This window comes from Lactuca saligna, chromosome 8 (assembly GCF_052625555.1).
Source record: "Lactuca saligna cultivar CGN05327 chromosome 8, ASM5262555v1, whole genome shotgun sequence".
NCBI classification, from domain to species: Eukaryota; Viridiplantae; Streptophyta; class Magnoliopsida; order Asterales; family Asteraceae; genus Lactuca; species Lactuca saligna.
The window spans coordinates 216,485,910-216,557,998 of NC_136424.1; the positions used below are offsets into that span (position 1 = coordinate 216,485,910).

At 38.8% G+C, this 72,089-nt stretch overlaps 1 protein-coding gene, 1 long non-coding RNA gene and 1 other non-coding gene across 3 annotated transcripts; 2 read left to right on the forward strand and 1 right to left on the reverse strand.

The window, feature by feature from the left end:
- The first annotated feature begins 27,750 nt into the window (after positions 1-27,750).
- LOC145008549 (uncharacterized) lies at positions 27,751-30,448 on the forward strand. Its single transcript, XR_013663536.1, has 3 exons — positions 27,751-28,139; positions 28,998-29,178; positions 30,090-30,448. It is a non-coding gene; the product is annotated as an uncharacterized LOC145008549 (long non-coding RNA).
- Positions 30,449-38,869: 8,421 nt separating this feature from the next.
- NARA5 (pfkB-like carbohydrate kinase family protein) lies at positions 38,870-41,852 on the forward strand. Its single transcript, XM_078969531.1, has 5 exons — positions 38,870-39,420; positions 39,829-40,091; positions 40,212-40,329; positions 40,531-40,739; positions 41,340-41,852. Exons 1-5 carry the CDS (start codon positions 38,983-38,985, stop codon positions 41,788-41,790), a joined length of 1,479 nt encoding a protein of 492 aa, XP_078825657.1. The 5' UTR covers positions 38,870-38,982; the 3' UTR covers positions 41,791-41,852.
- Positions 41,853-49,440: 7,588 nt separating this feature from the next.
- On the reverse strand, positions 49,441-49,547 carry LOC145013587 (small nucleolar RNA R71). The gene has a single exon (XR_013665137.1). It is a non-coding gene; the product is annotated as a small nucleolar RNA R71 (small nucleolar RNA).
- Between the last annotated feature and the right edge of the window lie 22,542 nt (positions 49,548-72,089).

A 72,089-nucleotide genomic window follows, 5' to 3' on the forward strand; every position in this document is an offset into this window, starting at 1 on the left:
CCACAGGATGTTGTATTATACCAAAACCCAACACACCCTACGCCCAACGTACGCTTGGGTATGCCCAACATACGCATGGGAGTCCCCCGATCTGCGCCTCACAGGTGTACGCCGTGCGTACACCCTCTACGACCAACGTATGCTCCATCCCAAAATCCCATTATTTTAACAATTATAACTTGAATAAAAGCAATACCGTACCTGATAAATTCCGGACATTACAAATCTCCCCAACTTGTATTAGACTTCGTCCTCGAAGTTTGTTGCTACTGTCGGGAATAACTCGGGGTAATGTTCCCTCATCTCATCCTCTAGCTCCCACGTCCATTCTGAGCCCTTACGATATTTCCACCGCACCTTCACCAACTATACTTCCTTTTTTCTCAAAGCCTTTAACTTCCTGTCTAGAATGGCTAAAGGCCTCTCAATGTAGTTCAGACATTCATGCAACTAAAAGTCCTCCAAAGGAACCATTGAGGAATCGTTGGCCATGCACTTTCACAGCTGCGAAACATGAAAAATGTTGTGGATCTGTCTAAGCTCCTCCGGAAGATCCAACCGATATGCTACCTTGCCCACCCGGGCTACCACTCTGAAGGGTCCAATATACCTAGGGCCCAACTTGACCCGCTTTCTAAAGAGGATGACACCCTTCCAAGGTGATACCTTTAGAAGGACCATATCCTCGACTTGGAATTCCAGGTCCAATCAGCGTCTGTCAGCGTAGCTCTTCTGCCGACTATGAGTCATATGGAGTCTACTCTAGACCTTCTGGATCTTCTCTGTTATCTTGAGTACCCCCTCAGTACTCCCCTCGACTCATCTCACCCCAACATATTGGGGTCCTGCGCTTCCTCCCGCAAAGCAGATCGAAGGGATGTCGATCGATCGATGTTGGCGTGGTAACTATTATTGTAGGAAAACTCTGCTAATGGAAGATAGGTATCCCTACTACCAACAAAGTCTAGAATGCATGCTCGCAACATATCCTCCAAAGTCTGGATGGTCCGCTGGCTCTAACCATCCGTCTGCGGGTAAAAAGTCATGCTGAAGTGCAGACGAGTACCCAAATCGTCATGAAATTTCATCCAGAATCTCGAAGTGAATCACAAGTCCCTGTCAGAATTCATAGAAACCGGAACCCCATACCAAGCTACTATATCTCGGATGTAGATGACTGGTAACTTCTCGGCTGAAATAATCTCCTGAATCGGTATGAAGTGGGCGCTCTTGATCAATCAATCTACGATGACCCATATCGCATTAACTCCGTGCACCGTCCAAGGTAACTTCGTAATTAAGTCCATGGTAATATCTTCCCATTTCCACACAGGGATATCCAATGACTGCGTCTTTCCGTGAGGCCTCTAGTGTTCAGCCTTGACCTTCCTGCAGGTCAAACACCTCTCGACATACCAGACTACACCCCGCTTCATGCAGGGCCACCAGTAATCAGGACGAAGATCTCTATACATCTTCATCGCCTCGGGATGGATGGACAATCTAGATTTGTGTGCCTCCACCATCAGGACTTGGCGCATGCCGCTCGAGTATGGAACCCACACTCTACGGTGAAGTGTCAATAAACCGCGGCTACCATTGTTGAAGGAGAAAATCTGACCTACGATATGCTCACTCTTCCGGTGCTCCTTCTTCATAGCCTCCTGCTGAGCCTCCCGAATCCACTCCAAAAGCGGAGTCACTACCATCATCCTTAGGAAGATATCTCTGATCGGGGCCGCGAATGCATTACTGCTAAGTGCATCGGCCACACCATTGGCCTTCCCCGGGTAGTAAAGGATCTCGCAATCGTAATTCTTTACCATATCCAACCACCCTCGTTGTCTCATGTACAGATTTGGTTGGTCCATCAAGTACCTCAAACTATTGTGATCAATGTAAATGGTACAACGGAACCCATAGAGGTAGTGTCGCCAAATCTTGAGGGCAAAAACTGCCCCTAACTCCAGGTCGTGCGTCAGGTAGTTCACCTCGTGAGGATTTAACTACCTCGCTATCTAAGCGATGATGTGCCCTCTCTGCATCAATATTGCGCCCAAAACCGATATAGACGCATCACAATACACCACAAAATCCTCAACACCCTCAGGTAGGGCTAAGATCGACGCCTCACACAACCTCTGCGTTAACGTCTCGAAGGCCGCCTACTGCTCAAGTCCCCAACGGAAAGTCACTGAATTCTTAGTCAATTAGGTCAGGGGTACCATTATCTTCGAGAAGTCCTGAATGAATCTTCGGTAATAGCCTGCTAAAACGAGGAAGCTTCGAATCTTGGATGGAGACTTCGGAACCTCCCATCTCATCACAGCCTCCACCTTGGCTGGATCGACCAGTATACCGTTCTGGTTGACGAGGTGCCCCAGAAATTTGACCTCTCACAACCAAAACTCGCACTTGGAGAACTTTCGGAAAATTCTCTCCCTCCTCAGTGTCTCCAGCACCTCCCTCAGGTGCTCCTCGTGCTGCTCCCACGTCTTGGAGTAAACCAAGATATCATCAAGAAAGACAATCACATACCGATCCAGCATTGGTCTACGTACGCGGTTCATGAGATCCATGAACGCGACAGGAGCATTGGTGAGACCAAATGGCATCACCACGAACTCATAGTGACCATAGTGAGTCTGGAAAGCAGTCTTCTGTACATCCTCATCTCTTACTCTCATCTGGTGATAGCCTGAACGCAAATCGATATTGGAAAACCAACATGCCCCCTGAAGTTGGTCGAAGAGATCGTTGATCCTCGGGAGTAACGGTTCTTCACCATTACCTTGTTCAACTCCCGGTAATCTATACACATCCGATGAGACTCGTCATTCTTCTTCACAAACAGAATCGGGGCTCCCCAAGGTGAACTGCTGGGCCTGATAAATCCCTTGTCTAACAACTCCTGCAGCTGTGTAGACAACTCCTACATCTCGGGAGGTGCCAACCGATATGGTGCATTGGCTATTGGAGCCGCACCCATAACTAAGTCAATCCTGAACTCTACCTGTTTCCCCAGAGGTATCCCAGGAAAATCCTCCGGAAACACATCTGGGTACTCCCACACAACTGGCACATCACTCACTGTTGCCTTACCCTCCTCCCGGATATCCATAATGTAGGTGACAAAACCTGTGCACCCCTGATGTAGGTAGCGTCTGGCTGTCACTGTTGAACACATGATCAGTCCATGTTATGGTCTCTCACCCTGAATCACTTGCTCTCCCCCACTTGGGGTCTTGACCCGAACCAAATGTTGCTCACAGTCGATCACCGCCACATTAGGGCTCAACCAATCCATGCCTATGATGACCTTGTTCCCACGTAAGGAATGGAAACAAATCCACGAGGTAACGCTCGTCATTTATCCTTAGGACACAATCTCTATAAACCTCTGATGCTCGGATGGATCGTTCGTCCGCAATCTCGACCTCTAAAGGACAATCTAACGTGCCTGAAGGCTCATCAAACCTCTTGCTGAGTGCAAGAGAAACGGAAGATCGGGTAGCTCCCGAGTCAAACAACACCAACACTGGGATACCGTTCACATGGAACGATACTAAAACAGAATACATGAAACATAAATATCAAAAATGAAATATAATCAAAGATAGGGAGAAGAAACATACCAGTCACCATATTTGGTGGAATACGTGCCTCCTCGACTGTCAGCTGGAAGGCTCGACTCCTTACCACCGGAGTATCTGGCTTGCCCTGTCGACCATCTATGATCCGTAGGGTCGTTGGAGCTGGCACCACCATTGGTGCTCTTGATACAATATCGGGAAATTGTCCCTTTTATGGCTCTTCTGATTGCAATGGAAGCAAATCCAGTCTGATGTCTGAATGGTGGGAGTAGGGGCAGTACAATCCCTTCCAAAGTGCCCAATCTTGCCACACTTATAGCAGCCCGATGCCCCTAACCTGCAAACTCCGTCATGCATCTTGCCACACTTCCCACAACGGCTCCGACTCTCCTATCCCTTCGACCTCGAGTCGAATCCCTTGGGTTTCTTCACTAAAACACCAGTCGACTTCCCGATCTTTTCTTTCCTCTTCCTAATGTGCTATATGTCAATCTCCCTCTCTTTTACACTAGCTATCATGTCATCTAAAGTCGGGCACATCGAGCAACTGACTTGTTTCCGAATGTCAGCACCCAACATGTCATGGTACCAGGTTTTCTTCATCTCCTCATCACCAGCGTACTGAGACACCAACAAGGCCCTCTCCCTAAACTTGGTGGTAATCTCCGCCATTGTCTCCGTAGTCTGCCTCATATCCAAAAACTCCCTAGCTAGCTGCTAAATCTCCACAGCTGGCGCAAAATCGACCCAAAATCTGGTCACAAAGTCCGACCAGGTCATAGCATCAATGGCTTGGGCTCGTACCAGTCTCTTGCTCTCTCCCTCAAACAACCAGCAGCATAACTGACCTTTAACCCCTCATGGAAGAAACTCGTTAACTGTGTAGACTCGATGTTTGCAATCCATCGCCTAGCCACAGTTGGGTCTTTCACCCCATAGAAGTCTAGTGCTCCGCATCCCCTGAAAATCCTTGAAGGAGAGCGTGTGAGTCCGTAACTAGCCAGGTGTCATGTCACTCCTGAATGCCCTAAGGAGATCTTCCATCATCTCATTGACACCTTCCTTGATCGACCCGAAAATCACGGGGTCGCCTCAAGGATGCCTCTCGTAATCTCAGATTCTATGAACTCTCGCAATCCATCACCAATCAGCTTGGATCTCATACCCGAACCAGACCCATACCCTGAATCTCCTGCTCTATGACGTGTCACCACCATTCTGAAATAAAAAACACAATCATCAGGGTCATATATAACCTTGAGAGGTCTCACACTTTGCTACTCTTGGTATCTCGCAGCTCCTTAAGAGTCGAGTACAGATCCTATTCTTTCAGTAGTACGGGCCCATACTACCTTCCACATCTAACCGTACTTTCCCCTTAGTTTGCCTTGGTTCACCAAAGCCACCTCCTATCCATGTATACAATTCTCAATCAAATAACTTTTAATACTAATCCTATCCTAGGCTTGCCCTAGGGTAATCTTCGACCCACTCTCCGCCATCAGCTACATAAGAAGTCTCTGCTATCTCTCCCTAACTAGAATACCATTAAATATTACAAAGCCCAGATAATTCTTCGAATGAGAGGTACTACCCTACAACGGTTGGACTCAGCCAATAGTTGCGAAGTAGGTCTAGACTTAACCTTATGAAATTAATTAGTCCTCGTAATATGTAACTTAATGTATTTGTTTACTAGTTACTTAAAGATAACTAGGACTCCTAAAAGCACAAAGCAAGTAGCATTCAAGCATTGAGTAACCAAGACCAAGCATATCCTAATCAGGACATCATATCACTAACTAATCTATACTAGCATGTAGTTCAATAAACAAATTCAATAGACATACAAGGCATCCTTCCTAGATCCTTATCCCTAATCTAGCATGCAGTTCAATAAGCACGTATAGTAGGCATATAAGGCATCCTCCCTAGATCCTTAGCCCTAATCTAGCATGCAGTTCACATTTTCATACCTCATATCATAAGATAACATATATGGTATCTTGGAGAAAACTTACTTGAGTTCGGCCGATTGCACGCATCACACTCCTTGTTCTTTATGAAAACCCTTAATTTTAAATATTGGAAAATTTATTTTTCTTGTAAAAATTTCTCAAAACCTTGATTTGAGTCCAGACACCCCCGAAGGTGTGTACGAATCCCTTAAACCAAGGCTCTGATACCAACTTGTAACATCCTAAAATCTAAGACCAAATATTTCATTTTTAAATAAGTAATTATAAAACCATTAGTACAAAAACATCCATCGTGTCATCCCATAACAAAACCAAAATGTCAATAATCAAAACGTGTCACAATAAAACATCATAAGAGTAAATCTCCCAAGAATCTCATGTGCGGAAATCATGGTGTGATGTGATGCAATCCCATCAACTCCTTTTCGTTCGAAGAAGAGGTACCTGAAACCTAAACTGAAAACCATTGGCACGAAGCTTAGTGAGTTCCCCCATCATACCACATATCATACTATACATATACCGCCTAGCATATCCGGGTACTGGCCTACCCTTTCGGTCTTTTTCAACCGCTAATTGCCTAGCAGATCAGGGTGCTGGCCTACCCCTTTGGTCTCTTCCAACCGGTAACCGCCTAGCATATCTGGGTGCTAACCTAACCCTTCGGTCCTTTTCAGCCGGTTAAGGGGACTATGTCACCCCTACCACTACCACATAACATCTTAGCATATACACATAAATCACATACTACCTAGCATATCTGGGTACTGACCTATTCCTTCGATCCTTTCGGCCGGTTATGGGGACTATTTCACCCCTACCCCTACCACTATCAAATAATATCATAGTATAATGTAGTTTTTACAGCAAGTCTAAATAAGTCATTTTGAAGAAGTAACATATGTAGACACTAAACCCTTCGGTAAGGTACACTCCATTTTTACTTTTCATTATTTAATTTTTCATCCAATCCAAACACATTATCCAATCCAATTAACACAAAACTAAATAAACTGAATTTTACTTCATCCAATCTAAACACAAACAGAGAGAGAGAGAGAGAGAGAGAGAGAGAGAGAGAGAGAGAGAAAGAGAGAGAGAGAGAGAGAGAGAGAGAGAGAGAGAGTAGAAAATTTGTTTATCAAAAACCCACTAATAAGCCACTGATACATATACTAAACATATAAACTATAATCGTGTCACACCCCAAAACCGGAACGGCGGAAACGTTCTGGGGTGGATGACGTCATGTCAAGTATCACAACACATGCATTATAGTAATCAAAGTACAACAAAACATTGCATTAATAGTAATAGTTTTACAAGGTTACATTACAACAATTTAATGTGATACAAGTAATAGAATAAATACAGCGTGGTACTAAGCTATCTTCATCAACAGCTCCGGGGATGTACCTGTCTAATGCTAACCTGAGAATACAAGTTATTTGAAAAGCGAGTATCAGCATTTTTACAAATGCTGGTGAGTTCATAAGCATTTACTGACATTTCATTCAAATAACTTAATAAAGTGATAGTTTAAGAGATTTCAGTGTATTAGAGTTCTTCCCAGAAAATCCTATAGTTTCTTTAACAAAAGCAACCTTCTACCAAGACTGGTCAGTGTAATATGGTAAAGCGAACATTCCCTTAATTGCTATTATTATCAAAATACTGAATTTGATTATTAAAGAAAGCAAGAGACATCAGGGAATAACATATGCCTCAGCAGTGAGGACTGCTGGCTAAGACAAAAGAATCATAGACTCCAGGAGAGTATCGAACTAATGTCACACCTGGTTCATCCTAACAAATGGAGACACAGACCCCAGAAAGCACCAGATGAAAGGTACAGCTGGTAAGGTCTAAAACAGTGAACGCATACTGAAGACGATACCAAATGAAAGGTACATCTTGCAAGGTCAAAACAGTGAAGACAGACCGCAGACGATACCAAATGAAAGGTACATCTCGAAAGGTCAAAACAGTGAAGACAGACCGCAGACGATACCTAACTGAAAGGTACATCTCGCAAGGTCAAAACAGTGAAGACAGACCTCAGACGATACCAAATGAAAGGTACATCTCGCAAGGTCAAAACAGTGAAGACAAACCTCAGACGATACCAAATGAAAGGTACATCTTGCAAGGTCAAAACAGAGACTACATACCGCAGACAGTATCACATGAAAGACACATCTAGCAAGGTCAAACAGTATGACACTGAAAAAGGTGACATCAGCATACAGTGTAAATTGCTGACGAAATATCGTTACCTTAAAGACATGAATTATAAGGCAACCCAGGATACTCGTAACCATACTGAATAGAGTTCTAGACGCCCTACAAGCATATATATAATATGACATTTGTCACCCCTTGGCTTGGTAGGTCGTGGACTGTAGCTAGCAGTCAGGGTGCGGGGTTGTCAATCCCGTATAGGCCTATACACACAATGTCCGCTCTCCCTACAGGAGACTATGATTACCAACTAGACGACGGAGAAGGCCGCATCCCGAAGATGCATCCCAAATAGAGGATAGTGTGTTACTAGGGGGGTGGGTTTCTAATGTAAGTGTATACTAGAGGTAGAGACTCTTAACAGAACTGACTGGAGAATTTCCTGTATGTCCATACTCATATACATAGTATATAAGTAATGAACCAAACGACTTTCAGACGGCCACCCGATCCCACCAGACAACATCTCAACGAAGAAAAGGAAATAGGGTGGATGAGCCTTCCTAAGTCTTACAATCGTTACTTATATGTATCTATATAAGCACAGACGTACATCTAACTACGACTGAGTGTGTAATAATTGAAGACATATCATCGTGGTGTGAATTCATACAGTGTGGAATAACAAAATCGTAAAGTATAAGTGTATCAAGTATAAGTGATTCTTGTGAAGTAGGAGTGTCTAACGAGTGAAGTAGGAGCGGTCACAAGTGAAGTAGAAGTGTCGAACACGTATAAGCGTATCACGAAGTAGAGGCGACAATAAGTGAAGCGAGAGCGTATCAAGTATAAGTGAAGTAGAGTAGATATCCAGTATAAGTGAAGTAGAGTCGATATCAAGTATAAGTGAAGTAGAGTCGATATTACTAAGTAAGAGCGTGAATAAGTATAAGCGTCATCAAGTATAAGCGACTATAGGTATAAGTGAAAGTGTTACCGAGTTAGAGTATAAAATAAGTATAAGCGAAGTAGCAGTATTTAACAAGTACAAGTATACGTCAAAAAGGGAAATCTTAAATGAAAAGCCTTTATGCACAGAGAAAATCACAAATTGTATTCTTTTGTAAAATATGTTTAAAAACCTTAGAGGATCTTTCATAAACCAATTCAGAATTGATTTGGATAAATCAGTATAAGTAAAAGCTATGAAATAAGTAAAAATCATTATAGTGTCCCACTTGGTAAAACTGTGTAAAGTGGTAAAATCTTGTGCATGCGGGTTATCAATCACATGTGATTGACATGATAACTGTCATGTTTAACTTGTATTCCCCCCCCTATAAAACATTTAAAAACATTAAAAGGTTCATTCAGGGGTATGAACTCACTTGGTATAAGTAGGTCCGACGAGAGTGCTGTTTGGGCGTTCGGTGCCACGTAAGGACTCGAACACACTAAATGACCTATTTAACATATGATAACATATGTTCACATACAATTAGTATATTTAATGCTAATTAAACAAATATACGCGCTCAAAGGAGCGGAAAACACTTTTGGTTAAGTGTTTGGGGTCCCGGGTAGCGTTTAAGGGTGCTACGGGTCTCCTATCAGTTGTGGAACTTTGCTAAACTCAAATATCTAGTGTGTGAATGGTTTTAAAGCATTAACATGGACCATTTTGGATTTTACGGCCTAACCCAAGGGAGTTTACGGCCGTAAACTCCCAAGGTCATATTCTTGGGTGTTTGATGCTTCTAGCTTGTTCATTGATTTATTCTAAGCACTTTTCCCGAAAGGCATGAGTGGGTTTGAGGCCTCTAAGGGCTTGATCTATGAGTTTATGGCCAAGGAACCACTCCTAAAGGAGTTTACAGCCGTAAACTCTAATCCTTAGATTTTTGGGAAGTTTAAAGCCCCTAATGCCTTTCTAGTGATTTCTAATGAAGTATGATGCTATTTTGGAGGATTAAAACCATCATTTGAGTGGGTTTTGGGGAGTTTACAGCCTAGACAATTTCTTGGGCTGTAAACTCCTTTTTACCCCTCCATTTGTTGTGTTTTAGTCCTTAAATCCTTTCTAGCATTTTATAGAAATAGTCTAAGGCCATTTGGGGGACAAAAACCAACATTTTGGGCATGTTTGGGGAGTTTACGGCCTAAGCTTGTGCTTGGGCCATAAACTCTTTTTTAACCCCCAATTTCATGAGTTTTAATGTTTAAACACTCCTAGGCTAATACCTCAATTTATTTCCAAGCCATTAGGGACAAGTTTGGGTCATTTTGGCCTTGTTTTGGGTGTTTACGACCTAAGGAGATGCTTAGGCCGTAAACTCCCTTTCCATTGCTTCTAAGTTCGATTTTTGGGCTATAAACACACATCAATATGTTTAGAATAAGCTAGGGTAAGCGGACTTACAATTTGGAAGCGTTTGGTTGCGGATTCAAGGCTAAAACGAGTCTAGAGAAAGAGAATAGAGAGAGTGTAAAAAGTCTCCAATGGACTCCACTCACCCTTACATAGGGTTTTAAGTCAGGACACAGTGGAATTCTACCCGATACTGCCATTAAACGGGGCTTTAGGTCGCACCCGATTTAGTGGTCGTAATAATAAACTAATATTTTCCAAGTAAATGGAAATATGTGTTATGTATTTTTATTTCCTTTTATCACGAATTAACGGCGTATAAACATACACAATTGAAATGTGTATTAAATTTGACGACTTCTCATTAACGGAACTTTTGAACAGTGGAATATTCCGTTAACGGTAACGGGGAAATGTAACGGGGCAACTTGGGTTGTCACATCATCCCCACGTTAAAGGGAATTTCGTCCCGAAATCCAGGTCTAGGCAGGGAAGTAGGTATGAATGGCCATGTAGAGGTAAGAGAGTACTTCCTATGTGGTTGTCCTTGCGTTCCCAAGTGATCTCTGGTCTGTGTTTGTCATTTCAACAGACCCTCGCGTACGGGATGCGGATTCCGTCTTGTGTAGCTAGTGGGTTCCAACTGGTGTATCTACAAGGTTAGGGTTCTCGATGGATTCTATCAAGATGAGTGAGGTACGAAGAGTGTTGTCGGGAAATCACCTATCAAGTCAAGTCTAAGAAATGGGTCGTTCGAATGTGAACCTTGTGGTATATCCGAAAGTAGTAGCGGCCTGAAAAGGGTTGGACGATGTCTCCATGAGGATTTTCGGATGGTCCAACACTCTCGGAAAGGTAGAGTTTTTCAGTACTTAGAACATAGTGTACTTCTATGGCAAGACCAACACTGGCTTGATCACCATTCCGAAGTTCCTAACGTTCTCACTTGTACTGGATGTGTAGTCCTTCAGGTTAGTCCTTAGGAAGTTCGGGTGGTCTTCGGTTTCGTGTTTTCTTTCAACTGGCTGATAGATACTTTCTATATTGCCGTGTGGATTGCGCGACTATGGTTATCGGTTTGCTATAGAGCGTCTATCCCAAACTCGTGCAAAATGGTCCTGCAAAACGACGCTTGAGATACGGAAACCCTGAGGGTCGGGGAGATAGGGTTTCACTAGATGAACGTTGGACTATCTCGGGAGGTGGTTCTATTATCTCTGCATGAGATAGTATTAGTGGAACACCTAATAGTCCAATGAATCTCTAAGACTGTGGTTTATCCTAGCGTGGAAGGTGTATGTTCCTCCATAACCCTTCGACTAACACCAGAGCTGGTGTCAAGCCTATGATCCCTTCGGGATCCGGGTCATGAGGTTTAACGCAGCTACTATCACACTTGCCCAAATATTCTTGGCTGCGAAGGTTATCCTGTGGTTCTCGGTATCCTAGTGTTCACTTCGGAGAATGTATTTCATCGTCTACCGGGTGATGACGATTTCCTCCTTGCGAGAGGGTGGAGGATGATAAGCACCACTTGACTATGACTGATGGACGAGGTGTCTGAGTAGTTAAAGCATTTACTGCAACTACTCATCCGAAGGTTCTGAGTTTTCATGGTCTAGGTTGAATCTAGTGAGTATAGAATCTTCTCACTCGGAACTCTTAAGAGTTCAACCCGTAATGATTTTCTTGACTCGGGTTCCTATTTTAGGGAATAGGGTGAAAGTGTTTTGCGAAGAGGTCCATGGTGGGGCTCATGCCTAGTCTAACCACAATTACCGGATGTATACGAGTAGTGTACAATTGAGGTCGGTGGGATGTTCAGCTGTGCGACTCCACCCCAAACCCACAACCCAACAAGGAACAGGGAATAGGGAGGAAACACACACCTTAAATCTTTTTTATCTCAATTATATGCCACCCTTATGCATATACCTGGTTATAGCAGTCAGTCTCATGAGTTCTATCTTCTGGGTTCACGAACCTGATGTGCGAGGTGCGAAGGGTTTTCCGGGGGAATCTACGGAGTATGCTTCGGTTGGTTGTTGTCTTCTGGAGTATCTTGTAGTGTGTTTCGCTTCGGTGTTCATCTGACTACGAGGGGTCGGTCAACAGTGTATGGTACCCTCCCTTGGGTACTTCGAAAACGTTTAAGATAAGAGGGACGATTGACGGATCGCCTTAGGTTTGTTTATTTGTGTTATGTTCAGGTTCGGGATAACCTTTATTTGCCGATATGGCTATGGAGAAAGCTCTTTTTACACAGCACTAAGAATGTACACATGGTTGCACGTAGTCAAACCATGATCAATAGAGTCGTCGAAGTTGGCACAATCCGCCATGATGTAAAGTGAAGATCGATAGAGTCATGTGCCGAACAGGCACACTAGTTCTAGGCATCTCGGGTTCCGTCCTACGTATCACTATCGCGGATACTTGGACCGGTAGAGTCGACGCGGAACTATAGAGAGTTCTAAGTGTTTCCGAATAGAGTATCTTTTCATGAACGTATTCTCACAAGGCATTTCTATAATCACCTCACATATACTAGTCATGTATATTTAAGGTGGGGAGGACTGTTGACTGAGCGACCCCGCCTTAAATCCACAACCAAACAAGGAACAGGAAATGAGGCGGCATTCGCTCACTCTAGGTCTATCCATCTTAAATAGACACGGCCGTAACGTATATGTTTAGCCACTATAGTTTTACCTAATAAATTGTAAGTTTTATAACAGTGCTGCGACTTTCGCCTTACTGGAAAGAATTTGCATTTGGATTAGTCTTTTATTGTTCTTAGCTTAGTTATCCGAGATCGAGAGTCGTACAAAAAATCTACCGAGTTCCTTGACGTTTCTCCCTAAGCAGTAGGGTCAGGCTCCTTCTGTGTCTTTGTCTTTCCCTTCAGATGGTCAGTGCTTCTTGAAGTGTCCAAACTTGCCACATAGGCGGCAAACCTGAGTGGCCGCCGCATCAGCGATTGATGCAATACGTTCCACCGGAGTTCTGCATACACGAGCATTATGCCCCTTCATGTCGCACCTAGCACAATAGAGTTCCCGGCAGGCACCATGATGATGGTAGCTGCACTTGCTACAGTGGGGAAGGTCTCCTAGATACGGTCTTCTTGGAGTCGGGAGGGAAGGTTTGATAGGGGTACAGACTGGCTCAGCTTGTTGCCCTTCGGAAGGTCCTTGAGTCGAGGTACTTCCCTCCTCTATCTTGAGTTTTCTCTTTAGTGGGTTCGGTTGAGGTTCTTGGGTGACTGAGTATGGAAGTGTGGGTTGATGTTGTCCATTGTCAGGATTGGAATTTCCGACGGGCACCTTGCTAATATTGGCGTTGTTAGCATTGAGGTGAGCCATGACAGCTGCTACGGGTGCGGAGACTGCAGCTTGGAATGTAGCTTCATCGAATAAGAGAGTAGGTTTCTTGCTTGTGGATTGGTTACGCTTCTTCAGTGGCATGGTTTTACTACACGAAAGGAATACAAGGCAATGAGAGACGATGGTTAACCCTGGACATTTCTGTCCCGATCGCATTAGGCATAAATTTTTCCCGTGCCTCAAGTATTGGTTGTTTGAACGTCGACCTACATCCCTATGATGTAGTTTTGGTAATCGAAGTGGGTGTATGAGTATCAGAAAAAGGCCATAAGATGCGAGTCGTTCCTACTAAGTTACGTTTATACTGAGAAAGGTTTCACTCTCCAGTCTGGAGAGATTTGAGAACAGTTCGGAACGAAGCTGTGGAAAGAGAGGCTCATGAGGGCTTATGGCTAAACAACCACACAGATGTGTGGGGATCCGCTCTAAGCGTATTACTGGCAACGGGAACAAGGCGATTTACCTAACACATAGCGTGAGCAGTGTAGCCACTAACTCACTAAATTGTATTATTTTATGGGTGTATTAGCGTGACGAACACGAGGAAAAGACACTTCTCGGGTTCCACGTACTGGCTCCCTCGGTCTGCCTCGTATCTTTGACTGAAATCGACGTTGGTTTCCTTCGGGCAGTTTCCTAGGATTCTCTTCTCGTATGGACATATTGAATTTCTACTCCGCCTTCCCTCTGATTCCAACTATGGGTGTCATTACTTCATGATGGATGACTGGGAATCTCCGAAGTTTAGGCGAGTTTCTCACCAATGTCCCTTAAAGAACATGGGCACTTGGTGTATTCAATAGTCTCGACCCACTTCATTTATTTTCGAACAGGAAATCTTCTCAATGAACCTCTTCGGGGTTGAATTCAACTCTTCTGTTATGCACTGAAGTGGGTAGGGTTTTCTACAGGGTTCGTGCGAGAACGGAAATGTCTAAAGAATCCTAACAGATTATTAACATTTCGCTGGATGATCCATATCGAGTCCTACTACGATTACACAGGGTATACAAATCATATATAGCTTAGATCTGATAGGCCTTCGAATACGTGATACTACTCTAGGACCACATCCCAACGAGGAAAAGGAAATAGAGCGAAACCACACATTCTTAGCCTATGGGATCCTTATTATATAAAACCTTAGATGTGCACCCTCTGTAGTTGTAGGTATATCAATAAGGATCTTTTAGTTCTCACACCAGGTTATCTATGTATCTTAAATACCCCTATGGTATTTCAAATTCTTGTTTGTTTTCTTATCTTCTGATATGTCATTCTGGGATTAGTGTGAATCTTTTAGCGCTCTAAAATACTCCTATAGTATTTTAACTTTATGTTTGGCTCTAGCAAATCCTAGTTGGTAAGTTTCAGACCTGTTGCACACCACAATCACTCCCGAGCACACGTTCATCGCATCTCGAATAAAGGTAGTTGATCAGGTTACATTTATTCCAGCGTACGATTACATAACTGCCCAGATTTGTCTGTAGTGCTCAACATCCGAAGACTTTTATTCTTGTGATACTTGGGTTCGAGTGTTTAGAGTCTGGATGTTATTATACTTTGGTAAAATATGGTTATATTTTAAAGTATAATTCTTGGTCAGAGTGTTTTATCCCTTTTGTATTTATAGGTTGTATATATTTTATGAATTGATATACTTAGCTCACTATAAACAATGCTCTGATACCAATCTGTCACACCCCAAAAACAGAACGGCGGAAACGTTCTGGGGTGGATGACATCATGTCAAGTATCGCAACACATGCATTATAGTAATCAAAGTACAACAAAACATTGCATTAATAGTAATAGTTTTACAAGGTTACATTACAACAATTTAAAGTGATACAAGTAATAGAATAAATACAGCGTGGTACTAAGCTATCTTCATCAACAGCTTCGGGGATGTACCTGTCTAATGCTAACCTGAGAATACAAGTTATTTGAAAAGTGAGTATCAGCATTTTTACAAATGCTGGTGAGTTCATAAGCATTTAGTGACATTTCATTCAAATAACTTAATAAAGTGATAGTTTAAGAGATTTCAGTGTATTAGAGTTCTTCCCAGAAAATCCTATAGTTTCTTTAACAAAAGCAGCCTTTTACCAAGACTGGTCAGTGTAATATGGTAAAACGAAGTTTTCCTTAATTGATATTATTATCAAAATACTGAATTTGATTATTAAAGAAAGCAAGAGACATCAGGGAATAACATATGCCTCAACAGTGAGGACTGCTAGCTAAGACAAAAGAATCATAGACTCTAGGAGAGTATTGAACTAACGTCGCACCTGGTTCAGCCTAACAAATGGAGACACAGACCCCATAAAGCACCAGATGAAAGGTACAGCTGGTAAGGTCTAAAACAGTGAACGCAGACCGAAGACGATACCAAATGAAAGGTACATCTTGCAAGGTCAAAACAGTGAAGACAGACCGCAGACGATACCAAATGAAAGGTACATCTCGCAAGGTCAAAGTAGTGAAGACAGACCGCAGACGATACCTAACTGAAAGGTACATCTCGCAAGGTCAAAACAGTGAAGACAGACCTCAGACGATACCAAATGAAAGGTACATCTCGCAAGGTCAAAACAGTGAAGACGGACCTCAGACGATACCAAATGAAAGGTACATCTCGCAAGGTCAAAACAGAGACTACAGACCGCAGACAGTATCACATGAAAGACACATCTAGCAAGGTCAAACAGTATGACTCTAAAAAAGGTGACATCAGCATACAGTGTAAATTGCTGACGAAATACCGTTACCTTAAAGCCATGAATTATAAGGCAACCCAGGATACTCGTAACCATACTGACTAGAGTTCTAGACGCCCTACAAGCATCTATATAATATGACATTTGTCACCCCTTGGCTTGGTAGGCCGTGGACTGTAGCTAGCATTCAGGGTGCGGGGTTGTCAATCCCGTATAGGCCTATACACACAATGTCCGCTCTCCCTACAGGAGACTCTGGTTACCAATTAGACGACGGAGAAGGCCGCGTCCCGAAGATGCATCCCAAATAGAGGATAGTGTGTTACTAGGGGGGAGTGGGTTTCTAATGTAAGTGTAGACTAGAGGTAGAGACTCTTAACAGAACTGACTGGAGAATTTCCTGTATGTCCATACTCATATACATAGTATATAAGTAATGAACCAAACGACTTTCGGACGGCCACCCGATCCCACCAGACCACATCTCAACGAAGAAAAGGAAATAGGGCGGATGAGCCTTCCTAAGTCTTTCAATCATTACTTATATGTATCTATATAAGCACAGACGTACATCTAACTACGAATGAGTGTGTAATAATTGAAGACATATCCTCGTGGTGTGAATTCATACAGTGTGGAATAACATAATCGTAAAGTATAAGTGTATCAAGTATAAGTGATTCTTGTGAAGTAGGAGTGTCTAACGAGTGAAGTAGGAGCGGTCGCAAGTGAAGTAGAAGTGTCGAACAAGTATAAGCGTATCACGAAGTAGAGGCGACAATAAGTGAAGCGAGAGCGTATCAAGTATAAGTGAAGTGGAGTAGATATCCAGTATAAGTGAAGTAGAGTCGATATCAAGTATAAGTGAAGTAGAGTCGATATTACTAAGTAAGAGCGTGAATAAGTAGAAGCGTCATCAAGTATATAAGCGACTATAGGTATAAGTGAAAGTGTTACCGAGTCAGAGTATAAAATAAGTATAAGCGAAGTAGCAGTATTTAACAAGTACAAGTATACGTCAAAAAGGGAAATCTTAAATGAAAAGCCTTTATGTACAGAGAAAATCACAAATTGTATTCTTTTGTAAAATATGTTTAAAAACCTTAGAGGATTTTCATAAACCAATTCAGAATGGATTTGGATAAATCAGTATAAGTAAAAGCTATGAAATAAGTAAAAATCATTATAGTGTCCCACTTGGTAAAACAGTGTAAAGTGGTAAAATCTTGTGCATGCGGGTTATCAATCACATGTGATTGACATGATAACTAGCATGTTTAACTTGTATTCCCCCCCCCCCCTATAAAACATTTAAAAACATTAAAAGGTTCATTCAGGGGTATGAACTCACTTGGTGTAAGTAGGTCCGACGAGACTGCTGTTTGGGTGTTCGGTGCCACGTAATGGCTCGAACACACTCAATGACCTATTTAACATATGATAACATATGTACACATACAATTAGTATATTTAATGCTAATTACACAAATATACGCGCTCAAAGGAGCGGAAAACACTTTTGGTTAAGTGTTTGGGGTCTCGGGTAGCGTTTAAGGGTGCTACGGGTCTCCTATCAGTTGTGGAACTTTGCTAAACTCAAATATCTAGTGTGTGAATGGGTTTAAAGCATTAACATGGACTATTTTGGAGTTTACGTCCTAACCCAAGGGAGTTTACGGCTCTAAACTCCCAAGGTCATATTCTTGGGTGTTTGATGCTTCTAGCTTGTTCATTGATTTATTCTAAGCACTTTTCCCAAAAGGCATGAGTGGGTTTGAGGCCTCTAAGGGCTTGATCTATGAGTTTACGGCCAAGGAACCACTCCTAAAGGAGTTTATGGCCGTAAACTCTAATCCTTAGAGTTTTGGGAAGTTTAAAGCCCCTAATACCTTTCTAGTGATTTCTAATTAAGTATGTGTTGGGTTATGAGCATTCTAACACTCCTAAGTGTACATGCAACCCTAAATACCTTGGATCTATGTTTTCTCTATTATACATGCAAATATGAACATCCAAGGTATTATCCTAATCTAGCATACAAAACTATCAATATAACAAGATAGAATACATACCTCTTTGATGTAGAATGTCTTCATGAAGCTTGAGTGCCTAGTGCCCCAAGTGTGACACCTCAAATGGTTCACACAACACCATAAACACTTGGAATAACTTAGAGAGAATTCTACACTTCATGAAAATCGGCTAGCCCTTTCTTACTCTTTCTTGTGTCTGATTTTTCCCAAGAATGTGATCTTTATATAGTGTTACAATTAGGGTAAACCCTTAATTGTCATGGCTTTCCATTGCCTTGGATCCATGGGTTCAAATACACCATGGAGCATCCATGGACCATCCTATGGGTTTTAGCCCAACTTGATTATCCATGGAGCATTAGCCCACTATACAAGTATGGATGATTTACACAATCAACCCATATATTTAATTAGTCTTCTTTTGATCACTTAATTAATCATAGATTAATTCTTGATCAATACTAATTAAATAATCTTATTATTCTTATAATATATTAATATACTAGAACTTATAATATATTAATAACCATAAGTGTCTTATTTCTCTCATTATAGTCTATCCAAGTGCATGATGCCATGCAACCCAAATGGACCATGCCGGGTCGGGTCAAGTCTTACCAATTATAGTTATGGACTTAGACATTAATCCAACAGTCTCCCACTTGGATAAGTCTAAAACTATTATTGCGTATGACTTCAGGAACCAATTGGTAATCGTAGCTCTCAAAAGCTTCTGTCGAACTTTGACCTTGTAGATGAACTCTGACCTTTGTCAATGACTTGTCCATTAGATAAGGGATCATATATTCCTCCATTCTAGATATCATATGGACAGAGACATGGATTATAATCATTCTCTCTGTCCATTTATTGTTTTCCGATTTCCGATTTATGACGACTGACTAATTGAACAAATCAAATCAGTCCTGGCCCGGCCGAGCACTTCCATTTGTCATCATCAAATCATCGAGGGGCCCACAGATATCGCTTTTATCCCGAAGGTAAAAGGAATGGATAAAATTCGACTCATATGGCTTGTTCTACTACTTGTTGAATCATACACAAAGGCATGTTTTATAGCACCGAGTTACCAAATGCGGTTTCGTGCAATCAATGTACAACCAACTCATAGTAACAACTCATATCTCTAGGTTTGAAGAATATAAGATATTATCGTCTCATGATCACTCGTGATAAAATCCATGAAGTGATTCCAATGAGCGCGGGTTGAATCCAATACTCAGAACTTATGAGCACTCATGAGTGTTGTAGCCCTTTGTCCAACACCTTAGACCTCTACAAGCCAAGCCATGATAGTCTTAATTCATATCTACTTCCAACATATGACCGACTGTGGATGGTTTGAATAACTTAGTCATTCCGGAAGAATAACCTAGTTTATTCAGGAAGTCAAAACATGCAAAGTGAAACACAATAATAATTGAATCCAATATGGTATCAAAACCTATGAACATAAATAAAACACCTTTTATTTATCACCATATGATTACACATTATTCATTGTATATTGTTTCAGCTATCAATTTTATTCTTGAATTTAAAACAATAGTTGTCCCATGCTCCAAGCATGTACACTATGTTTTCTAAACACTAGTCATGCCATACACCAAGTATGCATACTATGTTTGTCTACGATCTTTACTTTTTGAACTAGATCAATTGAACATAACTTCAATGATTCTCTTTTCACACTCCCAAATCCTTACTGCAAATGCAAGAATTCCAAATGCATGTCATTTACTGAAATCTGTTAGATTCTAAACTTATATGCATTGATCCTCTTGTAATGATTATGCACGAAGTCAGAAAGACTTGACAACAACCATTACAGAGCATTCCAAAGGAGATCAGCTCCTTGGGAACATCCTTCTTGCATTAAGTTTCCTAATCTTACACAGATTGAATAATTTCTAACTTTGAAACATTTCCAGATTCCATTTTGACTATCACTTCTGAACAAGAGTTGCCTCCTTATAGATTATGTTAATATGGTCCTTCCAGAATTATCGCTAAACTTCCAACTATCCTTAAGCAACCAATCTTTGGTAAACCTTAGATTGTCCTCGACAATTGTTTAATCCTTTTAGTCATATCCAGTTCTAAACCTTTTCCTTTCTTAACGCCCCAGGCATTTGGAAAAATTTAGAAAGGATGAATATAGCACATGTAATCGATCCTATATTCAAAGCATATGGGACACGATTCATGATGTCTCACATAAAGACTAAACCAGTCTTTTGCTATAACATTTCCATTTCTATTTGCCAAGTTCTCATAATTAGATTATGAAAAGGCATGCCGTAATCATAATCGAATTTAAGAACGCAAATAATGGACCCATATACATAATTTCCTTATGTTGAGCCATTCCAAAATGAAAATCATATATATTTCCTTGACTAAATGATTAAAACCTCACGATCTAAGCTTATAGATTTGAGATGAAGTATAATTTCCTCTCCCTTAATTATAGCAAAACAACTTTTTCCCAATTGAAACCTTTTGTTTACTATAATTAACATTTCTAACTTGCAATACTTATCATAATTATCATGCTCCCACTAACATGATGATCATTAGCATAACACTTATTCTCCCACTAGCTTTGACATGTACTCAGAAATCAGTTGGACTTCTAGAAATCAATACTTTATTGACTTTCTTACCAAAGTTCAGATTTCTGATACTGGATTGTTTTGATAGAACTTTATCAAAATCATACACCTTCCCTTAGATAACACACTTGTGTGTCTAAACAATTATGAAGAGGGATGTCGTAATCATAATGGTTAGACCTTTTTGCCACTTCTCACAAGTCCAGGTTAGTGTGCCGGTAAACCACACACGCTCCACTAACGACTTTGAGAATGCAAATATCACAATTGCTATCTAACTAAAATCTACTTAGTGAAAGTGTTTCCTCACCATCATTTTCATGAATCGGAGAGAAACCTTATGACACTTAGATTTAATGGTGTATGTGTTCTTATCCATGTGAATTGTCAAAACCATAGTCACAAGACAAGGATAATGACAAATCTAAACTCATATGGACTGAACTCAATCTTAACTTCTTGCCACCTGGCAGCTCAAGGGCCTGCCATTGCTTCCAAGTTGTTGTGCAACCAATTGAGAACTCTAAGAACTCATATGCAAAGCCAACTTTAACTGGAATGGGCACATAATATGTCAACACGATAGGCTATAAACCTTAAGTCGTGTGCTAGTGAAGAACTTCAGGTTTTATTCTTGATTAGTTCTTGAGACTTTCAAGACCTTTAAGCCTCCCACTGTCCTCTTGACCTATAAGACTCCATTGTCAAACATCCAAGAGATAGTGAGGATTCTAACCAAGACAAACACTTCACACAATTGGCCTTAGTTGGTCTTTGTTTTATCCAAAACATCACAACTTACCAATATCAAGTGTACAAGAGTAGGAAACTTTTACTCTTGCATTTGATAAGTGTTTTTAAACCTTCTTTAAGACATTTCACTCAAATTACAATCTTGGAGTATGACTCAAAGACTTGTATTGGAACGAAGTATGACTCATCTTCTTGATTTAACCACTTCAACAATTCAAGATCCCTTCTTCTTAGTCATAAGAATGCACTAAGACTTCCTTAGAGAACTAATTTTGATATGGTTTCTTAATCATTGAGATGATCACAAAGCTGATACTAAAGTACTCTCCTATCTTTTCAGATTTGAGAAAGTTTTATCCTTCTGCCTAATTTGATTCTTCTTATTTTCTCTGCCATTCATTGGAACCTTTTCCAATGTCTCAGAGTTTCACTTACGCTTGTAAGTATAATCATATTTACTGAGCTTTAGTAAACTATGACGAATAGCCTTATATCTTTTGTGGTGGACTTAATCGGTGCACATGACTATGTACTCGATCCCTTAGTCCATTACTTGACTCACACATCCATGTGAACAAGTAATTAGTCTTAATTTTTCCAATACTTGAAAGTTCTCATTCATCATGCTATAGAACTTGCAGGATTCCAAGTCCCGGTCCAATTGAGACTTTGGATGATGAGAAACTTTCCTTATTTGGTAAATTTAGACATTACCTCAAATGAAGGAATCAATTTCATATTTCCACTCTTGCTATTAATGGAATCATATAAGCAACAATTTTTCCTCAAATGCCATTGTAAGGATATTTTAAAATAAATAAAATCAAAAATTTTCTTTTATTTTAAAACTATGCGGAAAAACTTATCCTTACAATCCATATGAAAACTTGTTGTTATCTATTCCTAAGCAATACCTCATAACTCCTAAGAAGTAGCTCAAGAATCTGATCTTCAAACTATGCGATAGAAATCCATCTATGCGATCAGATTCAGCATATTCTTTCTTTAAGTTCCTTCACTTTTCCTTTGATTCTTAAAACATCAACATGTGACCCAGTCACATCATGTAATAAGAATCTCAGAATAGAAACTTAGAAGAGTTAGATAGTGGACTTTACCTGAAGTAGAGTCAAACTTATTGACTTTAACATCCTTAGGTAAATTTGGCAGCTTCGCAACTAATGACCCTTTCTTTGGCAATATAAACATATGGACCCTTTGATAATGGTACACGGGACTATCACAGACTTAGCTTTTCTCTTTACCATTTGTTCAACCGAGTTGACTATGGCCGATCCCTTTCCATTGGGAAGAGAATGTTTTTCTGGATTTCCTATGTCACTATTGTCAATGTCCATCAAGTTTTGAGGAAGTTGATCTTAACAAATAGATAAAATCATTAAGGGTCTTGTCATAGTCTGTTTCATAGGTGTTCCAAAAGAACTCACTATGTGACTTAGAAAGTAGTTGAACCACCAACTTTCTCAAGACTTTGACACCCTTCTCTCCTAGCTTGTCAATATGTGACTACATCTCCAAGATCTGATCACACCTAGACCTTACCTTGCCAATAGGGCTTGAGTGACTTTGAACTTGTGGGTTAGGGAGAATAATTTGAGGAGGTGAAAAGAAGTATGATTTCCATGGGACATCATCTTCATTTAGGAAAGCTTGTTTCAAGAGATTTGGGAAGATCATAAATGTCTAAACCAGACATCTTTTGGGAGATATTCAAGATAGTTGATTTTAAAGTCCTTAATATGACACCCAATATGAAATATCAAGGCTAGGACCCGACAAACTATTTTATAACTTAGAAGAGGGATGCCGTAATCCAAGCTATAAAATATTTGAAGGTAGGTGAATGACGATTCAATGGCATGTTTCAATCTCGAGTGTGCCCTTCAGGTTTTGTAACTGGGATGCCGAGGATCACAAAACAAGGTGTGAAGTAACCATGCAAATTACTTGGTACCCTTAATTGTTTACCCCTCAATCGATGTGCCGGTTAACCACACACGCTCCATCGATACTATGATAAACATTAAGTCACCCTTTACCTACCTTGTTAAGTCCAAGTTAGTGTGCCAGTTAACCACACACGCTCCACTAACCGACTTAAACAAAGTGCAAAGTGTAATTTCATGGATTAGCACCTTATTCACATTTTTCCTAAGTAACTAAGATTGGGAATTATTAAGAGTTTAGTTACTTAGTATTTATCATTAATACTTTTAATGAAGGGAGAATTATAGTCATGTCAAACCCGTTCGGCTAACGACCCTCCACCAGTCAAGCAAGCGGTGGGTGAGAGTGGACACCCATTAAGTTGTCATTTTACAGGCAACAACCTTATACCCACCTTATAGACCGGCTTCGTGAATGAGGCGTACTAGCGGTAAGACCGACTTTACTCTTATACATGTATATATTATTAACTTATAATATTATAAAGTATAAGGGTTGAATTTTAACTTTTAAAATTCTAAGGGCTAACTTGGAATTAAAGTATTCATAAGAGAAAACTTTACATAACTTATGTGTTTAAAGTAGTTTTAATCCAAAAACCCTTCAAGTTCCATAACTTATGGAAGACTTTAAACTAATAAAATAATTAACTTTTCTTTATTTTTATAACTTATGGAATTAATTAAGGTTACACTTTTACTCTTTAATGAAGTGACTCTTGAACTTCCATAACTTGAGGACAAGTTATGGAGTCATAAAAAAAAATATTCAATGACACAAGACTCATCATTTTGTAACCATTGCCAACTTTTATGAGTTTTATGAGTCTTTAATGTGACTCTTCATGTAACTTGAGGACAAGTTACACAAACACATTTTATACTCAACTCTTAGATTAAAATGGATTGAAAACAACTATTTCAATTAACTTTTCTATTAATCTAAGCAACTCATAAGAACAAGATAATTCAAATCAAACTTTTTCGTGTAATTAGTCTAAACCTTAAACTAATACAAAACATGAATCTATTGACAATTATCTTTGAAAATGGATTAGCATGAACATTACCACATCAAAAACAACTTTATTAGTTCAAAAACAACTTAGGGTAATGTTCCTAGTCCATTTCGAGCCAAAAACCTCGAAAATATGCTCTCTAGGGTCCAACTCATTGACTGCATGAACCAACTCGGCGAGTTGGATCGAATTGATCACATTTTAGGCATGGACTCGCCGAGTCTCCTAATGGACTCGCCGAGTCTGATGATCAGACAGCAAAAAATTCGTTTTTTCAGCTTCTATTGCAGGTATAACAAGAAAACAAGCCTAGGCTCTGATACCACTGTTGGGTTATGAGCATTCTAACACTCCTAAGTGTACATGCAACCCTAAATACCTTGGATCTATGTTTTCTCTATTATACATGCAAATATGAACATCCAAGGTATTATCCTAATCTAGCATACAAAACTATCAATATAACAAGATAGAATACATACCTCTTTGATGTAGAATGTCTTCATGAAGCTTGAGTGCCTAGTGCCCCAAGTGTGACACCTCAAATGGTTCACACAACACCATAAACACTTGGAATAACTTAGAGAGAATTCTACACTTCATGAAAATCGGCTAGCCCTTTCTTACTCTTTCTTGTGTCCGATTTTTCCCAAGAATGTGATCTTTATATAGTGTTACAATAAGGGTAAACCTTAATTGTCATGGCTTTCCATTTCCTTGGATCCATGGGTTCAAATACACCATGGAGCATCCATGGACCATCCTATGGGTTTTAGCCCAACTTGATTATCCATGGAGCATTAGCCCACTATACAAGTATGGATGATTTACACAATTAACCCATATATTTAATTAGTCTTCTTTTGATCACTTAATTAATCCTAGATTAATTCTTGATCAATACTAATTAAATAATCTTATTATTCTTATAATATATTAATATACTAGAACTAATAATATATTAATAACCATAAGTGTCTTATTTCTCTCATTATAGTCTATCCAAGTGCATGATGCCATGCAACCCAAATGGACCATGCCGGGTCGGGTCAAGTCTTACCAATTATAGTTATGGACTTAGACATTAATCCAACAGTATGATGCTATTTTGGAGGATTAAAACCATCATTTGAGTGGGTTTTGGGGAGTTTACGGCCTAGACAATTTCTTGGGCCGTAAACTCCTTTTTATCCCTCCATTTGTTGTGTTTAAGTCCTTAAATCCTTTCTAGCATTTTATAGAAATAGTCTAAGGCCATTTGGGGGACAAAAACCAACATTTTGGGCATGTTTGGGGAGTTTACGGCCTAAGCTTGTGCTTGGGCCGTAAACTCTCTTTTAACCCCCAATTTCATGAGTTTTAATGTTTAAACACTCCTAGGCTAATACCTCAATTTATTTCCAAGCCATTAGGGACAAGTTTGGGTCATTTTGGCCTTGTTTTGGGTGTTTACGGTCTAAGGAGATGCTTAGGCCGTAAACTCCTTTTCCATTGCTTCTAAGTCCGATTTTTGGGCTATAAACACACATCAATATGTTTAGAATAAGCTAGGGTAAGCAGACTTACAATTTGGAAGCGTTTGGTTGCGGATTCGGGGCTAAAACGAGTCTAGAGAGAGAGTATAGAGAGAGAGTGTAAAAAGTCTCCAATGGACTCCACTCACCCTTACATAGGGTTTTGAGTCGGGACACAGTGGAATTCTACCCGATACTGCCATTAAACGGGGCTTTAGGTCGCACCCGATTTAGTGGTCGTAATAATAAACTAATATTTTCCAAGTAAATGGAAATATGTGTTATGTATTTTTATTTCCTTTTATCACTACTTAACGGCGTATAAACATACACAATTGAAATGTTTATTAAATTTGACGACTTCTCATTAACGGAACTTTTGAACAGTGGAATATTCCATTAAAGGTAACGGGGAAATGTAACGGGGCAACTTGGGTTGTCACAAATCGGATGTAAGAAATTAATCAGTAAATCAAAAAAATAATTGCTAACCTTATGAAGCTGATATTCGAACGTGATGCTGCAAAGTCTAGATTTCATGAAATTGTGATAACAACTGAACAAGATTATACTTATACATAACTTTGAATAACGATTTTGGAAAGGATATGAAGAAATTAATATTGTGATTCATATCATACTATTTTGAATTATTTGATTTCAAATTCTATAATTATGAAAGGTATATAAAAATTACATGATTTTAAAAAGGAAGAAACCATATTTATGTTTTGACAATTATGTTGATATTTATTTCACTTCAATACATTCCAATTAAAAATTTCAGTCACCATAAAAAAGTTTTCAACTTTCCAAACTAGACAACTTAATTTAGTTAATATTAATTTTATTTTATTTTATGATGACATCATCAAAATGATCAAATGGTTGAAATTAATCAAGGAAACACAATGAAGGTCATGATTGTTGAAAGTGATGTCATCAAGTTTCTCTTTTAGTATATATAGACACTAAACACTTCAGCAAGTTACTCAATTTTTACTTTTCTTTATTTTTTTTTCATCCAATCCAAACACATAATCCAATCCAATTAACACAGAACTAATTAAACTAAATTTTACTTCATCCAATCCAAACATAGAATCCAATCTAAACACTCACACACAAACACAAACACACACACACACATAGATAGATAGATAGATAGATAGATAGATAGAGATAGAGATAGAGAGAGAGAGAGTGAGAAAGAGTGAGTGAGAGAGAGAGAGAATAAAAATCCATTTTATTTTATGATTACATCATCAAAATGATCGAATAGATGAAATTAATCAAGGAAATACAATGAATGATTTTGACTATTGCAGAGAGAGAGAGAGAGAGAGAGAGAGAGAGAGAGAGAGAGAGAGAGAGAGAGAGAGAGAGAGAGAGAGAGAGAGAGAGAATAAGGATCATTTGAGAACTCATAGTTTCTCGAGAACCCGAGAACTAATTTTAAACCATTAGATCAAAAAAAAAAAAAGAATTGTCAAGATGCAAAGTGTCGTTTTTATAAATAAGTTATTGATTAAAAAGAAAAGGGCATCATAATTAAACACAAGAGGGGTACAACAGGAAACAAAAATATAATTAGATAATTTCCTAAATCTGATAAACTAAATTTGCAACCCTTCTCTCTCTCTGTCTTTCTCTCTAACCCATGATTTATAATCCTCCCCTGCATCGAGCTTCTTCTCCGGTGTTTCCGTGCATCAACCTCTTCTCCGATGGTGGATCATCTTCGGTGTCATATAATCTCTACTTCCTTTGTCGATGATTCGTTCATCTAATATATCACTTTCTCCCAAAATCAACATTAATGATGCCCATATCTAAAATTAACCACCATTCCTTCCTTGACCTTTTGTCTCTGACCGATTTTGAATGCACAACTTTCGCGTCTCCAAAATTTTGTCTGGATATGGAGTTAATCATCATTCATTTACCGTTTTCCCATCTCCAATGAAGTCCTTCAAAATAATCGGTATGATTTCATCATCCTAGTTATATTAACAGGTTTATGCTCTTGATACTTCGTTTTAGGGCAAAAAAAGTTATTCCAGATTGATCACTGGTTATAAAACAATGAAGAGTTCTTGGTTACTTATTTACCTCAGTTTTTTGTTAAACCTAAAAGTTATTTCGAAGTTTTGTTGATAAACCTAATTAATATGTTAGATAGCCTAACAATTCCAAAAAACCAGCAGCTTGGTTTAGGGCCCAGGTTGCTTATGCACACACTACTATTTTTTGGTCAATGGTTGCGCATACAGGGAAACATTAATGAGTGTTCTCGAGACTTTCATCCATGATCCTCTTGTGAAGTAGACTAAAACTCATAAGTCTAGTGGAGTATAAGTTTAGAACCCTCCTTCCATCAACTAAAGAAAAGGTTACTTATGGGCTCCAAGCATATTGGATATGTTTTTTTGGATGGATTCATTGGATATTTTAACAATAAACATGTTTATATATTTTATTGATGAACATTTATTGTGATGTGAAACCACATGAATATTCATCCTTTTGGCAAGGTTTTGTGTTATCAAACTACCTTTTCTATAGTTCCTAGGTTATGTACTTCATTGGATTTGCTCATAAGTTCATTCATGCAGATCCAGAAGTTATAGTGCAAATGTTATCCAAGGTTTATTCGTCTCCAATTATCTGTCACAGTAACCCTTCTGTTGAGTTTCATCATTTCATGAAACCGTTGAATTTTTGGGAATTATTATGGATAAAATCTAAATTCAGCTGTTTGGTATTTCTTTTGAACTGGTTTGCCTTCTTGGAAATGTGTACTTTCACTCATTTGATATGTAATTTCATTTTGCTGCTTAAGTGGGATTAAAACAAAAGCCTGGAATGAGTCCACCTCATGGTGCAGACTAGATGATCCAAACCAGCAGATTCTTGTGGAGGATATATTTGATGAAAATGGTGGACGATTTATGCTTGTTGATATGGTTAGATTAGAAAATATAGAACAAGCTGGTCAAACTAGATTCAAAGCCAAAATGCAGGTAATTTTCAAGTTGACTAAAACTTTTCATTTGTTCAAAAAGAATTATAAAAAGTTACTAAAAAATTGTTCCTTTTTTATTGATTAATTAGTGTTCTTGAATCACATGTAATTCCTCTACAGTAACCTAAAAGGTTAGTGAAATTAAGATGTTCGATTGATAAAAATTACATGTAATTCATATATGAGTCACATGTTATTCACATATGAATTACATGTGATTCACATGTAAATTACAAGTGAATCACATATGAATTACATGCGATTCACATGTAAATCATATGTAATTCATATATGAATCACATGCAATTCTGTCACACCTTAAAACCAAGAACGGCGGAATACGTTCTGAGGTGCAGGACGTCATGTCAAGTATCACAACAATGCAAAGTAGTAAACAAGAAACACCATCATCCATTGCATTAATAGTATAATTTTAATTACAAGTGTGTTCTTTCATAGCATAAACAACATAATGAATACTGAAATAAAAGACGAGACTTGATTTCTCCATCTTCTCTAAACCTTGCATCGGTATCTGTCTATTTATGACCTGAGAATACAAGTTATTTTGAAAGCGAGTATCAGCAATAAAGCTGGTGAATTCATAAGTATTTTAGTAACATTACTTTGTGAAAAGTGTGTATGAAAGACTCGTAAAAGTTTAAGAAAATAGTTTTGTATAAGTGTGAAAACCCTAGAAAATCCCATATTTCATACTAGTATAAAAAGTAGTCTTCTACCAAGACTCATGTATTTTGAAAGTATGAACCTTTACGTAAGAGAAAGTTTTACCTTGTATAACTATTATTATTCAAATCTAATCTACCTCATTGATTATATGAACGTGACATAAATTAAAGGAAATAAAGAAGATAATATAATAACAGAGAGTGTATCCTTCTGTATCAGGATATTCACGACGTGGAAACTCGCCGAACAGTACTACCGTAGCCATCTGCCGATGCGCATTTTCCCTACGGTTGTTAACAGCCCTAGGTGCGGAATGGTAAGTCCCGTAGCGTATGTAATAGTATCTCCTCATATAATATGTAATAGAATCTAACCATATAGGATCTATGTAATCGTATCTATATACAAGTATCCATGTCATAGTATCTCTACGTACAACACATATGTAATCATATCTAGGTAAAAGTATCCAGGTAATAGTATCTCTACAAAAAAACATGTATTCGTATAGACTCATGAATGAACTGAATCTTGTGTGATTCCTTGTACTAGTAATGGCAAGTAGTATCTCCTAACTATACCTATTATAGTTATTAGTAATGTACGAGTATAATCGGAAGTATACCTTTGCTACCCAAAGGTACTGAACTGATTGATGGAACTTTTATGACTATATATGTATACATGATATATAAGCATGCATTTGACAAATAAAAGTATAAAATAAGTTTTGTAAAACCTTTGAAAAGTTTGATAACTAAGAAAAGAGGACTTGATGTCCGTTTATAAAACAATTTGAAAACGTTTTGATAAGACATTTTAAGTGAAGAAAACCTTTGTTGAAACACAACTGTTACAGATTTTGAAAGGAAGTATACAAAGTGTAAGACAGTTTGATAAAGAGATTTAAACTAGTAAAAACGTTTTAGGAAACCATTTAAAGTATTATATTTGGTAAAACAGATAAAAGTGTAGTAAATCCTTTTGCATGCGGGTTATTAATCACATGTGATTGATATGATAACTAGCATGATTCAACTTGTATCCCCCCCATAAAAGCATTTAAAAACATTTAAAAGGTTAATTAAGGGGCCGGGTATGAACTCACATGATAGATTGAAGAAGGTGAGACGAAAATCGAGCAGAACTTTGATCGGAGAAAGCGGATTTTTCTCGGGATCCTTGGGAATCTCGGGAGTGTAAAACTTCCTTCCAAACTTTGATATGAAAACCGGGACTTCGGGATGACTTTGGGGGTTTAGACGCAGAGCTTTGACACGAGAAAGGGAAGAAATGAGCAAAAATGGCCGGCACCCTCGCATTCTATTTATAGTGGCTGGAGGTCCTCGGTACGCTGGGCGTACGAGGGTACACGGGGCGTACTTGTGCATCATGCATGACCTCATCCTCGATCGAAGCATCAGAGCGACGTGGACGAACCAGAGCCTAGTATCCGAGTACGCTGGGTGTATGAGGGTACGCTGGGCGTAAATCGTTTCGGTGTGTGTGGCACAAACATGTAAAATCCGTAACTTTCGCATACGAGCTCCGATTTTGACGTTCTTTATATCCACGCGAAGGTGAGAAAATACTCTACAACTTTCATTTAGACTTCGTCAGCTAATTTTGACTTTATTTTTAATTATACTTTATTTAATAGGCCGGGACACGATAATTCCGTTAAAAATACGTAACTTCGTCATCCGATGTCCGTTTTCGTCAGACTTTTCGCCGTTGCACTACTATTGTTGAGATCTTCGATTCTCATTTAGGTTGTTTCGGCTAGGAGTCTCTTGATCTCTATTTCGAGTTTTTAGCTGTCTACTACTATATCAGGATCTTGGAAAATCATAACTTCTTCATACGAAGTCAGATTGGGGTGTTCTTTTTATGCATGCTCACGGTTTAACGATATCTACGACTTTCGTTTAGACACCTAAGGCTAATAATTACTGTATTGAAACTTCGTGTTTTACGTTTATCAGCATTGCCGATTTTGTCGGGAATCTTAGAATGGTCATAACTCCTTCGTTATAACTTGGATTTTAGGGTTCTTTATATTTTTGGAAACCTTATCACGATATCTATCACATAAGGTACTAAAACGGAGCTTTTTGAACGCTTCATTTTCGATGATATTCTAGTTAACTTAAAACAGGTTACGAGGTTCGACTGGAATTTGTTACATTGGCTTGAAATTTCAGGTTGTCACAAATTCACATGTAAATCACAAGTGAATCACACATGAATTACATTGTGATTCACATGTAAATCATATATGAATCACATGTAAATCACAAGTGAATCACATATGAATTAATGTGATTCACATGTAAATCACATGTCATTCACATATAAATCATATGTAAATCACATATGAATCACATGTGATTCACATGTAAATCACATGTAATTCACATATGAATCACATGTAATTCACATGTATATCACAAGTGAATCACATATTAATTACATGTAAATCACAAGTGACTGACATATGAATTACATGTGATTCACATGTGAATTACGTCTATATGCATACATGCATTTTGTGTGTGTGTTCTTCGCTAATTATTTTTTACAATTTTTTTTTGTCAATTTCAAATTTGAATCTTAAAATATACAATCACATGTGAATATCACATTATATAATCACATGTGAATATCACATTATATAATCGAATGTAAATCTTAAATGATATATACATATGCATTTTTGTGAGTGTTCTTGCATTAATCATTTTTTTTATTTTATTGTATATTTGAAAGAATTTGTGGAAATTGAAGATGCAAAAAGTGATAAATTGAAGAAAATATGAAAAAATTAATGTGAAGAAATGATAACATTATGAATCTTTGTAGCTTTTTTTTATATATATTATTTTGTATCGAACAAAATACTTGTACCATTATGTTTATAGATTGATTAATAAAAATAAGATATTTTATTATTACTTATGAATATTGAAAAACTACGCATATATGCACAAAAAACGTTGAGTTTTTTTGTTAAAAAAAGTAGGGTTTTTTTTTTTTTTTTTTTTTTTTTTTTTTTTTTTTTTTTTTAAATAAGTGCAGTTGTAACAACCATAAAATTTGAGCCAAATTAAAACATTTTAATTCATTCAAAAACCATTAAGTTCATACATTTGTTTTCAAAATAGTTTAAACATTAGAGTATTCCCCATAACCATATCACATAAATCATAAAACATGAGGAGCGGTACGATCACGCCTTCGCGTTGCCACGATCTCCTGAAGTACCTGAAATAAAAGACTGAACTGTAAGCCCGAAAGCTTAGTGAGTTACATCCAAAATACCGATACACATACAGTTTACATAACCACGCCAACAATAACATATCATAACAAACTGAATAGAACAGCACATAACGGGTCCACAGCCCTATAGACTGTAATACCCACGAGCCCACAATACGAGTCTCCCTTAGCCTGTAACTGGAATGCTCCCGAGCCCACAGTACGAGTCTCCCTTAGCCTGTAATTAGAATGCTCCCGAGCCCACGATACTAGTCTCCCTTAGCCTGTAACTGGAATGCTCCCGAGCCCACAGTACGAGTCTCCCTTGGCCCGTAACTGGAATGCTCCTAGGGTTTGTTGGCTACCGCACGAAGCAGTACAACCTCAACCCATCCCATATAACAAACACATTAATCATAAGAATCGAGCATGCAATAATCATATAACATCACAAGTAGTCCTACAGACCTACCTAACAGGCATAACCACTAGCATGCAACACTAAGTCATACTCAGCATCTAACACAACTCAAGGTAACATATCAAATGGGCCGGCCTTGGTGCCTTAGACCCCTTAGTTTAGTGAGGATAACTGACCTGCAATTGCCGACTGAAAAGATAAGACCAAGATGCTCCGACCACCGACACAATCTTCACCACAGAACACTACCAAAGAACCAATTCCATAAATACCAAAATTACCAAAGTACCCTTGGAAGTCAAACTGGTCAACTCTTAGTCAAAGTCAAAGTCCTAAGTCAAAGTCAACCTTCCTGGTTGACTCTACTCGCCGAGTCAACCCGTCGACTCGTTGAGTTCCTATACTCAGAAAACTCCCATAGCACAACTTAACTCGTCGAGTCGCCCCATGACTCGCTGAGTCCAACGATCTCTGAGTCACATCCTGCCTAACTCACTGAGTCGACAACCGACTCACTTAATTCAAGTCTTTATCCAAAAGAGGTTGGGATTCTGTGACAACCCGAAATTTCCATTCTGAACAAACCATTTGAAGCCAATAGAAGTAGAACAGTTACAGTGAAAACTCAGTTTTCGAGTTTAAGTTTGGCAGTTTTCAGGATTTTACACTTAAGGAGATATTAGGAGAGTGGATGCACTAGGGTTTTGTGCAAAATTGTTATTCCATTACTCTAGGACATTAGAGTTCATTCCAGGAATAAAAATATTTTCTGCCAAAATATTTCAGGACTATAAATAGTTTTCTGAACCAAATTTATTCATTATTCACATTTCCAACTAGAGAAAAGCCATTTTCTCTCTGATGGATCTTCGGGTTTTTATACAAAAACGTGAGTAACTCTTTATAGTAATGTTAGAAAGCTTTATATGTGTCTATAACATGATTTAGAAGGCTAAAACATGAGATCTAGGAGTTTACACCCCAAGGTGTTCTTGGGTGGTAAACTCCCGAAACGAAGCCAAAACCTACACTTATGTTATGATAAGGCCTTAGATGCTTATGTATAAATGTTAGGGACAAGAAAACAACCACAAATCACCCAAGTTTGGGGAGTTCACGGCCCAAGAGTTGCTTAGGCCGTAAACTCCCTTTTCAAGCTCAAAATGGTGATTTAAGGACTCTAAGACCTTAAGGCTTTTATCTAGACTATTTTCCCATGAAGTATAAGGCCTTAAACACATCAGAAGACACAAACAAAAGTGAGTTTACGGCCCAAGTGAATCTTAGGCCGTAAACTCCATAGAAATGGTCAAAAGGGTGTTTTCAAGACACCTAAAGCCCTAGACCCCTTCATGGAATTGTTTCCCACAAAAATGAAGAACCAAAGTACATAAAAATCACTCATCAAAGTGAGTTTACGGCCAAGAGAATGCTCTTGGTCCGTAAACTCAAAAGAATGGCACCAAAGTGTGCCTAAGGTCCCCATTTGCTTTAAACAATTGCCTAGAACATATCCTTCAAATGCAAGAGGCTTGAAAACAACAAAAACCCACCATACTTAGAGTTTACGGCCGTAAACCCTAAGGGGATTGGCTTCAGGGCAGTAAACTCCTAAATGGAGTGTTTCTAGACCTTAAACCCTTCCAAGGACTTAGCCACCAAGTTAGAATAATTCTAGAAGGCATTTGGGACTTCAAAACACACCAAACACACATGTTTGGGAGTTTACGGCCGTAAACTCAAGAGTTTACAACCGTAAACTCCATGTGTGTTAGTATATGAGGAGTAAACTCACATATAGGGTCCTTTGGAACCCTAAACACAAGTGCCTTGTCCCACATTAGCTTAGATGCAATCCTTAGGGCCTATAACACTTATATAAAGTGTTTATTGTGCCTAGGATGTCTTAACTTTATCAATTAGTGATTTAAGACTAATTGAATGCATATATGTGTGATTATATGTTCATTAGGATCGTAGTGTGTGTACAAGTCCTCGCTTGACACCTAGCCATCCTATTCCGTCACTTCATCCCAATTACCAACTTCAGGTGAATTCATACCCCTAATAAATGTTTTAAATGATTTGAAATGCTTTAAAGGGGGGGGGGGGGGGGGGGAATACAAGTAGAAACAAACATGTTATTAAATCAGTGTTATGTATTTTATAACTGTGTTTGTCATTTAACAGATTTCACATACTACAAAATGTGATGCATGAAATGGTTTTAAATCTTAAAAACGCATTGTTATCAATTGTTTTACCTTTGAAATGTATATTATAAATGACATCAAGTCATAGTTAATTATTGTTCAAAACCCATAAGATGTCTTATAAAACCATTTTACATTATTGAACTAAACCATGCATGTACACTTATATTCTTATATATGTATTGATGTTATAGTTTACAGTTTTCAGTTAGTTTCCCACACCCTTGAGTATGTAAGAGTGTATAAACCTACTTGAACGACCAATTACCTTCCAGTAAATTATCATAGGGATAATTTGGAGATATCAAACATAATTCCTATTACAAGGAATCACACAAGAGTCAGTTCATTCATGAGTCTATACCAGTACATTACCTGATACATGAGTACCTTTACATTTGATTACATGATACATGAGTACGTTTACATATACTTACATGATACGTGAATACCATACATGAATACTGTTACTTAGATACATTATCCTGTACTCACTTATGTGGATACTTGTACCTAGAGTTATTAGGAAGATTTATTCGTACCTTCGGTGTAACTTTTCCTGCCTTTCCCAGTTCAATGGGATGTCTATACGGGACTAACCATTCCGGAACCCAGCTGTTAGCAACACCGGGTGATGAACATCTACGGATGTCTAAGGTTGTTTTTGATATTAGGAGTCAGTTACGGAACTAACCATTCCTCCATCTCCTATTGCAACAGAGGATGAGATGAAACTCTTCGGATGATCATTAGGTTAACGCTGTTATGGGATTAACCTCCCTTCCACCCTGCTGCCGCTACAGAGGGTGAGTGGACAAATCTTCGGATGTTCATTAGGTTATATAGGTCGTGTTAACCCTAGTACCTTGGGATAACAATTACATATGATGTGTTAGTCCTAGTACCCAGTGACAACACTTACAGTAGTACATTTTCCTGTTTACTTTATTTTGTGATACTTTCACATAAACGATGAGTTAGACTAAGTACTTTAGTACTAAACAATTAAAGGAAAACTATCATTTTACTTACAAAACATTCGGGTCTTGGTAGAAGATTACATCTCAAACTGATAGGAAATAAGGGATTTTCTAGGGTTTTTCATACGTACATCAACATTTTCATTTAACGATTTACATGGTCTTTATAACAGATTTTCACAAACAAGGCAATGACACTTATATACTTATGAATTCACTAGCTTTAAAGTTGATACTCGCTTTCAAAATAACTTGTATTCTCAGGTCATCAGTAGACAGGCACGGAGGCTAGGTTTTGAGAAGACGGAGCAGACAAGTCTCGTCTTTTATTTTGATTGTATATTTTTGGTGTCTTACTACAATGAAAGAAACACACATGTATTAAAACTTTACTTATAATGCAATGGATGATGTTGTTGCTTGTTTATTATATTACACTGTTGTGATACTGTACATGACGTCCTCCACCCCTAAACGTTTCCGCCGTTCGTGGTTTTGGGGTGTGACAGGTTCTGCGACCAGACTTGCCGAGTCCATGGCAATCTTCATCAGACTCGCCGAGTTGTTCTTCCAACTCGCCGAGTCCATGCACATGTTTATACAACTCGTCCTTTACACCCACGTAACTCACCGAGTCTCTCCAGTTCTCAATCCATACAGTGGCTTTTTGAGCCATGCAAGGGCTCCAATCCATAGATCCACTCTTCTACAGTCTAACCCTCACATAAAGTTGCAAACTTTACGTGAAACCAAGGAGATATAGGCCCAAAATACACTATGGCTAGGGTTAAGGACTAACGGGCTTCACCAACAACTCTTAAACAGAAACTTTATGACATTATGGACCATCACAAACCTAGATCTAAACTCCAACCCGAAATAGATCTCAAACAAGCTAAGGAACTTCCAAAACAACCACCAAGGATGAACCAAAAAGGAAATAGCTTAAGATAATGGCTCCTTACCTCTGAGATGTGCCCAAAACTGATGTAGATCCCAGATCTATACAAGCTCCTTGATGCTAGCTTCCAATTTCTCAAGCTCCTTCCACCAAATTCCTCTTCCAAGCCCCAATCTCCTCAATAATGAAGCCTCACACAAAATTAGGGTTTCTGGATCTCAAAAAGGTATCAAAGAGGCTGAGGGTGGGTTATAATGTGCTTTATATAGGGCACAACCCCTAGGACTAGGGTTTTCCTCTTCAGCACCAACTCGTCGAGTCCAAGCCGCCGACTCGACGAGTTGGTCACTTAACCCACGACAGAATCCCGCACCTACTCGGCGAGTAAGCATGCCTACTCGTCGAGTCCCTTTCCTTAATATACACTTTAAGTCCTTCAATAGCACCTCTGGAATTTGGGGTGTTACAATAGTTTTTTTTTTTTTTTTTTTTTTTTTTTTTGAAAAAATTGCAGTTTCATTTTGAAAAAAAATGCAGTTGTTTAAGAAAAAATGTAGTTTGTTTAATAAAAAGATAACATGTTTTTATTTTTATTTTTTTAATTGCAGTTTCTTTTTTTAAAAAAAATGCAATTTTTTTTGTTTAAAAAAATAGTTTTCAAAAAAAAATTGCAGTTTTTTTTTTTTTTTTTTTTTTAATTTTGCAGCTTTTTAGAAAAATTATTTTTTTCCATTTTTTTTCAAATTCATGTTTTCTAAAATTAAAGAAACTCCATTTAAAAAAATTTATTAAAAAAATCCGAAATTTGATTTATTATGTTAATTTTGTTCAATAACACAAAAAATTTAAACATTAATAGAGATCGGTAAGATTACGATCATGCTCTTAATGAGTTAATTTTGATCTAACGCTCAACTTTTAGTTTTCAAGTTTTCGGAAAACTATGAATTCTCAACCGATCTCAACCATTATATATATATATATATATATATATATATATATATATATATATATATATATATATATATATATATATATATATATATATATATATATATATATATATATATATATATATATATATATATATAACTGTTTTTTTTAATAAAAAACCACCAAAAAAAACTTGATTAGATTCCTTATGTCGTCTTGATTTTTTTGTATTAATATTATGTATTACCCTCTTGTAGTCTTGTTATTACAAAGATAAATATAAATATGACAGTTATCCACACCATGCTCTCTGGTGATATGCAGAAGAGAGAAGAGAAGGGAAAGGAAGCATTGGATGTAGACGTGGCTGTAAGTAAATCCATTCCTATAGAATCTGTGATTGATGATGGTGGACACAACGGTGATGGCGGCTTTCTCTCTCGCATCTCCACTCTCCACCCTTCACCTCTCCAATTTTAGGGCATCTTCACCCCTTTTCTCGCTTCGTCCCTCCACCTCATCCTCCTCCTCCCCCTCCTTCCGTCGTCTTCTTATTCTTTCTAACAACACTTTCAGCAATCCATGCCATGTCAATTCCTCCTTCACATACCCTTTTCATTCAACATCAACATTCCATATGTCCACCGAGGATTCCTTTGCTAGGTCCTCATATTCTTCTTCTTCCTGCAGCAGCAGTAGCGATGACAACCATAGTTCCACAATTGAAGACGACGACGACGAAGATGACGTAGTCGGTGCTGTTTTGGATAAGGATGATTACGACTCGTCTCCTCCTCCTTTGCCTGACCGATGGGATGTATTGGGTCTTGGCCAAGCCATGGTACATTTAATTTTCTTCTATTTTTGCTTTTGTATCTTTATCTGAGATAGTATATGTTTGGCTTCTATATTATCTCTTACCAGATATCCATAGATTCTCCGTTTATTCAATTCCCTTTTTGATGCATTACTCTACATGAACTATACATATCCCAATTTGCAGGTTACCAAGGATTCAATGCTAATTGAATCGTAGAAAGAGCACGTAGGAATTAGGAGATGTTCGAGTCTACAAATCATTTCCCTACTTGAAATTCAAAATCTTTCCTTTTTGTTTATCATCAAATTTCATCAGTTTTGCCATCATACTTCTTATCAAGTTCAATTCAATCTAATACCTAACCTTTTTGGGCATGAGCTTATGTTTATTCTAAAACTTGTAAATGATTTGATCTTCTTTCTCTAATAGGTAGATTTCTCGGGCATGGTGGATGATGAGTTTCTGATGAGATTGGGTTTAGACAAAGGTACAAGAAAAGTCGTGAATCATGAGGAGAGGGGTAGAGTTCTTCAAGCAATGGATGGCTGCAGTTACAAGGCGGCTGCTGGCGGCTCTCTTTCTAATACCCTAGTGGCATTGGCTAGGCTTGGTGGTCACTCCATTGGTGGACCTCCCTTGAATGTAGCTATGGCTGGTAGCATTGGTGGTGATCCATTGGGTGGATTTTACAGGTATACCCTTGCCTTTAACATTAGTCATGCTTGAGGAATTGGAAGGAAAAAATAACAAGAAATAAAAACATATATAATTTTATGTTTTGAGTTTTTTAATATTATGGTGTGTTTTTATAGAACTAAACTAAGGCGTGCAAATGTGAACTTTCTTTCTGCACCTGTGAAAGATGGGACCACAGGGACAGTTATAGTTCTGACAACCTCGGATGCACACCGTACAATGCTTGCATATCAGGTATGTAAATATCCAATTACTTTGAAAAATCTATCCAATTATAGCAATGAAATTGAAAATTGCTTTGTATGTGGATGACATTGCTATAATTGGGTAGCTTTCTAAAAATAAATGCTTTAATAGGAACAGATTTAAAGTATAATGCTATAGTGAAAAAAATATATGGAAGTCTAATAGATTCTACATATTTCTATGAGGCAGGGAACATCATCTTACATTAACTATGATTCAAGTATGGAGAGCATAATTTCCAAAACAAATATTCTTGTTGTTGAAGGGTATTTGTTTGAATTTCCAGACACAATTAAAACAATTAAGAAAATTTGTCAATTTGCTCGTGATAGTGGTGCTTTGGTTGCTGTTACTGCCTCAGATGTGACTTGCATAGAGAGACATTATGATGATTTTTGGTAAGTTATGTTTACCTTTAGTCACTTTTACTCTATGATGCTTACATTTTCTTTTTAACTTTAAATTAGGTTTAAGTATAATGGTTTAATCACTATAGGAAAAAGAATGAACTTTCTTGAGAAATTGATGTTATGAAGTTAAAGGGTGTTTGGATTTAATTAATTAAGAGGGTAAATTACACGAATGATCCCTATGGTTTAGGGTAACTTGCGCGTTTGGTCCCTAACTTATTTTTCTAACTCAGAAGGTCCCTACTGTTTGTTTTTGTTACACGCTTGGTCCCTGTCTTACATAAAAAGTCTATTTTTCCCTTGATTTTTTAATTTATTTAAATAAACACACCCTCAATCTCATCCTCTCTCCTTACCTTACCTACTCTATCATTTTTCTCTATTTAAATAATTATCTTTTTAGGTAAGATAGGGACCAAACGCGTAACAAAAACAAACAATAGGGATCAAATGTGTAGCAATAACAAACACTAGGGACCTTCCGAGTTAAAAAAATAAGTTAGGGACCAAACGTGCAAATTACCCCAAACCATAGGGACCATTCGTGTAATTTACTCTAATTAATATTATAATATTTTATTTTTCTAGGGAAATCATGGAAAACTATGCGGACATCGTGTTTGCAAATAGCGATGAAGCCCGAGCATTTTGTCATTTTTGTTCCGAAGAAAGTCCGATATCTTCCACACAATATTTAAGTCATTTTGTCCCATTAGTTTCGGTTACTGATGGGCCCCGCGGGTCATACATTGGCATAAAAGGTGAAGCTTTATACGTCCCGCCTTCACCTTGTGTCCCAGTGGACACATGTGGGGCCGGGGACGCGTATGCCTCGGGCATATTGTACGGGTTATTGAGGGGTGCGTCGGGTTTGAAGGGAATGGGGACGTTGGCTGCCCGGGTTGCAGCCGTGGTGGTCGGGCAGCAGGGCACGCGGCTCAGGGTTCAGGATGCGTCTCGGTTGGCTCAGTCGTTTGGGTTTGGTGTTGAGGGCGCGGTTCAGGCGGATGTGGGTTCGGATCAAATTTCTAGTTTGTAGTGGATTGTGGATAGATTGTTTGTAGAAATTGTTTATTAATTATATATTATTTTTTAAATTAATTGATGGGTTTGAAATGGATTAGATTTGTTGAGATGTTATGTTGTTTTGAGGATGTTGATTGTATATAAGAAGAAAGAAAAGAGAATGATGTTAATGAGGGTAACAAGGAGTAATTTTGTAGGAACAAGCATGGTTTGAGTTATGCATTATGTTAAAGGTTGAGTTAATGATTTACAACTTCAAATGAACATGAAGAATGGTTTGCATTGTATTTCGGAAAGACAAAATTACATAAATGGTCCTTGTGTTTTATAAAAAATCATAGGTTTAGTCCCAAACTCTTTTTTTTTTTTTTTTTTTAATGAGACGTGGTTTCAATTTTTTCTGTGATTGATCTATAATCTATGTACCTTATATATATATATATATATATATATATATATATATATATATATATATATATATATATATATATATATATATATATATTATCTTTTCCTTACAATTTATATTATAATAACATAACTAATTATAGGCAGATTTAGAAGAACATGCATATCTATACAAATGGTCCATGTTTAATTGAAGTATTATAGAAATTGTCCCTATGTCTCATGAACATGCAAATATGGGTTCCTACATATAGCAAATTTATAGAAATAGTTAATGTTTCTACAAAATTTTAGTATTGGTCCTTGCCTAATTGTGAACTTACATACACATTCTTATGATTATATTATATATAATCATTCTCTTTCAAAATTTAACATCACCCAAGTATTTGACAAATACTTTTCTCATCTAACCGTGCCTATTATAATTATACGTACATGCCCAGTTACTTGACTTGATTTTAAACGTATAATTAAACATGCATAATCTTACATAGGATTATAGTGCATATAATCATACACTTTGTTCCTCTATATTATGCTTAGATACATGATACTAAGCATATATATATATATATATATATATATATATATATATATATATATATATATATATATATATATATATATATATATATATATATATATATATATATATAACTCACATTTTCTTAAGAGAAGGAGATATAACTCACATTGCTAGTTAGTGAAGACTAACTGTCTTTCTATTCTTCAATTGATGCATCTTGACCCATATTTTTTGCTCAAGGCATGTTCATACAACATGTCAAGTCCCTTAGAACATGTCTTAGCCTATTAAGAGCTTAATGATTTTCATTGTCAACATGATCACTAAAAGGATCAATATTCTATCTTCTCATTTTCTACTTCTAAATACAACCCAATCAATGAATTAAATATCCCATACTACATAATTCATTACACTCTAATTTATTGCATCAATTCACCACTTTCATTAGTTAGGGTTTGAAACCCTAACTTTACACCGATGGATTTCACCTTGGAAATCACTTATAGAGCTTGTTCAAAGCTTTTAAACACTTGATTAAACACCAATAACAAGCTTTCTAAAAACAATATCTCATATCTATCAAAATATCATAAATAACCATTAATACCCTAAAAAGGTTAAAGATGAAGAAGATGATACATCTAGGAGCTCTTGGTACTCCAACCTTGCATCTAACACCTTTGATCGCCACTTGATCCTTCTTTTTCCTCAAAATCACTGGAGTTCCCTTCTCTAAGAAACGGGGAGTGTTTTTGGAGAGAATGATGGTTGATCAAGTGTTTAATCTATCTCAAAACTGCGCCACTGTGAGGTCCTTACTATGATGTGGTGAACGTAAGTTGGACTCGGTCAGCCTCTAACCAAGCCGCGGTTATTTCCCACATAACAACCTACTTTCACCACCACACCGCGATATCTCATGCTAGCATGCCACATGAAAGTACGTTTCCCTCTACATACCACGAATATTTCATCTGAATTAGTATTTTGCCTCACCATGTTGTGCTGAAGCCTTCACCATGCTGTGCTGACTGCTTTACAGCAACCTTCATGGCTAATTACATTCCAGCTTGAGACAATCTTTTCTTCTAACTTCCAACACACATAACTTCTTCATATTAAACCCGTTTTCTATGATCTTTATGTCCACATGAAGGTGGAGATATTTTCTATAATTCAGTTAAGTTATTTCTTACAGAACTAATACGAGTCTTAATCTATTAAGTCACAAACTTGGCCCAAAAAGCATAAAATTCTCATTTTACCCTTTTTGGCCTAAAATGCATATTCTCATGCATTTCTTCTCTTCAACTTACTTAGTTCATCTAATAAATGTGACTTAGACTTATCTTAACTAATTGCATGAAGTCATATCCTCTTAATTCATGAAATTTCTCTTAAATGACCAAATTACCCTTTTGGTCAATATTCGACTCAAAGTCAAATCTCTCTAAATTTTGGGTTCTTATAATTTAATGTTACAAATCCTAATCTCCATTGAATCAAATCCAATTTAGTTTTGATGGAGGTTTGGTTGAGATGTTGAGCTTCAAACAACATTAATGTTAGACTTCTCTACCTAGTAGTTCAAATGAATTATTTAGTGTTGGATTACCCACTATAACACCATGATATTGTTTAATCATCCTTGAATGATTTTAATCCATCAATTAATGGTGAGAATAGGTGATTTAAACTCTAGGCTCATGTATCAGTAGCGATTCCTAATTCCTAAGGGTGTTTTCCATACATAATTAGTTGTTATGTACACTAATTGTACACATATATGTGTTATTATATGTTTATTAGGATCGGTTTGTGCTTGAGATTTCGTTGGGCATACTTAGCATCTTATATCAGTCCTTCATTCAAACCACTCACTATAGGTGAGTTCATACCCCTGCAATCAACCTTTTACTTGTTTTAAATGCATTTAATGGTGGGGGGGGGGGGGATACAAGTTGAAACACAATAGAATTGTGTCTGATTATACATTTGAATTCTTGCAAACATAAGAACTTTACTGTCTTCAAACACTGTTAAACTTCATTTTCAAACCCTTTTTAAATTACTTATAAAACCCTTTTACTTTCAAAATCATATTCATACAGATATTTAAAGTATAAATATGCTTTAATGGACTTAGGACTAATGTTAACAACCTTGACTCCTGTTCCTTGTTTGGCTGTGGGCTTAGGGTAGGATTCACTAGTCCGACTGTCGATTAACTTAGATCTATACATACTATACCTCATTTTCAAGGATATACTTAACTTAATCATTTATGATTAACAAGTGAGTCTTTCAACATGTCAGTTATACAACATATATGCTAGTAAACTATAATAGGTATAATTTAGAAGATTACTATTTACTATTCTCGAACAATGAAACTTACATGAGTCAGTTCATAACATGAGTTAGATTATTCATACTATAACAAGAACGGATAGGAACATATACATTTACAAAAAGAACATATACATTTACAAAAGGAACATATACACTATAACCAGAACAAGATAGCAATAATGTGAGATACTACTTCATGGCACAACAATACACTTGTTGTGTCACTTTTTGTAACCAAAGTCTTCTGGAGGGAGAGCATGAGTTTGTGTATAGATGTATATGGGATTGACTATCCCACACCTCACTGCTAGCTACAGTGGGATCTGCAGGTCCACCGGTGAACAAATGTCATACCTTTTCGACGTCTGAAAAACGTTGTGTAATTACACTAGGTCGATCAAGCATGGTTACAACCTTATCACATTTTCATCTAAATTAACCAACCCGGTTATAAGGTGGTAAACTAATATTTGAGTATCATTCATTAGTATAAACATTTTATTTACATCACTATAAGAGAACAAACAAACGATACAGTCTTAGTAGGAGACTACATTTTCATTACAAGCAGAAAGTATAGGATTTTCTGGGAAAACAAACAAACCTTTTAAGGGAAAATAAACAAACCTTTTTATGATACAACCATAATCCGTTTTATGAAGTAAATACAACATAATGACATTAAACTGCTTATGAACTCACCAAATTAAATGCTGATCTACTCTTTCAAAATAACTTGTATCCTCAGGTCACCAGTAGACTGGTACAGATGGCCAGGTTTTGCGAAGAAGCTTATTCAAGACTCGTCTTATTCTTTTGCTAATACATTCATTTTTGGTGTCATTTAAACTTTACAAAGAACACATGTATTGACTATTATTATTAATGCAATGGATGTTGTTGCTTGATTTACTATTGTGCATTGTTATGATACTGTACATGACGTCCTTCGCCCCAGAGCGATTTCGTCATTCCGGTTTTGGGGTGTGACACTATGTTTGTTTTCCTAACATTGTACTTATGGTTGACTCACTTAGTATTTGTTGACACTTGTTTCTTTGCTTGTTGTTGCCTTGCTTTGGTACAAGTAGCATAGTTTGATGACTTGGTGAGGATGGGGAATTTGGGTAGTTACATTCCAGTTTATGACTTAGTATTGATACCGATTGGAGATGTCGTGGAGTTTTCTTAATACTTGTTTTTTTATTTGGTTTATGAATTATATTTTGCTGTTTAATGTTTTTGAAAATAAATGTAACATTGGTGATGTTTCCTTTAAACTTTAAATAAGATCTCCGCTAACGTATTCTGTTAAATAAATGTTTTTAAAATAAAAAAATTGGTGCAAAATCATGATGTTACACAACCACCTCCTCTGCCTCATGTTTAGGTTAGGCTAATCCATAAGATATCTCAGGCTCTTATAGTCTGTTTGTAGATGGTACACCGAACACCATAAAGATAGTTGCGCCAAATCTTGAGTGTGAAAACCACCACCCCCAACTCCAAATCATGAGTGGGATACTTCTCTTAATGAGGCTTCAGTTTCCTCAAAGCGTATGCAATCACATGCCCCCTCTGCATTAACACAACACCCAAACATGCAATAGATGCATCGCAGTAGACCACAAATTCTCAACTCCCTCGGGGAGGGCAAGTACTGGTGCCTCACACAGTCTCTGGCGAAGAGTCTCAAATGATGCCTGCTTCTTAGGCCCCCAACTGAACACAACATCCTTGCTCATCAACTTAGTGAAAGGAGCAACAATCTTGGAGAATTCTTGAATGAATCTCCGATAATATCCCGCCAAACTGAGGAAGCTCCGAATCTCAGATGTAGACTTTGACACTTCCCACCGCATCACCCCTCTATCTTGGCTTGGTCAACCGTGATACCGTTTTGGTTGACAAGGTGTCCCATAAAATGAACCTTTCGTAAATAGAAGTCACACTTGGAGAAATTGGCATCAAGCCTCTCTATCCTTAAAACTCCAAGAATCTTGCATAAATGATCTTCATGCTACTCTCTGGTCTTCGAATAGACCATAATGTCATTGATGAAGGCTGATATGTGCATATTTAGTTTGAATTAAGTATAGATTCTTATTCATTTATTAGCCAAATTATTGCATTTCATGGATAAAAGGTACTTAAAAGTGTTTGAATTGTATTTTCAGTCCAAAAATGAAGCTCGGAAGCAAAAGAAAGCAGGAGAAGTGGTTAGGAGCTCGGGAATTGGATAAAGAAGAAAAATACCAAAAATAGCACCTACTCGGTGAGTAGAATCGACTAATCGGCGAGTCCAAGTGAGGATAATGACTCGGGAACCCAGATGCTTATCGCATACGGATAATGTGAGAGGGACTCAACGAGTTGCCACCTGACTCGAAGAGTCGATACGCAAATATATATACAACTTCTCAGATCGAAGAAAAAAAGCTGGGGGGATAATTCTGGAGTGATTAGCTGCGATTCAGAGACCAGAGAAACCCTAGAAGATGAAGATAGAAGCTACAATTCAATCCCGAAGGAGATTTGAGGCAAATTCCATCATTATACTTAATCTTTTGTTTTCCACCATGGTTAGACAATTAGAATTCGTTCTTGTGCTGTTATTTACTTCAATCATGAGCTAAAACTCTTAAACTTCTATTTGGGGATACAAAATTAAGACTATGGTTTGATTATTGGTAGGATTAATTCAATGTTGGTGATTTATTTGTTATTTTAGCTTGCTAAAGAACCTTGTGTATGAATGATAATTAATTTTCTGTTAATAGGAAGGTAATTAAATAGCATGAACATCGTTTGACTATCAACCTCATATACCTTGTGACCACTTTGTTATATGTCTAGGACTAATGAACATGAAACTAGGATTAATAAGAAAATTAAGTAAATTTATGTGCAAGCTTGTGTGATGACCATCAACAAGAAGTTAATTAAAACCAAATTGATTAACTATTGTGAGTCTAAAGTAATCCGAATAATTAATCTAGTGAACTAAATTGAATTAGACAACTGATCACTGTTTAAGTTAGTTTATTTGCTAAGGATTAGTGTAGTGAACGCGAACCTAATCATTTGAATCGGTAACCAACAAAAGAATTAATCCATTGCACTATTACCTTGAAATCAACCATAGGATCAATTGAGTTGAACTAAACAGAAGTTCCTTCGTATTATTGAATCTAGTTAATTCTTTGTTTTTCTAGTTGTTAGATTAAGTATTAGTTAGTAAGTTTCTAGTCTTGTAAAACTAGAGAAAACCCTCTACTTATTAATTAATTTAGATAGAATTAGTTTTTATTTCTAATTTTCCGTTCCCTGTGTTCAATACCCTACTTGCTTAAACTATTCCACAATTGATAGGTACACTGCCTTTGTGTGTTTATTTTACAACTAAGAATAGGATTAAAACTAAGTGAGTTTACGCACATCAAGTTTTTGGCGCCGTTGCCGGGGAACGGTTCTAAAATTAGCATTAAATTCTAATTCAATCGATCCTTTGTGTGAGATTTATCTTACACAAAGTTAATTACTCTTTAATTTAGTAGGTAGTAAAAAAAACCTGATTTTACCTTGGACTCGCCGAGTGCATTCGCGCAGACTCGGCGAGTACGACACTAAATCAGCTTTAATTTATTATAACTTTTTTTGTTCTTTTTACGCGTTTTCTGTTTTGTTTGCAGTTGTTTCATGACCCGAGGATCTGATACACCTCTGGTTCCCCTTCTTGAAGATCCGGAAACCGTACTAAGAAGGAGCAAAGGCAAAACCGTTGGAGAATCCGCTTCTTCAAAGAACTCACCACTCAAAAACCTCAAGTCCGTTTTCAGCAAGAAAAGGAGCAACAAATCAGGAGCATCCAGTGCCTCGTTGAAAATCAAAGACCCAATTCAAAAAGACACCGAGTACGAGACCGAAGAAGAAGACGAACCCACATACGAGCACACATCCGAGTTTGAAGACGATTTAGCTACCGCTATGGCTAATATCGATGAAATCCCCATGGGGGAATGGAAGAAAAGGATGCGTGATGACACCGGCCCGGGACTTGTGCAACCCACAATTCCCGCAACCGTTACTTTCGAGCTAAAGGGCCATATTCTCGCTCAACTCAAGGAGATTCCTTTTTATGGGAAAGATCACGAAGACGCCTACAAGCACTTGGAAGAAGTAAATGATGTGGCTGACTACTTCAATGTACCAAATGTGCCTTGCGAGATCCAGCTACTTCGCATGCTCCCAGTCACGTTTAAAGGTGCTGCGAAGGATTGGCTCAAGTCACTTCCTCCCGGATCGGTCACCACATGGGCCAAGATGAAAGAGGAATTCATAGATCATTTTTGCTCGCCTTCCAAGATAATTAAGTTGAAGAAAGCCATCGGCAACTTCGAGCAACAACCCGGTGAATATCTTTATGAAGCTTGGGAAAGATACAAAGGTTTGCTTAGAAATTGCCCACATCATGACCTTAATATCCAACAAGAGGTCTCCATTTTTTATGAGGGGGTCAATGTCACCACAAGGCAATTGCTCGATTCACAAGGCCCGCTCACCAGAAAGCCGCCTCCGGAAATCAAGGAGTTAATTGAGGAATTCTCTAGGCATTCTAGAGAATACCACAATTCGAGAAATGAAGTAAGTCAGGGAGCAGTGAACTCGGTAAATGATAGCATGGCGGCGGTAATAGCTAAGCTCGATAGTCTAGATAGAAGGATGACAAGAATGGATCAAACAATCCAGGCTATTCGAGTTGGATGTGAGAATTGTAGAGGGCCCCACCTCACCAAGGATTGTGATCTAGACGAAAATGGAAATAAAAAGGCTCAAGTGTTTTACTCTAGTGGCGATAGATACGACGAGGATTGGAGGAAACCGAAGAAGGAGTGGCTCCCATACGAAGAATATAAAAAGGCTAAGGAGGAGAAATACAAGCAGAAGGAGAGGGGATTCTATCAAAAGGAAGAACCGGTGATGGAAAAGAAATCCAATTTAGAAGAAATGCTCACTAGATTCATAACCATGTCCGAAAAAAGACACAATGATCACGATGTAGCGATGCAAGAGACCAGAAATATGTTGAGGAATCAGCAGGCATCCATTCTCAACATTGAGAAACAGCTGGGACAACTTGCACATCAAGTGAATGAAAGAAGACCGGGCCAACTTCCGAGTAACACTGAACCCAATCCAAGAATGGAGAATGTAAGTGTAATAACCTCCAGCAGTGAAGGAACATTTACAAAAGCACTGAGAATCTACAAGAAGAAGGCAGAAAGGGTAGAAGAATCGGACCCAGCAAAACCCGATCCGACTCGCCGAGTCACTCCATTGGACTCGACGAGTCCATGCGAAAATGATAAACCTGTCAGTTCTTTGAAGCTTTATAATCCTCCTCTGCCATACCCAATCAAAGCCATGCCTGCAGAAAAAGTAGAAGCATCCAGAACCTTCATGAAACATGTTAACGCTTTACAAGTTAATGTGCCATTTGTGGAAACAATGCTCCAAACTCCTAAATACTTCAACTTGCTTAAGGGCCTTTTTGCTGCTAGGAAAGATTTGGCAGAAGTCGCAGAAGTATTGATGAGTGAGCTACCTGAAAAGAAGGGTGATCCAGGAAATATTGTGATTCCGTGCCAATTTGGTAATGAAGTTTTCACCCGAGCATTAGCTGATTCGGGGGCAAGCATCAATCTGATGCCTTTTTCATTCTTTAAGAAGTTGAATTTACCAGAACCAAGGCCGCTAAATATGAAGATCCATTTGGCGGACAAGACGATAATTCATCCACAAGGCATTTGTAAGGATCTCTTTATAAAATTTGACAAGTTTATTTTTCCAGTAGACTTTGTGGTAGTTGATATGGAAGAAGACCCCGAAATTCCAATTATTTTGGGGAGATCATTCTTGAACACCGCCTGTGCTTTAATTGATATATGTGAGTTTACATTGACATTAAGGGTGGGTGATAAGTCTGTAATGTTTAAAGCTATTCCAGAAGCCAAGCAAGAAGGGGAAAAGAATGAAGAAATCTCAATGATCCAATTGGATGATGAGATATTAGAAAAACAGCTTGCACGTTTGCTAAAAGAAGATCCAAGCAAGTTTTTGATACACACTGAAAAAGATGGAGATGTTAACAAGGACTTGGAGGAGTTAGAAAAGCTACTGGAAGGAGCCAACTCAGAAAACACCCAAGAATTGATGGAACCCGCTCAGACTCGCTGAGTCACTTTAATGGACTCGACGAGTCCAGTCGACTTTGGCAAGGGCTTGGCCGACTTATATCTGTTTGTTACTAGTTCTTCACATACTTTGGATTTAGATATTATTCATGATTCTTTAGAAGAACAAACAACAGAAGGAGGAATGGGAATGAAAGTTCAATACGCCAATGTAGCATGTCTTGATACGATTCCGTTCGAAGAAGGGTTGAGCACAGGCAAGGATGACGAGACAAAGAAAAGGAGGCTGGAAGCTGATCAACCATTCACTACTAAACCTAAAGCACGAACCGTCATGAAATATGAAGTAATTAAATTTAAAGAGAAGGAGGTGCAAAAGAAGGCGAAAAAGAATGGGGTAACGAAGAAAAAGAGGAAAAGGGAAGCCCAAGCAGCTGAGGATGATGCTGTAATAAAGAAGAGAAAGGAATTAAAAAGGGCGTATAAAAAGAAGGTTCACGCTTACAAGACAAAGTACAAACCACAAAAGATAAGGTGTGAATTCCCGATGCTAGAAGATGACGAGACGTAGATGGGAAGGAGTCCAACTAACGACTCCTTAAAAAGAAGCGCTTGGCGGGAGGCAACCCGTTATTTAGAGTTTGCTTTCTTTTACCTTTTCTTTTGTTTGCATTTTTCTTTCGTTTTTAGAATTTTAATCTTCCAATTCATCGGATATGTCTGCTTGAGAGTGCGTAGGGACCAAGTGTGGGGTGAAAAAAAGTTTTCTTTTCTAAAGAAATTACAAAAAGTGTTAAAAATTTTGGATTTTTGCAAGAGACTCGCCGAGTCTAACCATAACTCGACGAGTCCGTATAGATTTCAGAAAATAACATGCATCGTGACCAGACTTGCCGAGTCTGATCCCGACTCGACGAGTCAGTATTATTTACAGAAAAAAAATAATTATAACATTTATTTTTACAACTGGTTTAACCCTAATGAATGAGTTTCTTTTCACACACACTCGTCGTGCGCATCTCTCTCAACTCTCTTCCAAGCATTCATCTTTTTCCTTCAAATCTTTCAAGTGTCATCTCAAAAGGTAATGAATTTCTTCTTGTTTTCTGTTAAGAACATGATTTTAAGAGCATCCATGGTGGACATTGCAAGAAAAACCCGATTTTGAAAAAATAGTAAATTCTAGGGTTTTGATTTTTTTTATGGATTATGATGTTTTGCTTGCTTATTCGTGCCAAATACCTTATATACATGATTCTAGACAAAACCCTTGAAGTGATTTGCAGGTTTCATGGTCCAATTTCAGTATACTCGCCGACTGACTCGTGCAGTTCATGCGACTCGCCGAGTCATACATGGACTCGACGAGTCGAGTCGTGGAAACCTGTGCATGACTGTTTTTTTAATTATGATCTATGTTTCTGGGTTTTTGTATTTTTGTTTTGCAGAAGTATGTTTAGCAGGAGGCAGAGTTCAAGTGCAAACCAAGAAGATTTTCCTTGGTTAAACTTCCCACGAATCGAGTCTGCTTCAACAATGCGGAAATGGAAGAAGAAGCTAGCTGACATACGGAAAAAAGAAGTATATGTGCCTAACAAGATAGATTGGGAGTGGTTACAAAGTGTTCGGTATGAAGAGGAGTTAGCTCCTTATCTTTTCAAGGAGTTTACCCATGGAGGCGAGACAATGATTTGTGACGGGTGGAGCCGGGTCTTTCGGATTCAAGAGCTGGTGGACTTGGAACTATGTTTAGAGTTTTTCTCCACGGTGTCTTTCACGGGGGGACGGATTTTTATCACCCAACAAGTTTTAGTTTTTGCCTTAGGGGTGAATTTCATCACTGTTCGGTGATCGACCTTGCTTGTCGATTGGGGATTTATGACCAGCCCTTGGTCTCAACACCTATCTTTCGGGCCTTCTTGGAGCAAACCCATATGGTGTTTCCCGACGGAGTAACTAGCACGGGTTGGTGGAACACAATTGGAAACAAAGTCTATATTCCAAAGTCAGCACAAGAAGGGAGCATTAGATCACCTACCCACCACCTTATACATCATCTCATTTCATCCACCATTAATCAAAGAAAGGATGATGCCAAGGTTTCTAACCTTGATGTCTTCTATCTATGGAGCATTATTACACCCGGCATGTTCTGCAACATTCCTTGGTGTTTGGCTTCGTATCTCGTTGAGGGTGCGGCCAAGGATCGCAAAACTTCTCGTATTAATGGTGGTATGTTTGTCACCCGGCTAACTAACTCATTTGGGTTGATGACCCGTGGTGCATGGAATTTTATGACGATGATTCCTACACCTCCATTCAATCTAATTCTTTTCCGGCGAGCAAGAATCATTGAAGACTATGGTGGTGGTCATTATGCTATCCCGCATGATGATCCCGTTGTTGGTCCCGAAGCACCGGGAAGGAGGGTTCGATCGAGACGGGAACGGGAGGTGGAGGAAGAGCCGCTGGTGATTCCGGTTGAAAATGAAGATGTACCAATTGATTGGTACAATGTGGAGATGAGGCGGCTACAGGATCAAATGTTCGTGGGATCAACTTCAGCAATCAATCCCACATCCAATTATTCGGCCACTTCAACATCCCACATATAGATGGTGGCAATTATCCATTTATTCCGTCGTGGGATGAGGTGATTAGTGCAAGAAGAAGTGGTGCAGGAGGAAGTGGAGCAGCCGTGGGTGATGATGAGGAGGAAGATTAATTTATTTGTGTTTTTAATCAAACAATTTTCATTTTTCTATTTTTATTTTTTATTTGGTGTGTATAAAGTTGTTAAGACTTTATTTATTTTGTTTAATGATTGTTTGCATGAGTTATTTTTTAGGATTGGATTAGGAATGCTTGCATAAAGTCATAGAGAACGGGTGTTATAACGAGTGAAAGAGCGTCGAGGAAGTGAAGCGTTAAAGTCAAAGTGTCGAGTCCGGTCCCTAGGGATATGAGGAATTGAGTCTAAAAGTGAGGAGGAGTAAGAAGAGTTCTTAGATGCTGACACAGTTGCAAAATACCATGTTTTTTTTCGTCCAGTGGCCTACTTGTCGAGTGCACTAAACTGACTCGACGAGTCGCCTTGTATTTCCGCACATTCTGAGATGGCCGCGCTGGTACTCGACGAGTCCCATATATGACTCGACGAGTCGATCATTTTTACACCAAAGGACTGCTGATTTGATACTGATAAGTCTACCACTTGATCACTTATTCTTCCATATCGATTCTTGAAGAGTTTACGCTGTTTTACCTGCATATTTGGAGTTTCCACATGAGATTTTGATGCCCAAGTCATGGATGCGTTATTTTCATGGCTACAGTCAATTGAAGAAGGAGCTGATGAAGCAGAGTGTCAACCTATCGATTGCTACCCCAGGGGAGTTTGTTCCAATTCTCTTTATATTTGCATTTTTATTTTTGTATAATATGCAATGAGGGCATTGCATAAAATAAGTGTGGGGTAGGGGGTTAGTCACATATTAGGAAATTTAGAATCTTAATTTAGGCTAATTTTTAAAAAATTGCATACCCAAAATATGACTTAGGGATGTAATTTAGAAGCTTTTGGTAAAAGAAAATTAGGATTCCATGTTAGAATTATGTTGATAATTGCATGAAAACCCAAATGTTTAGTTGAGCCTATATACGTTCTAGTGCATTTGTGGCTTCCTTATTCCAGTGAAATCATGAGACAAAAATACGACCTTGCTCAGCTTGAGGGATGCAATATGTTTAGCAGCCTAAACCTGAAATGTATCCAGGAGAATTGTTATTGTTAGCCAATAAAGGTTGAGATTGAGTGCCCCTGCTTAAGCATGTAGGGATTTGAGTGAAAAAAGTGAGGAGTACATGTAAAAAAAAAGAGAGAATTACTAGAAAAGTTATAAGAATTTTGGAGCAAATAAAGTGAAGATCTAAAGATCAAAATTCCAAGAAATCCAAAAAGTTGAAGATACCAAAAATCAATCAATACAAGGTGGTGAATTCGAAGAGATCAAAGATCAAATTATCAAGGAAGTGAAGAATTCAAAAGAGCTCCATAGTGGTATTGAAAAGTTGTAATTCTAGATTATGTATGCTTGGGTTGCTCAATTAAAAATACCTTGAGGGTAAAGAGGTTTTCTGAGGATGGATTCGGAGGGTTGCACAAAATGAGCATAGTTCGGGGTGAGTGGGCGAATGTTTATGAGGATTGTGAGTATTTGGAGTATGGGGGGTCCTTAGGAAAAATTTTAGACACAAATGCATGCGTTGCGGTCTTGGCATAATGGTTGGGTTAGATTGGAGTTGTTATACATAATTCTAATGTCTTAAACTTCAGTTTTACTTGGGGGCAAGCAAAAGTCAAGTGTGGGGTATTTTGATATGTGCATATTTAGTTTGAATTAAGTATAGATTCTTATTCATTTATTAGCCAAATTATTGCATTTCATGGATAAAAGGTACTTAAAAGTGTTTGAATTGTATTTTCAGTCCAAAAATGAAGCTCGGAAGCAAAAGAAAGCAGGAGAAGTGGTTAGGAGCTCGGGAATTGGATAAAGAAGAAAAACACCAAAAATAGCACCTACTCGCCGAGTAGAATCGACTACTCGGTGAGTCCAAGTGAGGATAATGACTTGGGAACCCAGATGCTTATCGCATACGGATAATGTGAGAGGGACTCGATGAGTCGCCACTTGACTCGACGAGTCGATACGCAAATATATATACAACTTCTCAGATCGAAGAAAAAAAGCTGGGGGGATAATTCTGGAGTGATTAGCTGCGATTCAAAGACCAGAGAAACCCTAGAAGACGAAGATAGAAGCTACAATTCAATCCCGAAGGAGATTTGAGGCAAATTCCATCATTATACTTAATCTTTTGTTTTCCACCATGGTTAGACAATTAGAATTCGTTCTTGTGCTGTTATTTACTTCAATCATGAGCTAATACTCTTAAACTTCTGTTTGGGGATACAAAATTAAGACTATGGTTTGATTATTGGTAGGATTAATTCAATGTTGGTGATTTATTTGTTATTTTAGCTTGCTAAAGAACCTTGTGTATGAATGATAATTAATTTTCTGTTAATAGGAAGGTAATTAAATAGCATGAACATCGTTTGATTATCAACCTCATATACCTTGTGACCACTTTGTTATATGTCTAGGACTAATGAACATGAAACTAGGATTAATAAGAAAATTAAGTAAATTTATGTGCAAGCTTGTGTGATGACCATCAACAAGAAGTTAATTAAAACCAAATTGATTAACTATTGTGAGTCTAAAGTAATCCGAATAATTAATCTAGTGAACTAAATTGAATTAGACAACTGATCACTGTTTAAGTTAGTTTATTTGCTAAGGATTAGTGTAGTGAACGTGAACCTAATCATTTGAATCGGTAACCAACAAAAGAATTAATCCATTGCACTATTACCTTGAAATCAACCATAGGATCAATTGAGTTGAACTAAACAGAAGTTCCTTCGTATTATTGAATCTAGTTAATTCTTTGTTTTTCTAGTTGTTAGATTAAGTATTAGTTAGTAAGTTTCTAGTCTTGTAAAACTAGAGAAAACCATCTACTTATTAATTAATTTAGATAGAATTAGTTTTTATTTCTAATTTTCCGTTCCCTGTGTTCGATACCCTACTTGCTTAAACTATTCCACAATTGATAGGTACACTGCCTCTGTGTGTTTATTTTACAACTAAAAGTAGGATTAAAACTAAGTGAGTTTACGCACATCAAAGACAATCACCAATCGATCCAACATGGGCTTGCATACCTGGTTCATGAGATCCATGAATGCCATAAGTGTGTTGGTGAGTCCAAAACGCATTACCACAAACTCATAATGCCCATAACGAGCTCAGAAGGTCGTCTTATGAATATCCTCCTCTCGCACCCTCATCCGGTGGTAACCAGACCTTAAATCAATCTTGTAAAACCAAGATGTCCCGTACAACTAATCGAAAAGATCATCAATCCTCGGTAATGGATAATGGTTCTTCACCATCAACTTGTTCAACTCCCGGTAATCAATGCACATCCGGTGTGAACCATCCTTCTTATTGACAAAAAGGATCGGTGCTCCACACGGAGAACTGCCCGGGAAAATAAAATCCTTTCCTAACAGATCTTGAAGCTAAGAGGATAACTCTTGCACCTCAGGAGGTGCAAGACAATATGGTGCCTTGGCAATTAGCGTGACACCCGAGATCAGAATGGTCTAGAACTCCACTTGCCTCTTAGGAGGCACACCAGGAAATTCCTCAGGGAAAACATTGAGAAACTCACCTACAATAGGAATATCATAAATAGAAGCCGATCTCTTCTTATCAAACTGGGTATCCATTACATATGCCAGATAAACCATACGCTCATGCTGTAAACTTTGCTTTGCCCGGGTGATTGAACAGAAAGTTGACCCTTGACCTAGTTCCTTCGCCATAAATGGTTAACAATCCCCCACTAGGATCTCGGACCATCTCCATCTACTACTCATAGTCAATCAGATCCCCAAACAGGCTCAACTAATCCATGCCTACGATCACACATACATCTCCCATCACAATAAGGATAAGATTTATTGGATATCCAACACCAAAATCTCTAACACACAACCTTGGTAGATGTCAGTAGCGGAGACCGGAAGCTAATCAGGTATAGAGACTCTCAATGGCCTGCTCAAGGCTTCCCGTGCAATACTAAAACCATGAAAAAAATTTGATGACACAAAAGACCGACTCACACCCGAGTCAAACATCACAAGAACATGTACAAAATTTGTAACATCCAAAATTTTTCAACCAATTTAAACTTTTCAAAGACAACCCATATTCACTAATTCATTACAAAAAGCTTTTCAATTCATTTATTATCAGAGTATTTCCCAGAACCGCATCATAAATACATAAAACATGAGGAGCGGTACGATCATGCCTTCGCCTTGCCATAATTTCCCGAAGTACCTGAAACAATACACTGAAAACTGTAAGCCTAAAAGCTTAGTGAGTTACCCCCAAAATACCAACCACAAATACCATACTCATAACATATCATATCATAAACAGAACATCCATGCACTTCGGGTCTACTGTGTGACTGGTCCGCCGCACTAAGCCCTCAGTCTATGTGGTCCACCCTCTAAGTATAGACATATACATCGAGTCTACAGTGTGGTTGGTCGGCCCACACCGGGCCTTCAACCCACTTGGTCCACTCTCTGAGTCTACAATATGACTGGTCCGCCCACACTAGGCCTTCAGTCGGCCTGGTCCACTCTTCGAGCCTCGACACATTTGGTCCGCCCTCTTGCGGCCTTTAGCTTATCCGGACCGCTCGCTGGGCCTTCGGGATATCCGGTCCGCCCTGGGTATGTTGGCCTACAACATAAAGCAGGACCCGCCTCAACCCAACCCCAATCAACCAACCATGTGCACATAAACATATAATCATATAGCAATTCATCACTAATCAACCGATCTAGCATATCAAATACATAGCACACTCTAACCGGGATACCGACCTAACCGGTCACTAACATAGCATCATCCTGTATACCAAGATTCCGACCTTAACTAGGTCTAACATAGCATCATCCTATATACCATGATTCCTACCTTAACCAGGTCTCTAACATATACTATCCTAACTACCAGGATGCAAACATATAGCAAAGCAATAACGTAATAATTACCCGGATTTCCATCCGATAAAGGGCCGGTCTTGGTGCCTTAGACTATGTCGATATAGTGAGGATAACTCACCTCACAACTGCTGACTAAAGAGATAAGATCACGCTGCTCCAACCTCCAACACGAACTCCACCACTGATCAATACCAAAAGACTGAACTCAATAAATACCAATAATTACCAAAATACCCTTGGAAGTCAATTGGTCAACTCTTGGTCAAAGTCAAAGTCCTCAGTCAAAGTCAAACTCCCTGACTGACTCTACTCGCCGAGTCACCCTAAAAACTCCCATATCACGACTCAACTCGCTGAGTCGTCCCATGACTCGCCGAGTCCAACAACTCTGAGTTCCTTCTCGATCAACTCACTGAGTCATCCCTCGACCCACCGATTCACCGCTCAACCAAAAAAGGTTAGGACTCCACGACCAGACTCGCTGAGTCCAAGAACAAACTTGTCGAGTCCAAGGTAATCTTCAACAGACTTACCGAGTTGTTCTTCCAACTCGTCGAGTTCCTGCCTATCTTCATGCAACTCGTCGAGTACACTAATGTGACTCGACAAGTTTCACTAGTTCTCATTGCATACAGAGGATTTCCAAGCCATGCAAGGGCTCCAATCCCTAGATCTACTCTTCTACAAGGCATTCCTCACATAAAGTGGCAAACTTTACGTGAACTCCAGGAGCTATGAGCCCAAAATGATCTAGGGCTAGACTTTTAGGACAAACGGATTCACTAACAACTCAAGGAATGAAGCTTTATGACATTCTAGGCCATCATGAGTCTAGATCTGGAGTAGCAACCCTAGATCCAACTCCAAATTTGAGATAGGTCTCAAAACAAATTGAGGAAACCCCAAAACAACCACCAAGGATGAACCACAAAGGAAATAGCTTAAGATAAAAGCTCCTTACCTCAGAGATGTGTAAAATTCTGATGTAGATCCCAGATCTTTACAAGCCCATTGACGCTAGCTCCCAATTCTCAAGCTCCTTTCACAATTTCCTCTTCTAAGCCCCAATCTTTCCAAAAATGAAGCCTCACACAAAATTAGGGTTTTCTGGAACTAAAAGGCAAGGTAGAGAGGCTGAGGGTGGGTATAATGTGCTTTATATATGGCACAAACCTTGGATTAGGGTTTTTCTCCCATCAGCACCAACTCGCCAAGTCTAGCTGTCGACTCGCTGAGTTGGTCACTTAACACGCATCCAGAATCGCGACCCGATTCACCGAGTCTATCCATCGACTCGCCGAGTCGACCTTCCTTATTTACACTTAGAACCCTGAACATGTACTTCTGAACTCGGGGTGTTACAATTCTCCCCCACTTAAATTAGTTTTCGTCCTTGAAGTCTGCTGCAGCACACAATTCCAGATAATACTCCCACAATGCACCTCCTGGTATCAATCGACCCAGGTTCCTCCGAACACTGCTATCAAACCTCTATAAAGTCTAACTCTTCCCTCCCAGAGTTACGACAACTGATTCAAGCCGGCCACCGACTTCTTTCTATGATAACAACCCTTATTAACCAATGATCACCCAATGATACTTTCATCATTCCAAATCACAACAATCACTTGACCCTTACAAAGCTAGATATCACCCGGAACCACCAGGTCCTGACCCGGTACCAAGCTACTACCCCTTTCCTCGACTGGCATATCCTTTACCAAATTCACTTCTGGGACTTATCCCGCTTTCCTTTCTGAATCCAAGTCGTTTCTTTCCAAGCTAACAGGATGGCACATCCTTCCGCTCCTGAGCAACTCCCATGAGCTCTCCCCTGCAATCACATACGCATGCTAAACCTGCTCTAACATCCTCGGGCTGGAAAACCCGACACACTGACGATACCTCCAGACATCCCCATGATGAATTACCACTACATACATAACCTCCTGATGACAACCATACAGAAAATCCAAGGCTCCCACCTTGCATCCCTTACTCCTCTGGTTCTACACTACCGGAAATCCTTCTACAACCTCAACAGACACCTAACTCGGATGTGCTTCCATACCACTGGTACAATCCTAGTACTTACTACCATTAGCTGAAGCACTGTCGATAATCCACTTACTCCACTTCCTCCTCTTTTGGAGTAGCCACGCTCCTTCCAGAGCTACATGTCTTTCCTTACCAGGAAATCCACTCAACAACCCTTACCGCACGTGCACGTGCCACTAAGCTACACTTCACTCTACATTATCCATGTAGAGTAACTAATATTCTCGAACTTCCATATACCCTGAATCTGCTCGCAAGGACTCTCAGGTCCATTCACTGCTTTCCACTAACATGATTAATACTTGGGTCCAGACCAAATCAATTATCATCCCCTGGTGATGCTTTTCCTCATTCTCCTCGTACCGATCCACTAACACATACAGAGTCTTCAACATGACTGGACTGCCTTACCAGGCCTTCAGCCTATCTGGACTACTCTCGAAACCTTCAACATATCTGGACCGCCCTCCTAGGCCTTTAGCTTGTCTAGACTGTTCCCCGAGCCTTCGGTCTGAGTGGTACACCTTTCGGCCTTTAGTCTGTCCAGACCGCTCAAAACTGTCTTACGTCACCCTGAACCATTCTTTCTGGGAATCTCTCTCGTACATACTGCTCTATCCCTCTTGGGGTTCCGAACTCTAACTCCATTCCATATACTCAAATCCTGGCCTAACCTTGGTCTGTATCCTGCCCCACTCGTCTGACCTACTCATACCAGCCCATGCTCTTGGCTGACTGAAACACCGCTGAAACCCAAACAACTAATTGACCTCTCATGCTATCGATCCTCCTGAGAATTTTCCAACTCTCCCCACTTAGATCACTAACTACCAACCACCGGTGACCCAATTGACATCACTTAAACAATCCTACTCAACAAATTCTATTATACTTGAACTGATTCTGAAACGAGCAACCTCCACAAAATCACATTCTGACATCGCACATCTCGAACTCTAAGGGAGTTCAACCCCCAGCTGAGTATTCCTCCAATTGAAAATGCTAAACACGACATTCAGACCAAAAAGCCTAATTCCTCACCAACAATCCCCATGAATGATAACCAACTAAGACTCCCAATACCAAAACCCTCGATCATACGATAACCGACGAAAGAACGAACAAATACAATATCATGAATCATACGAACGAGACTAGTAGATATACAATACCCCATAACAACCATAAGATAACAAGATAACAAAAAGGAGACATACCCACAACTGCATCTGGCTCTGCCCTGACCTCCTCGGAAGTAAGCTGAAAAGCTCGACCCTGAGCCCTCGGAGGCTCCGCTCCACCTTGACCCCCGCCAGTAGCCCTCAAAGTGGTCGGTGCTAGAACCTGCATTGGCTTGGAAACTAGCTGTGGACAGTTGGCCCTCATGTAACAAACCTGATGACACTGATAACAAATCCTCATATCCTTAACTGGGGCTGACTGACGGCAATCCCTCGCATAATGCCCCTCTCTCCCGCACTTGCAGCACGTACCACCAGACCTACAAACTCCGGTGTGACCCTTCCCGCACTTCCTACAAGTGCGGCTGCTCTGATCTCCCAACCAAGAATCAACGGTCTTGGACCGTTTCGGCGCCGGTTGCGACTGCACCGGGGCCTGCCTATGCTCTCACAACTGTAACTCAATCTCCAACTCATGCTGCCGAGCAGCCTCCTGCAACTCCAACAAAGTCTCACACCTCTGCGTAGACACAAACTATCTAATATCCCAATTGAGCATACACAGATATCGGGACATCTGAGCCTGCTATGAAGCAAACTCAGGGAAAAACATTGCCGTCTCAGTGAACATCCTGGTGATCTCCGTCACCAACTCTGAATCCAGCTTCAACTCCATGAACTCCTAAGCCAACCTCTCTCTCTAAATCCTCGGAACATATCGAGTACTGAACATCTCCAGGAATTGATCCCATGTAACTGCAGACCGCTGCGCATCAGAATAAGATCCCGTAGTCAACCTCCACCAATTCTTCGACCCGAGCCTCAACAGGTTTAGAGCACACCTCACCCTCTGATCAGCTGGGCATGAACATGTGATGAAACATCCCTCCACATCTGACAACAATCATATAGCAACAATCGGATCCTGAAACCCATCAAAAGTAGGGGGCTTCGTATTATCGAAGTCCCGATACTAAAAAACTCTACCAGCTCCTCCTCTTGCCTCTGCTACAGCTGCTGCAGCCATCGCGGTAGCCGTCTCTGCAAGAGCTGCATAGCGCTCATCAAAGTACTCAACCATGGCGGTATTGATCGACCCATACAGTTCCGACAACTCAGCCCAGAACATAGCAGCAACCTCATCATGCAGGATCTCATGAATCCTAGCATCTAACTCGTCCGTACACATTTGGACAACAACCTCGGGTGGTGCTGACCCATCCTAGCCACCCTCTCCTGCTCTTGATCCCGAACCGGATCCTGCCCCGATATGTCTCGTAATCGCCATTCTGCAATACACCATGAGATCCTCAGAAACCTCGCATAACCACCCATAATGACTCTCTAATCAACCACCCAGGAGTTGTGACTTCCTTGATACGCGTATGGGTCATGTGCTTTCAGTAGTAAGGGACCATACTACCTTCCAAACCTACCCATATTTGTCTCAAGTATCATCACAACGCCCCAAGCACTAACGAACATAGCAAGCACTCTATCCTCACTCCTAGAGGAACACTGAAACTCTCATAAAAAGAGACCCTAGGCTAGCAGGCATCACAATCAGGCAAATCTATCATGCACTTCTAGAAGATCCCTAGCCTAACAATAGCATGTTGTTCTAACATATCACATAAACAAATAACTTGTATGGTAATTTTGGGGTAACTTACTAGGTCCGGCTGATCGTACCCTCTGCGTCCTCTTTTACTTATTTTTGAAAACCATTTTTAATTTCTCTTTGAAAACTCTCCATGATTTGAGACTGGATTCACATGAATGTTCCTCCAATTCACTCAAACCAAGGCTCTGATACCAACTTGTAACATCCAAAAATCTTCAACCAATTTAAACTTTTCAAAAACAACCCATATTCATTAATTCATTACAAAAAGGTTTTCAATTCATTTATTATCAGAGTATTTCCTAGAACCACATCATAAATACATAAAACATGAGGAGCGGTACGATCATGCCTTCGCCTTGCCACGATCTGTCACACCCCAAAACCAGGAACGGTGGAAACGTTCTGGGGCGGAGGACGTCATGTATAATATCAACAACAATGTAAAGTAGTAAACAAGCAACAACATCATCCATTTCATTAATAATATAATTATTATACAAATGTCTTCTGTCGAATTTTGATAAACACTAAAGCATAAATCAAAATGAAAGATAAGTCTTGAACAAGCACCATCTTCCTTTCTCCTTGCATCGGTACCTGTCTATGATGACCTGAGGATACAAGAAATTTTGAAAGCGAGTATCAGCTTTGAAGCTGGTGAGATCATAAGTATTAATGTGTCTTAATTTGTAAAACTTATAATTTTTAAGACTTGACATTGTTTTGAAAGAAAGCTCGTATAAGTATAAAAATGTTTGTAGAACAACTGTAAATGTTTGAAAAACCCTAGAAATCCCTTTGATTCCTATTAGTAACAAAAGGAGTCTTCTACCAAGACTTGACTGTTCTCAATGTAATCTTCTACCAAGACCTAACTGTTCTGAATGTAGTCTTCTACCAAGACCTAACTGTTTTGATTGTAGTCTTCTACCAAGACCTAAATGTGTTACTATTATTATCATTATAAGAATTTGTATCCTTTGGTACTAAGATACTTACATATAATTCACCTCATTGGTTATGTGAATGAGTCACAAAATAAAGGCAATAATACAACTAACCTGAATATTACCCTTTGGTACTAGGGTAACTATCATTTTTAACTTTAAGACATCCGTAGATGTACTCTTACCTCTGTTGCTAACAACTGGGTATAGGAATAGTTAATCCCTTAATCGTATACCTGTAATGGTACCAACCGTTGACATTCGTGGATGTACTTTCATCTCTGTAGCTAACAGAGATTTTAGGAATGGTCAATCCCACAACTGTATCCTTGGGTACTAGGATAATAAATCCAATCTATCTCGTCGATTATGTGATTGAAATCACAAAGTAAATATAAGAATGAGGGTTTTGATAACAGAGTCGATACATATAAAATGTAATAGGACTCCTCCTGATATATTTATGTAACAGTGCTCTTATAAGTATGATCATGTAAAAGTAAACATGTATATGTACTTATGTAAATGTACTCATGTAAGTGTAATCATGTAAAAGTAAACATGTATATGTACTTATGTAAATGTGCTAGCTGTAATGTGTGTTCTCTCTATCTAGCAAGTATAGTAATGTACTGTAATGTTCTAGAAGGTATTGACTCATGAATGAACTGAATCATTTGTATGATATCTCGTTCTAGTAATTGTTCTAGCATCTTCCTGAACTACCCATATGGTAGCTTTCTAGTACTCTAAATGGTACGTATAGACATGGATGTATACCCTTGCTACCCAAGTGCATAGGATGAACTGGAAGGACCCTTTATGACTATATATGTACACATGATATATAACTAATATTTAAACGACTTTCGGATGAATACCCAATATCCCACCAGACCACATCTCAAGGCGCGAAAAGGAAATAGGGTGGATAGCCTTCCTAAGTCTTTTAAACATTTCTTATATAACTATACATATAGAGGCATGCAATTTATAATATAAAAGCATAAATAAGTTTTGTAAGACATTTGAAACATAAATATTATTTTAAGAAAAGATCGACTTGATGTCAATCTGTAAAACAATTTGAAGGCATAAGTTTAATAAAACAGTTTAAGTATAAGGAAACATTTGTTTGAAACACAGTTGTAAATAAGTTTGAAAGGTAATGTACGGAGTAAGCTGTACAGTATAAAAAGCAATTTAAAACATATAAAATGTTTATAAAAAGTCATTTGAAGGAAACTGTTTAGTAAAACGGCTAATGAGTAGCCAAATCATTTGAATGTTGTATATTAATCACATGTGATTGATGTAATAAGTAATATAATCCTACTTACTAATCACATGTGATTAACATAATAAGTAGCATTATTCTACTTGTATCCCCCCCATAAAACATTTAAAAAGAGTTTAAAACAGTAGTTAAGGGGTATGAACTCACCTGTAGTTGGTGATTGGAATGAACTGAACGGTATAGGATGGCTAGGTGTCAAGCGAGGACTTGTGAACACACTACGATCCTAATGAACATATAATCACACATATACACACTCAATTAGACATAAATGACTAATTGATAATGTTTAAGACATCCTAGACATAATAAACACTTTATATAAGTGTTTCAAGCCTTAAGGATTGCATCTAAGCTATTGTGGGATAGGGTATTTGTGTTTAGGGTTTCCAAAGGACCCTATGTGAGAGTTTACTCTCTATAAACCATCACACATGGAGTTTACGGTTGTAAACTCTTGAGTTTATGGCCGTAAATTCCCAAACATGTGTGTTTGGTGTGTTTTGAAGTCCCAAAGGCTTTCTAGAATTGTTCTAACTTAGTGGTTAAGTCCTTGGAAGGGTTTAGGGTCTAGAAGTACTCCAATTAGGAGTTTACGACCTCAAGGCCATTCCCCTTAGAGTTTACGGCCGTAAACTCTAAGTAATGTGGGTTTTTGTTGCTTTTAAGCCTCGTGCACTTGTGGGATATGTTCTAGACTTTTATTTCTAGCATATGGAGGCATTAGGCACACCTTAGTGCCCTTTTTAGGAGTTTACGGCCCAAGAACCATGTCTTGGTCGTAAACTCACTTGGTTAAGTGATTTTGATGTGGTTTGGTTCTTCGTTTTTGTGGGAAACAATTCCATGAAGGGGTCTAGGGCTTTAGGTGTCTTGAAGACACCCTTTTGTCCATTTCAATGGAGTTTATGGCCTAAGCTTCTCTTGGGCCGTAAACTCACTTTTAGTTGTGTCATTTGATGTGTTTAAGACCTTGTTCTACTTGGGGAAATAGTCTAGATACAAGCCTTTAAGTCCTAGTGTCCTCAAAACACCATTTAGTGTTGGAATGTGGAGTTTACGGCCTAAGAGGGTTCTGGGCCCTAAGCTCTCAATTTTGGGTGGATTGTGGCTTGTTTTCTTGTCCCTAACACACTCCCATACATGTCCAAGGTAGTTACTAAGCACGGGGGACAATCTAGGCTCGGTTTCGGGAGTATTCCGCTCAAAAACACCTTGGGAAGTAAACTCCTAAATCGGATGATTTAGCTATGTAATCTATGTTATGAACACATTTAAAGCTTTCTAACACTACTAGAAAGAGTTACTCACAATTTGGGATAAAAACCCGAAGATCCGTCAGAGAGAAAATGGCTTTTCGCTAGTTGGAAATGTGAATAATGAATGAATTTGGTTCAGAAAACTATTTATAGTCCTGAAATATTTTGGCAGAAAATATTTCTATTCTCGGAATGGATTCTAATGATCTAGGGTAATGGAATTTACAGCGTTGCACAAAATCCTAGTGCAACCACTCTCCGAATAACCCTTTTTGGTGTAAAACCCTGAAACTGCCAAACTTATATTCTAAGTCTAAATTTTCACTGTAACTGATCTACATCTATTGGCTTGATATGGTTTATTCAGAATGGAAATTTTGGGTTGTCACATCATCCCCCTGTTAAAGGGAATTTCGTCCCGAAATTAGAATTTAGGCAAGGAAGTATGCACGAATGATCGAGTCGTGAGGAGAAAACTTCCTAATCGATTGGTTCTAGCGCACTTAAGTGAAATCGGGCTCTCGGTTGGCATTCCAACGAACCTTCACTAACTGGCGACGACATTGCTTCGTCCACTTGACCTCTCGGTCGAGGGTCACTACGGTTCTAATACGAAGGCGAGGATCTTGACGAGTGGACTTGCAAGAGTCCTAACGGAAAGGTATGGTTTAACGATCGAGAAGCGAAGAGTAGAAAGTATGTTACTGAGTTCGCGGAGTAGGTCTAGTTTGTGCGAGGCACAGGACCGATTCTGATAAGAATCTCGGAGGTCCTATCTAACTTGGATTTAGTTTTCCACGCTTTACGAAGCGTACTAAGCCATTCCCAGAGTGGGTTATTCTAAAGAACTTGATCACTCACTTGGAATCTCAAAAGTTCCTTTTCTTGCGTAGCTTCCCAGTCAAAGGCCACCCCTTGCTGGGTCAAAGTCGTACGAGTTTCTGAAGCTTGCGAGGAGTTCTAAATGAACTAAGGCGGTAGGTCGGTAAGACCTATAATTTGGTGAATGACTGTCGGTGTCTCTGGTTTCGATGCATGCTCAACGGTTTTGACAAATCGAAAGAGTACTCAAAATTTCCCACACTACTAATAGTGGGTCTTAGAAATTCGACTCTTCAATTTCAAAACTCGTGCTTTGAGAACATCGTTAAAAGTTCCTCTGAAGGAGATGTTTTCCCATGGGTAGATAAGTAAGTCATTACATGGAGAAATGACGAACTGATCCAGGTGAGAAAGATGTACCCTAATCGTTTAGCTCATAAAAGCTATGGGCGCATTGGTCCTATCCGAAGGGTATCACTACAGACTCGAAGTGTCCGCATCGAGTTCAGGAGATAGTCTTCCGGACATCTTTCCCTTACACTCGAACTGGTGATGCTCGGATCCCGGATCCATTCCTGGAAGTAGTTTCTTTCTTTGCGTTTGCTCAATCATTTTGTCTACGCACGACAGAGATAATGATTTCCAATGAAAAACCTCGACGGAGTCCTCGATAACCGAGGTACATGCAATGCGATCAGTCGATCTCTGGAAGAATATGACTGAGGTTCTCTAGGGTGAGAAACCTAGTATTCTAATTCTATTTATGTGTAGTTCGCTAAGTTGTCCAAACTGTTCTTGTATCTCCGTGGGCGTTTAAACTATAAGGTGATCTGTTTACGGGAGTCGTACCGGGTTCTATGCTTGTTCTCATGACGATGTGATTACTCGTACTTAGGCAGTTCTCCGTCTTGAAGTTCATATTAGAATTCATACCTAGTTTCACAATCACACTTTCGTGTATACGAGTCATATATAATTAAGGTTGAAAAGGTAGTCGAATAACTGGTTCTTCTTTAAGTCCGCATCCCATCAGGGAAAAAGAATTTAAAGTGGAATCATCAATTCTAAACCTGTAGAACCTTGATTATATATCACTCTTATGCATACATTCTTCAGTGATAGATCAACCACATGAATCCCTGGATTAAACTTGACGTACTGTATGAGTGGTACTTTGGGGATTTCTTCGGAAAGAAATTAACTAATAGGTACTCCTGGCATGAGTACTTTGATGTTCTGATGTGACGTTTTCACTGGAAAAGTGATCTAGAAGAAAGAGGTGTACGTATGAAGCTGTTTTCGTGAGGATCAAATTGAATCGAGTCGTATGATAATATCGGAATCATACAAAAACTTAAATACATTAGATTTGAACAAAAAATGTTTACAGAAAAACAACAACCGTGCAACCATGAACAGAGTTATAGTACTTTAGATTTACTACTAGACTATTGCTGCGAATAAGGTATACTACAAAAGACAAGTATACGCAGCACGAGAATCCCTATTCAGATAGGGTCTCGCAAAAGGTAAGACTCTAGTTGTACTAGTTTTAAACATGTTTTTAATCATATGAAAACTGATGATTTGGAGAGAACCTATACTATATTAGGGTTCTTAGCCGTCTTTTTCTACTCTACGATCAAACTCCATCAGGTTTGTTGTTGTCCTTCTCTGCTGGACAGTCCCTTTTGAAGTGTCCCATGACGCCACATAGATGGCATATCTGAGAGGTTTGGATATTGGGGGTTGATGTGATGTGCTGAATCTGAATCCTACAGCAGCTGGTAGTATGTCCATTCCTGTTGCACCTAAGACAGTGTAACGGACGACAACTACCCAGATGATGAAAGCTACAGTCATAGCATTTTGGTAGGTTTCCGGCATATTGCTTGGCTGGTGTAGGGACAATCGGGACACCAGAAGGAATGGTGGTAGGAGGTGCAGATGTAGTAGTGGTGAAGGTCGTTACCGGTGGTTGTTTCTTATTCGTCCTTCGAAGCGATTTGTCCTTCTTTTTGGCCCAAAACTTCTGTTTGTTACTCTTGGTCCTGACACTTGGGGTATCGTGGTGGTTTTTTGCTCGTCGAGGTACTGGATTGTCACTTGGATTGGCATTGTTGTTAACAGCTCCACTAACATTCGCATCGTTAGCGTGAAGGTGGGTCAGAATAGCTGACACGGCAGCCGAGACTGCAGCTTGAAAGGTAGCTGCATCAATCTGGAGGGTTGGTGCTTGGTTGATGGGTTGCTCATCCTTATTTGGCGACATGATTCTGTTTCACGGAAAGAAAATGAATTTGTGAGCGATTCTGGTTGACCCTGATGTACTTAAATTGTTCATGTAAAGAGTAGAAGTAGGTTCTCGAAAGTTTGACCTACATCCCTATGATGCAGTCCTAGTCACGGGTGGAAGTAAGTTTGTAGAATGGTCTCAAGATGTTTGTTGTTCAAACCAAGGTATCGTAAGTTGGTGAATAAAAGATCCGACCTGGAAGAGACTTGGAATTGTCTCCAGAGATGAATCACTATAGTCCAATGACTTGACTAAAGCATGATTCAGATATACTCTAATGAAAGAATGATAAGAGTACTTAAATGAAGAATGACACAGAAGTTAGCCGGCTATCAATATCTTTGATATTCACGATGTAAAGATTCTGGAAAATGACCTTGTAAAGGTCTCACATCATATCAGGAGAAGATAGTTCCTGACAGCATAAAGGCCTAGCTAAAGTACTTACGGAACAAGGTAATTTCATAGAAAATGCCACATCCGGCATAGACAGGAAAATACGATTCCTTTTTATAAGGGAAATAAAGTAAAGCGTCTACTACTGGTGACGGTCATCCCTCTGGTGAACTCGTAGTTCAACCAATTGACGTTCCATGTCAAGTAGGTGTCTTTCGCACACCATCTGGCGTACTCGGAGCTCTATGACTTCGGCTCGTGATTTGGCCAGTGCTTGCAGCAGGGTTTCATGGTTTCTCTCTGATCCCTCGTGTGCATCTTCTAGATGAATGGTGTGGAGGGTATGCATTCTAGCATAGGCGACTACTTCTGTAATCTGATGTAGGGCTGTCCTGCCTTGAATCTCATTTCGGGCACTCTGCGGACCAAGATTGGCAAGACTATACCTGGTAAGCCCTCATTGCTTCAAGTCGTAAAAGCTTCGGTCGCCATCACATAACATAGACTGTTCTTATCCTTGGCTCCTTGTTTCCAAGCATTCCCCTCACTCAGGGGGGGTCGGGCCATGAAAAGCCGGACTAGGGTTAGGAATTGGAAAGGGAGCTGCTCGGGGTAGGTTTTCAACCTCTGCTTTGGGGTTAGCATCATACGAAAAGTCTTCATCATGGTGATCATTCAAGGGGAAAAGGATGATCATTCTCTGGTTATTCTCCAAACCAACCAGCTATGAATTCATTCGGAAGGTACTGGTTGCCGAGGGTATGGAGTCCAGTTATGTTTTCTATGCGAGAATTTAGGGTAATAGAATAATTATTAGACAAACTATCTAGATAATTATTTAGAAAATCTTCATTAGTTACATCGCTATTTGTGAAGTGCATACCAGCTATGTGTAATCTAAACAGGATAGACCTTCGAATAAGTGACCTTAATTCCAAATTCACACAGAATAGGGGTAAGGAAAAATTATCATAGATTCTAAGTCTATAACATCCTAATTACATATAGCCTTAGTGTATCCACTTAGCAATTATCAACTTAGTAATGAAGATCCTGTTTTAAATTCTCATGTATAAAGTACTTCTAGTAACACCAAATACTCCTATAGTATTTTAAATTTTAATGTTATGTTCCATTGTCCTCATTGTGGTAGGGTTGGTAAGATTTTAGCATTGTTGCAACCACACACTTAAACTTAGGCACATGCTAGTCAATCCTCGGATAATATAGGTGATCAGGCTATATCTTCCCAGTTTTGACCATATGTCTCTAAGTCCACTTGTGTT

Excerpts from the sequence above, each read along its gene's own strand:
- NARA5 (XM_078969531.1), top strand. The coding sequence starts at position 38,983 with ATGATGGTGGACACAACGGTGATGGCGGCTTTCTCTCTCGCATCTCCA. Across the intron at positions 39,421-39,828 it reads TGGGTCTTGGCCAAGCCATG|GTAGATTTCTCGGGCATGGT; the intron begins GTACATTTAATT and ends TTTCTCTAATAG. Across the intron at positions 40,330-40,530 it reads GTACAATGCTTGCATATCAG|GGAACATCATCTTACATTAA; the intron begins GTATGTAAATAT and ends TCTATGAGGCAG.